This window comes from Hyla sarda, unplaced genomic scaffold (assembly GCF_029499605.1).
Source record: "Hyla sarda isolate aHylSar1 unplaced genomic scaffold, aHylSar1.hap1 scaffold_1951, whole genome shotgun sequence".
In the NCBI taxonomy this organism is placed as follows: domain Eukaryota; kingdom Metazoa; phylum Chordata; class Amphibia; order Anura; family Hylidae; genus Hyla; species Hyla sarda.
In genome coordinates, this window is record NW_026608607.1 from 1 (window position 1) to 60838 (window position 60838).

Genomic DNA, 60838 nt, shown 5'->3' on the forward strand with positions numbered 1-60838 from the left:
CAGTATTTACCCCTGTCCACCCCCTATATACAGTATTTACCCCTCATCTCCCCTATATACAGTATTTACCCCTGTCCACCCCCTATATACAGTATTTACCCCTCTCCTCCCCTATATACAGTATTTACCCCTCTCCTCCCCTATATACAGTATTTACCCCTGTCCACCCCCTATATACAGTATTTACCCCTCCATCTCCCCTATATACAGTATTTACCCCTCCATCTCCCCTATATACAGTATTTACCCCTCTCCTCCCCTATATACAGTATTTACCCCTGTCCACCCCCTATATTCAGTATTTACCCCTCCATCTCCCCTATATACAGTATTTACCCCTGTCCACCCCCTATATACAGTATTTACCCCTCTCCTCCCCTATATACAGTATTTACCCCTGTCCACCCCCTATATTCAGTATTTACCCCTCCATCTCCCCTATATACAGTATTTACCCCTGTCCACCCCCTATATACAGTATTTACCCCTCTCCTCCCCTATATACAGTATTTACCCCTGTCCACCCCCTATATTCAGTATTTACCCCTCCATCTCCCCTATATACAGTATTTACCCCTGTCCACCCCTATATACAGTATTTACCCCTCTCCTCCCCTATATACAGTATTTACCCCTCTCCTCCCCTATATACAGTATTTACCCCTGTCCACCCCCTATATTCAGTATTTACCCCTTCCTGCCCTCTGAGGTTGGATCCCGCCCCCCGGTGATATGATGTGTCCCCCCCTATATTCTGCGCTCACCTTCATCGGTCTCTTCAGAGCCTCCTGGATATCCACCCGTTTCCTCATTATGGTTTGGTCCAATTTTCTTTCAATGCCAGAAGATCCATATAGGCCTGAGACTCCGGCACCAGCTCCCGCACCTGAGGGGGGAACAAGCAGTGAGGCAATGGGGAGGGGCAACAGAGGGGAGGGGCTGCACTCACTGGAGGGGGAGGAGTCTGCAGTCACTGGAGGGGGAGGAGTCTGCACTCACTGGAGGGGGGAGGAGTCTGCACTCACTGGAGAGGGGAGGAGTCTGCACTCACTGGAGAGGGGGGAGGGGGGGGAGGAGGCTGCACTCACTGGAGAGGGGGGGAGGAGGCTGCACTCACTAGAGAGGGGGGAGGGGGGGGGGAGGAGGCTGCACTCACTGGAGAGGGGGGGAGGAGGCTGCACTCACTGGAGAGGGGGGGAGGAGGAGGCTGCACTCACTGGAGAGGGGGAGGAGGCTGCACTCACTGGAGAGGGGTGGAGGAGGCTGCACTCACTGGAGAGGGGGGAGGAGGAGGCTGCACTCACTGGAGAGGGGGGAGGAGGAGGCTGCACTCACTGGAGAGGGGGGAGGAGGAGGCTGCACTCACTGGAGAGGGGGAGGGGGGAGGCTGCACTCACTGGAGAGGGGGGAGGGGGGAGGCTGCACTCACTGGAGAGGGGGGAGGAGGCTGCACTCACTGGAGAGGGGGGAGGAGGCTGCACTCACTGGAGAGGGGGGAGGAGGCTGCACTCACTGGAGAGGGGGGAGGGGGGGGAGGCTGCACTCACTGGAGAGGGGGGAGAGGAGGCTGCACTCACTGGAGAGGGGGGAGGGGGAGGAGGCTGCACTCACTGGAGAGGGGGGAGGAGGCTGCACTCACTGGAGAGGGGGGGAGGAGGCTGCACTCACTGGAGAGGGGGGAGGCTGCACTCACTGGAGAGGGGGGAGGAGGCTGCACTCACTGGAGAGGGGGGAGGGGGAGGAGGCTGCACTCACTGGAGAGGGGGGAGGAGGCTGCACTCACTGGAGAGGGGGGGAGGAGGCTGCACTCACTGGAGAGGGGGAGGGGGAGGAGGCTGCACTCACTGGGGAGGGGGAGGAGGCTGCACTCACTAGAGAGGGGGAGGAGGCTGCACTCACTGGAGAGGGGGAGGGGGATGCTAAACTCACTGGAGAGGGGGAGGGGGGAGGCTAAACTCACTGGAGAGGGGGGAGGGGGAGGAGGCTGCACTCACTGGAGAGGGGGGAGGGGGAGGAGGCTGCACTCACTGGAGAGGGGGGGAGGAGGCTGCACTCACTGGAGAGGGGGGAGGAGGCTGCACTCACTGGAGAGGGGGGGAGGAGGCTGCACTCACTGGAGAGGGGGGAGGAGGCTGCACTCACTGGAGAGGGGGGAGGAGGCTGCACTCACTGGAGAGGGGGGAGGAGTCTGCACTCACTGGAGAGGGGAGGAGTCTGCACTCACTGGAGAGGGGGAGGAGTCTGCACTCACTGGAGAGGGGAGGAGTCTGCACTCACTGGAGGGGGGAGGAGTCTGCACTCACTGGAGAGGGGGGAGGGGGGGGAGGAAGCTGCACTCACTGGAGAGGGGGGAGGGGGGGGAGGAGGCTGCACTCACTGGAGAGGGGGGGGAGGAGGCTGCACTCACTGGAGAGGGGGGGAGGGGGGGAGGAGGAGGCTGCACTCACTGGAGAGGGGGAGGAGGCTGCACTCACTGGAGAGGGGGGAGGAGGCTGCAGTCACTGGAGAGGGGGGAGGAGGAGGCTGCACTCACTGGAGAGGGGGGAGGAGGAGGCTGCACTCACTGGAGAGGGGGAGGGGGATGCTAAACTCACTGGAGAGGGGGAGGGGGGAGGCTAAACTCACTGGAGAGGGGGGAGGGGGAGGAGGCTGCACTCACTGGAGAGGGGGGAGGGGGAGGAGGCTGCACTCACTGGAGAGGGGGGAGGAGGGCTGCACTCACTGGAGAGGGGGGAGGAGGCTGCACTCACTGGAGAGGGGGGAGGAGGCTGCACTCACTGGAGAGGGGGGAGGAGGCTGCACTCACTGGAGAGGGGGGAGGAGGCTGCACTCACTGGAGAGGGGGAGGAGGCTGCACTCACTGGAGAGGGGGGAGGAGGCTGCACTCACTGGAGAGGGGGCGGAGGAGGCTGCACTCACTGGAGAGGGGGGAGGAGGCTGCACTCACTGGAGAGGGGGGAGGAGGCTGCACTCACTGGAGAGGGGGGAGGAGGCTGCACTCACTGGAGGGGGGGGGAGGAGGCTGCACTCACTGGAGGGGGGAGGAGTCTGCACTCACTGGAGAGGGGAGGAGTCTGCACTCACTGGAGGGGGGAGGAGTCTGCACTCACTGGAGAGGGGGGAGGGGGGGAGGAGGCTGCACTCACTGGAGAGGGGGGAGGGGGGGGAGGAGGCTGCACTCACTGGAGAGGGGGGGAGGAGGCTGCACTCACTGGAGAGGGGGGGAGGGGGGAGGAGGAGGCTGCACTCACTGGAGAGGGGGAGGAGGCTGCACTCACTGGAGAGGGGGGAGGAGGCTGCAGTCACTGGAGAGGGGGGAGGAGGAGGCTGCACTCACTGGAGAGGGGGGAGGAGGAGGCTGCACTCACTGGAGAGGGGGAGGGGGGAGGCTAAACTCACTGGAGAGGGGGGAGGGGATAGGAGGCTGCACTCACTGGAGAGGGGGGAGGGGGAGGAGGCTGCACTCACTGGAGAGGGGGAGGAGGCTGCACTCACTGGAGAGGGGGGAGGAGGCTGCACTCACTGGAGAGGGGGAGGAGGCTGCACTCACTGGAGAGGGGGGAGGAGGCTGCACTCACTGGAGAGGGGGAGGAGGCTGCACTCACTGGAGAGGGGGGAGGAGGCTGCACTCACTGGAGAGGGGGGAGGAGGCTGCACTCACTGGAGAGGGGGGAGGAGGCTGCACTCACTGGAGAGGGGGGGAGGAGGCTGCACTCACTGGAGAGGGGGGAGGAGGCTGCACTCACTGGAGAGGGGGGAGGAGGCTGCACTCACTGGAGGGGGGAGGAGTCTGCACTCACTGGAGAGGGGAGGAGTCTGCACTCACTGGAGGGGGGAGGAGTCTGCACTCACTGGAGAGGGGGGAGGGGGGGGGAGGAGGCTGCACTCACTGGAGAGGGGGGAGGGGGGGGGAGGAGGCTGCACTCACTGGAGAGGGGGGGAGGAGGCTGCACTCACTGAGAGGGGAGGAGTCTGCACTCACTGGAGGGGGGAGGAGTCTGCACTCACTGGAGAGGGGGGAGGGGGGGGGGAGGAGGCTGCACTCACTGGAGAGGGGGGAGGGGGGGGAGGAGGCTGCACTCACTGGAGAGGGGGGAGGAGGCTGCACTCACTGGAGAGGGGGAGGAGGCTGCACTCACTGGAGAGGGGGGAGGAGGCTGCAGTCACTGGAGAGGGGGGAGGCTGCACTCACTGGAGAGGGGGGAGGCTGCACTCACTGCAGAGGGGGAGGGGGGAGGCTGCACTCACTGGAGAGGGGGGAGGGGGGAGGCTGCACTCACTGGAGAGGGGGGAGGGGGGAGGCTGCACTCACTGGAGAGGGGGGAGGAGGCTGCACTCACTGGAGAGGGGGGAGGGGGAGGAGGCTGCACTCACTGGAGAGGGGGGAGGGGGGGAAGAGGAGGCTGCACTCACTGGAGAGGGGGAGGAGGCTGCACTCACTGGAGAGGGGGAGAGGAGGCTGCACTCACTGGAGAGGGGGGAGGAGGCTGCACTCACTGGAGAGGGGGGAGGCTGCACTCACTGGAGAGGGGGGAGGGGGAGGAGGCTGCACTCACTGGAGAGGGGGGAGGAGGGAGGAGGAGGCTGCACTCACTGGAAAGGGGGAGGAGGCTGCACTCACTGGAGAGGGGGGAGGAGGCTGCCCTCACTGGAGAGGGGGGGAGGAGGCTGCACTCACTGGAGAGGGGGGGAGGAGGCTGCACTCACTGGAGAGGGGGAGGGGGAGGAGGCTGCACTCACTGGAGAGGGAGAGGGAGGCTGCACTCACTGGAGAGGGGGAGGGGGAGGCTAAACTCACTGGAGAGGGGGAGGGGGGAGGCTAAACTCACTGGAGAGGGGGGAGGGGGAGGAGGCTGCACTCACTGGAGAGGGGGGAGGGGGAGGAGGCTGCACTCACTGGAGAGGGGGGAGGAGGCAGCACTCACTGAAGAGGGGGGAGGAGGCTGCACTCACTGGAGAGGGGGGAGGAGGCTGCCCTCACTGGAGAGGGGGGGAGGAGGCTGCACTCACTGGAGAGGGGGGGAGGAGGCTGCACTCACTGGAGAGGGGGAGGGGGAGGAGGCTGCACTCACTGGAGAGGGAGAGGAGGCTGCACTCACTGAGAGGGGGAGGGGGAGGCTAAACTCACTGGAGAGGGGGAGGGGGGAGGCTAAACTCACTGGAGAGGGGGGAGGGGGAGGAGGCTGCACTCACTGGAGAGGGGGGAGGGGGAGGAGGCTGCACTCACTGGAGAGGGGGGAGGAGGCAGCACTCACTGGAGAGGGGGGAGGAGGCTGCACTCACTGGAGAGGGGGGAGGAGGCTGCACTCACTGGAGAGGGGAGAGGAGGCTGCACTTACTGGAGAGGGGGGAGGAGGCTGCACTCACTGGAGAGGGGGGAGGAGGCTGCACTCACTGGAGAGGGGGGGAGGAGGCTGCACTCACTGGAGAGGGGGAGGAGGCTGCACTCACTGGAGAGGGGGGAGGGGGAGGAGGCTGCACTCACTGGAGAGGGGGGAGGAGGCTGCACTCACTGGAGAGGGGGGGAGGAGGCTGCACTCACTGGAGAGGGGGGAGGGGGAGGAGGCTGCACTCACTGGAGAGGGGGGAGGAGGCTGCACTCACTGGAGAGGGGGGAGGGGGCTGCACTCACTGGAGAGGGGGGAGGAGGCTGCACTCACTGGAGAGGGGGGAGGAGGCTGCACTCACTGGAGAGGGGGGAGGGGGCTGCACTCACTGGAGAGGGAGGAGGAGGCTGCACTCACTGGAGAGGGGGGAGGGGGCTGCACTCACTGGAGAGGGGGGGAGGGGGCTGCACTCACTGGAGAGGGGGGAGGAGGCTGCACTCACTGGAGAGGGGGGAGGAGGCTGCACTCACTGGAGAGGGGGGAGGAGGCTGCACTCACCCGTTGAGGGAGAATCTTGTCGGCCATCTTTTGTCTTTTAGTGCTGAATATTGGGAATAGAATGGAGAATTATTACATTGTTACATTATTTATACCGTCTTGTTGTCCTGGACACGCCCCCACAGTAGCTGTTTACCTTCGGCTCCGCCCCTGTGTGGGCGTGGTTTGCTGAACCTGTGGAGGAGCTGACCGTTTTCTGGTTGGTTCCATTACTGTAGGTGGGATTCCAGGCCGGACAGATGGACTTCCACCAAATGGGGGTCCCGGAGGGCCCATGGGAGCACCCTGATGAGGCATTCGGGCCCCAGAGGGCATCCCAGGGCGCTGAGAAGACACAACAAGAAGGAGATAATGAGATTTGGTGGATCATGGGAAAGGGAAGGACGACCCACAACAACAGGGCGGGGGAGGGACAACCCACAAAAACAGGGCGGGGGAGGGACGACCTACAACAACAGGGCGGGGAGGGACGACCCAGAACAACAGGGCGGGGGAGGGACGACCCACAACAACAGGGCGGGGGAGGGACGACCCACAACAACAGGGCGGGGGAGGGACGGCCCACAACAGGGCGGGGGAGGGACGGCCCACAACAGCAGGGCGGGGGAGGGACAACCCACAACAACAGGGCGGGGAGGGACGACCCACAACAATAGGGCGGGGAGGGACGACCCACAAAAACAGGGCGGGGGAGGGACGACCCACAACAACAGGGCGGGGAGGGACGACCCACAACAACAGGGCGGGGAGGGACGACCCACAACAACAGGGCGGGGGAGGGACAACCCACAACAACAGGGCGGGGGAGGGACGACCCACAACAACAGGGCGGGGGAGGGACAACCCACAACAACAGGGCGGGGGAGGGACAACCCACAACAACAGGGCGGGGAGGGACAACCCACAACAACAGGGCGGGGGAGGGACAACCCACAACAACAGGGCGGGGAGGGACGACCCACAACAACAGGGCGGGGGAGGGACAACCCACAACAACAGGGCGGGGAGGGACGACCCACAACAACAGGGCGGGGAGGGACGGCCCACAACAACAGGGCGGGGGAGGGACGGCCCACAACAACAGGGCGGGGGAGGGACGGCCCACATCAACAGGGCGGGGGAGGGACGGCCCACAACAGGGCGGGGGAGGGACGGCCCACAACAGGGCGGGGGAGGGACGGCCCACAACAACAGGGGCCATGGGACATCTTCACCATCATCTCTGGGGGCTTCAGGGCTGATTGTTCTTACTATTCCAAATACAGTGAAACTTCTTAAAGGTGAAAACCACACGAAGAAGTCGAGGAGGGAAGGGGGAGGAGGAGTATACATATAGAGGAGGGGTATACATATAGAGGAGGGGTATACATATAGAGGAGGGGTATACATATAGAGGAGGGGTATACATATAGAGGAGGGGTATACATATAGAGGAGGGGTATACATATAGAGGAGGGGTATACATATAGAGGAGGGGTATACATATAGAGGAGGGGTAGTATAGCGGTAGTAGTAGTAGTAGTATACATATAGAGGAGGGGTAGTATAGCGGTAGTAGTAGTAGTATACATATAGAGGAGGGGCAGTATAGCGGTAGTAGTAGTAGTAGTGTACATATAGAGGAGGGGTAGTATAGCGGTAGTAGCAGTAGTAGTGTACATATAGAGGAGGGGTAGTATAGCGGTAGTAGTAGTAGTAGTGTACATATAGAGGAGGGGTAGTATAGCGGTAGTAGTAGTAGTAGTATACATATAGAGGAGGAGTAGTATAGCGGTAGTAGTAGTAGTAGTGTACATATAGAGGAGGGGTAGTATAGTGGTAGTAGTAGTAGTAGTGTACATATAGAGGAGGGGTAGTATAGTGGTAGTAGTAGTAGTAGTATACATATAGAGGAGGGGTAGTATAGCGGTAGTAGTAGTAGTGTACATATAGAGGAGGGGTAGTATAGCGGTAGTAGTAGTAGTAGTGTACATATAGAGGAGGGGTAGTATAGCGGTAGTAGTAGTAGTGTACATATAGAGGAGGGGTAGTATAGCGGTAGTAGTAGTAGTAGTATACATATAGAGGAGGAGTAGTATAGCGGTAGTAGTAGTAGTAGTGTACATATAGAGGAGGGGTAGTATAGTGGTAGTAGTAGTAGTAGTGTACATATAGAGGAGGGGTAGTATAGTGGTAGTAGTAGTAGTAGTATACATATAGAGGAGGAGTAGTATAGCGGTAGTAGTAGTAGTATACATATAGAGGAGGGGTAGTATAGCGGTAGTAGTAGTAGTAGTGTACATATAGAGGAGGGGTAGTATAGTGGTAGTAGTAGTAGTAGTGTACATATAGAGGAGGGGTAGTATAGTGGTAGTAGTAGTAGTACTAGTAGTAGTGTACATATAGAGGAGGGGTAGTATAGCAGTAGTAGTAGTGTACATAAAGAGGAGGAGTAGTATAGCGGTGGTAGTAGTAGTAGTAGTGTACATATAGAGGAGGGGTAGTATAGTAGTAGTGGTAGTAGTGTACATATAGAGGAGGAGTAGTATAGCGGTAGTAGTAGTAGTGTACATATAGAGGAGGAGTAGTATAGCGGTAGTAGTAGTAGTGTACATATAGAGGAGGGGTAGTATAGCGGTGGTAGTAGTAGTGTACATATAGAGGGGGAGTAGTATAGCGGTGGTAGTAGTAGTAGTGTACATATAGAGGAGGGGTAGTATAGCGGTAGTAGTAGTAGTAGTGTACATATAGAGGAGGGGTAGTATAGCGGTGGTAGTAGTAGTAGTGTACATATAGAGGAGGGGTAGTATAGCGGTAGTAGTAGTAGTAGTGTACATATAGAGGAGGGGTAGTATAGCGGTAGTAGTAGTAGTGTACATATAGAGGAGGGGTAGTATAGCGGTAGTAGTAGTAGTAGTATACATATAGAGGAGGAGTAGTATAGCGGTAGTAGTAGTAGTAGTGTACATATAGAGGAGGGGTAGTATAGTGGTAGTAGTAGTAGTACTAGTAGTAGTGTACATATAGAGGAGGGGTAGTATAGCAGTAGTAGTAGTGTACATAAAGAGGAGGAGTAGTATAGCGGTGGTAGTAGTAGTAGTAGTGTACATATAGAGGAGGGGTAGTATAGTGGTAGTAGTAGTAGTAGTAGAAGTAGTGTACATATAGAGGAGGGGTAGTATAGCAGTAGTAGTAGTGTACATAAAGAGGAGGAGTAGTATAGCGGTAGTAGTAGTAGTGTACATATAGAGGAGGGGTAGTATAGCAGTAGTAGTAGTGTACATAAAGAGGAGGAGTAGTATAGCGGTAGTAGTAGTAGTGTACATATAGAGGAGGGGTAGTATAGTAGTAGTGGTAGTAGTGTACATATAGAGGAGGAGTAGTATAGCGGTAGTAGTAGTAGTGTACATATAGAGGAGGGGTAGTATAGCGGTGGTAGTAGTAGTGTACATATAGAGGGGGAGTAGAATAGTGGTAGTAGTAGTAGTGTACATATAGAGGAGGGGTAGTATAGCGGTAGTAGTAGTAGTGTACATATAGAGGAGGGGTAGTATAGTGGTAGTAGTAGTAGTGTACATATAGAGGAGGAGTAGTATAGCGGTAGTAGTAGTAGTGTACATATAGAGGAGGGGTAGTATAGTGGTAGTAGTAGTAGTAGTGTACATAAAGAGGAGGAGTAGTATAGCGGTAGTAGTAGTAGTAGTGTACATATAGAGGAGGAGTAGTATAGCGGTGGTAGTAGTAGTAGTAGTGTACATATAGAGGAGGGGTAGTATAGTGGTAGTGGTAGTAGTAGTAATGTACATATAGAGGAGGAGTAGTATAGCGGTAGTAGTAGTAGTGTACATATAGAGGAGGAGGAGTATAGCGGTAGTAGTAGTAGTAGTAGTGTACATATAGAGGAGGGGCAGTATAGCGGTGGTAGTAGTAGTAGTGTACATATAGAGGAGGAGGAGTATAGCGGTAGTAGTAGTAGTAGTAGTGTACATATAGAGGAGGGGTAGTATAGTGGTAGTAGTAGTAGTGTACATAAAGAGGAGGAGTAGTATAGCGGTAGTAGTAGTAGTAGTGTACATATAGAAGAGGAGTATACATATAGAGGAGGGGTAGTATAGCGGTAGTAGTAGTAGTAGTAGTAGTGTACATATAGAGGAGGGGTAGTATAGCGGTGGTAGTAGTAGTAGTGTACATATAGAGGAGGGGTAGTATAGCGGTAGTAGTAGTAGTAGTGTACATATAGAGGAGGGGTAGTATAGCGGTAGTAGTAGTAGTAGTGTACATATAGAGGAGGGGTAGTATAGCGGTGGTAGTAGTAGTAGTGTACATATAGAGGAGGAGTATACATATAGAGGAGGGGTAGTATAGCGGTAGTAGTAGTAGTAGTAGTAGTGTACATATAGAGGAGGGGTAGTATAGCGGTGGTAGTAGTAGTAGTGTACATATAGAGGAGGAGTAGTATAGCGGTAGTAGTAGTAGTAGTGTACATATAGAGGAGGGGTAGTATAGCGGTAGTAGTAGTAGTGTACATAAAGAGGAGGAGTAGTATAGCGGTAGTAGTAGTAGTAGTGTACATATAGAGGAGGAGTATACATATAGAGGAGGGGTAGTATAGCGGTAGTAGTAGTAGTAGTAGTAGTGTACATATAGAGGAGGAGTAGTATAGCGGTAGTAGTAGTAGTAGTGTACATATAGAGGAGGGGTAGTATAGCGGTAGTAGTAGTAGTAGTGTACATATAGAGGAGGAGTATACATATAGAGGAGGGGTAGTATAGCGGTAGTAGTAGTAGTAGTGTACATATAGAGGAGGAGTATACATATAGAGGAGGGGTAGTATAGCGGTAGTAGTAGTAGTAGTGTACATATAGAGGAGGGGTAGTATAGCGGTAGTAGTAGTAGTAGTGTACATATAGAGGAGGAGTATACATATAGAGGAGGGGTAGTATAGCGGTAGTAGTAGTAGTAGTGTACATATAGAGGAGGAGTATACATATAGAGGAGGGGTAGTATAGCGGTAGTAGTAGTAGTAGTGTACATATAGAGGAGGAGTAGTATAGCGGTGGTAGTAGTAGTAGTGTACATATAGAGGAGGAGTATACATATAGAGGAGGAGTAGTATAGCGGTAGTAGTAGTAGTAGTGTACATATAGAGGAGGAGTAGTATAGCGGTAGTAGTAGTAGTAGTGTACATATAGAGGAGGAGTATACATATAGAGGAGGGGTAGTATAGCGGTAGTAGTAGTAGTAGTGTACATATAGAGGAGGAGTATACATATAGAGGAGGGGTAGTATAGCGGTAGTAGCAGTAGTAGTGTACATATAGAGGAGGAGTAGTATAGAGGTAGTAGTAGTAGTGTACATATAGAGGAGGGGTAGTATAGCGGTGGTAGTAGTAGTAGTGTACATATAGAGGAGGAGTATACATATAGAGGAGGGGTAGTATAGCGGTAGTAGTAGTAGTAGTAGTAGTGTACATATAGAGGAGGGGTAGTATAGCGGTAGTAGTAGTAGTGTACATATAGAGGAGGGGTAATATAGCGGTAGTAGTAGTAGTGTACATATAGAGGAGGGGTAGTATAGCGGTAGTAGTAGTAGTAGTGTACATATAGAGGAGGAGTAGTATAGCGGTAGTAGTAGTAGTAGTAGTGTACATATAAAGGAGGAGTATACATATAGAGGAGGGGTAGTATAGCGGTAGTAGTAGTAGTAGTAGTAGTGTACATATAGAGGAGGGGTAGTATAGCGGTGGTAGTAGTAGTAGTGTACATATAGAGGAGGAGTAGTATAGAGGTAGTAGTAGTAGTAGTGTACATATAGAGGAGGAGTAGTATAGAGGTAGTAGTAGTAGTAGTGTACATATAGAGGAGGGGTAGTATAGCGGTGGTAGTAGTAGTAGTAGTGTACATATAGAGGAGGGGTAGTATAGCGGTAGTAGTAGTAGTAGTAGTGTACATATAGAGGAGGGGTAGTATAGCGGTGGTAGTAGTAGTAGTGTACATATAGAGGAGGAGTAGTATAGAGGTAGTAGTAGTAGTAGTGTACATATAGAGGAGGAGTAGTATAAAGGTAGTAGTAGTAGTAGTGTACATATAGAGGAGGGGTAGTATAGCGGTGGTAGTAGTAGTAGTAGTGTACATATAGAGGAGGGGTAGTATAGCGGTAGTAGTAGTAGTAGTGTACATATAGAGGAGGAGTAGTATAGAGGTAGTAGTAGTAGTAGTAGTGTACATATAGAGGAGGGGTAGTATAGCGGTAGTAGTAGTAGTAGTGTACATATAGAGGAGGGGTAGTATAGTGGTAGTAGTAGTAGTGTACATATAGAAGAGGGGTAGTATAGTGGTAGTAGTAGTAGTAGTGTACATATAGAGGAGGAGGAGTATAGCGGTGGTAGTAGTAGTAGTGTACATATAGAGGAGGAGTAGTATAGCGGTAGTAGTAGTAGTAGTGTACATATAGAGGAGGAGTAGTATAGTGGTAGTAGTAGTAGTAGTGTACATATAGAGGAGGAGTAGTATAGTGGTAGTAGTAGTAGTAGTGTACATATAGAGGAGGGGTAGTATAGTGGTAGTAGTAGTAGTAGTGTACATATAGAGGAGGAGTAGTATAGTGGTAGTAGTAGTAGTAGTGTACATATAGAGGAGGAGTAGTATAGTGGTAGTAGTAGTAGTGTACATATAGAGGAGGAGTAGTATAGTGGTAGTAGTAGTAGTAGTGTACATATAGAGGAGGAGTAGTATAGTGGTAGTAGTAGTAGTGTACATATAGAGGAGGAGTAGTATAGAGGTAGTAGTAGTAGTAGTAGTGTACATATAGAGGAGGGGTAGTATAGCGGTAGTAGTAGTAGTAGTGTACATATAGAGGAGGAGTAGTATAGTGGTAGTAGTAGTAGTAGTGTACATATAGAGGAGGAGTAGTATAGTGGTAGTAGTAGTAGTAGTGTACATATAGAGGAGGAGTAGTATAGTGGTAGTAGTAGTAGTAGTGTACATATAGAGGAGGAGTAGTATAGCGGTAGTAGTAGTAGTAGTGTACATATAGAGGAGGAGTATACATATAGAGGAGGGGTAGTATAGCGGTAGTAGTAGTAGTAGTGTACATATAGAGGAGGAGTATACATATAGAGGAGGGGTAGTATAGCGGTAGTAGCAGTAGTAGTGTACATATAGAGGAGGAGTAGTATAGAGGTAGTAGTAGTAGTGTACATATAGAGGAGGGGTAGTATAGCGGTGGTAGTAGTAGTAGTGTACATATAGAGGAGGAGTATACATATAGAGGAGGGGTAGTATAGCGGTAGTAGTAGTAGTAGTAGTAGTGTACATATAGAGGAGGGGTAGTATAGCGGTAGTAGTAGTAGTGTACATATAGAGGAGGGGTAATATAGCGGTAGTAGTAGTAGTGTACATATAGAGGAGGGGTAGTATAGCGGTAGTAGTAGTAGTGTACATATAGAGGAGGGGTAATATAGCGGTAGTAGTAGTAGTGTACATATAGAGGAGGGGTAGTATAGCGGTAGTAGTAGTAGTAGTGTACATATAGAGGAGGAGTAGTATAGCGGTAGTAGTAGTAGTAGTGTACATATAAAGGAGGAGTATACATATAGAGGAGGGGTAGTATAGCGGTAGTAGTAGTAGTAGTAGTAGTGTACATATAGAGGAGGGGTAGTATAGCGGTGGTAGTAGTAGTAGTGTACATATAGAGGAGGAGTAGTATAGAGGTAGTAGTAGTAGTAGTGTACATATAGAGGAGGAGTAGTATGGTAGTAGTAGTAGTAGTGTACATATAGAGGAGGGGTAGTATAGCGGTGGTAGTAGTAGTAGTAGTGTACATATAGAGGAGGGGTAGTATAGCGGTAGTAGTAGTAGTAGTAGTGTACATATAGAGGAGGGGTAGTATAGCGGTGGTAGTAGTAGTAGTGTACATATAGAGGAGGAGTAGTATAGAGGTAGTAGTAGTAGTAGTGTACATATAGAGGAGGAGTAGTATAAAGGTAGTAGTAGTAGTAGTGTACATATAGAGGAGGGGTAGTATAGCGGTGGTAGTAGTAGTAGTAGTGTACATATAGAGGAGGGGTAGTATAGCGGTAGTAGTAGTAGTAGTGTACATATAGAGGAGGAGTAGTATAGAGGTAGTAGTAGTAGTAGTAGTGTACATATAGAGGAGGGGTAGTATAGCGGTAGTAGTAGTAGTAGTGTACATATAGAGGAGGGGTAGTATAGTGGTAGTAGTAGTAGTGTACATATAGAAGAGGGGTAGTATAGTGGTAGTAGTAGTAGTAGTGTACATATAGAGGAGGAGGAGTATAGCGGTGGTAGTAGTAGTAGTGTACATATAGAGGAGGAGTAGTATAGCGGTAGTAGTAGTAGTAGTGTACATATAGAGGAGGAGTAGTATAGTGGTAGTAGTAGTAGTAGTGTACATATAGAGGAGGAGTAGTATAGTGGTAGTAGTAGTAGTAGTGTACATATAGAGGAGGGGTAGTATAGTGGTAGTAGTAGTAGTAGTGTACATATAGAGGAGGAGTAGTATAGTGGTAGTAGTAGTAGTAGTGTACATATAGAGGAGGAGTAGTATAGTGGTAGTAGTAGTAGTGTACATATAGAGGAGGAGTAGTATAGTGGTAGTAGTAGTAGTAGTGTACATATAGAGGAGGAGTAGTATAGTGGTAGTAGTAGTAGTGTACATATAGAGGAGGAGTAGTATAGCGGTAGTAGTAGTAGTAGTGTACATATAGAGGAGGAGTAGTATAGTGGTAGTAGTAGTAGTGTACATATAGAGGAGGAGTAGTATAGAGGTAGTAGTAGTAGTAGTAGTGTACATATAGAGGAGGGGTAGTATAGCGGTAGTAGTAGTAGTAGTGTACATATAGAGGAGGGGTAGTATAGTGGTAGTAGTAGTAGTGTACATATAGAAGAGGGGTAGTATAGTGGTAGTAGTAGTAGTAGTGTACATATAGAGGAGGAGGAGTATAGCGGTGGTAGTAGTAGTAGTGTACATATAGAGGAGGAGTAGTATAGCGGTAGTAGTAGTAGTAGTGTACATATAGAGGAGGAGTAGTATAGTGGTAGTAGTAGTAGTAGTGTACATATAGAGGAGGAGTAGTATAGTGGTAGTAGTAGTAGTAGTGTACATATAGAGGAGGGGTAGTATAGTGGTAGTAGTAGTAGTAGTGTACATATAGAGGAGGAGTAGTATAGTGGTAGTAGTAGTAGTAGTGTACATATAGAGGAGGAGTAGTATAGTGGTAGTAGTAGTAGTGTACATATAGAGGAGGAGTAGTATAGCGGTAGTAGTAGTAGTGTACATATAGAGGAGGAGTAGTATAGTGGTAGTAGTAGTAGTAGTGTACATATAGAGGAGGGGTAGTATAGTGGTAGTAGTAGTAGTAGTGTACATATAGAGGAGGAGTAGTATAGTGGTAGTAGTAGTAGTAGTGTACATATAGAGGAGGAGTAGTATAGCGGTAGTAGTAGTAGTGTACATATAGAGGAGGGGTAGTATAGTGGTAGTAGTAGTAGTGTACATATAGAGGAGGAGTAGTATAGCGGTGGTAGTAGTAGTAGTGTACATATAGAGGAGGAGTAGTATAGTGGTAGTAGTAGTAGTGTACATATAGAGGAGGAGTAGTATAGCGGTAGTAGTAGTAGTGTACATATAGAGGAGGGGTAGTATAGCGGTGGTAGTAGTAGTAGTGTACATATAGAGGAGGGGTAGTATAGCGGTAGTAGTAGTAGTAGTATACATATAGAGGAGGGGTAGTATAGCGGTAGTAGTAGTAGTAGTGTACATATAGAGGAGGAGGAGTATAGCGGTGGTAGTAGTAGTAGTGTACATATAGAGGAGGAGTAGTATAGCGGTAGTAGTAGTAGTAGTGTACATATAGAGGAGGAGTAGTATAGTGGTAGTAGTAGTAGTAGTGTACATATAGAGGAGGAGTAGTATAGTGGTAGTAGTAGTAGTAGTGTACATATAGAGGAGGGGTAGTATAGTGGTAGTAGTAGTAGTAGTGTACATATAGAGGAGGAGTAGTATAGTGGTAGTAGTAGTAGTAGTGTACATATAGAGGAGGAGTAGTATAGTGGTAGTAGTAGTAGTGTACATATAGAGGAGGAGTAGTATAGCGGTAGTAGTAGTAGTAGTGTACATATAGAGGAGGAGTAGTATAGTGGTAGTAGTAGTAGTAGTGTACATATAGAGGAGGGGTAGTATAGTGGTAGTAGTAGTAGTGTACATATAGAGGAGGAGTAGTATAGTGGTAGTAGTAGTAGTAGTGTACATATAGAGGAGGAGTAGTATAGTGGTGGTAGTAGTAGTAGTGTACATATAGAGGAGGGGTAGTATAGCGGTAGTAGTAGTAGTAGTGTACATATAGAGGAGGAGTAGTATAGCGGTAGTAGTAGTAGTGTACATATAGAGGAGGGGTAGTATAGCGGTGGTAGTAGTAGTAGTGTACATATAGAGGAGGGGTAGTATAGCGGTAGTAGTAGTAGTAGTATACATATAGAGGAGGAGTAGTATAGCGGTAGTAGTAGTAGTAGTGTACATATAGAGGAGGGGTAGTATAGTGGTAGTAGTAGTAGTACTAGTAGTAGTGTACATATAGAGGAGGGGTAGTATAGCAGTAGTAGTAGTGTACATAAAGAGGAGGAGTAGTATAGCGGTGGTAGTAGTAGTAGTAGTGTACATATAGAGGAGGGGTAGTATAGTGGTAGTAGTAGTAGTAGTAGAAGTAGTGTACATATAGAGGAGGGGTAGTATAGCAGTATTAGTAGTGTACATAAAGAGGAGGAGTAGTATAGCGGTGGTAGTAGTAGTAGTAGTGTACATATAGAGGAGGGGTAGTATAGTAGTAGTGGTAGTAGTGTACATATAGAGGAGGAGTAGTATAGCGGTAGTAGTAGTAGTGTACATATAGAGGAGGGGTAGTATAGCGGTGGTAGTAGTAGTGTACATATAGAGGGGGAGTAGAATAGTGGTAGTAGTAGTAGTGTACATATAGAGGAGGGGTAGTATAGCGGTAGTAGTAGTAGTGTACATATAGAGGAGGGGTAGTATAGTGGTAGTAGTAGTAGTGTACATATAGAGGAGGAGTAGTATAGCGGTAGTAGTAGTAGTGTACATATAGAGGAGGGGTAGTATAGTGGTAGTAGTAGTAGTAGTGTACATAAAGAGGAGGAGTAGTATAGCGGTAGTAGTAGTAGTAGTGTACATATAGAGGAGGGGTAGTATAGTGGTAGTAGTAGTAATGTACATATAGAGGAGGAGTAGTATAGCGGTAGTAGTAGTAGTGTACATATAGAGGAGGAGGAGTATAGCGGTAGTAGTAGTAGTAGTAGTGTACATATAGAGGAGGAGTAGTATAGCGGTAGTAGTAGTGTACATATAGAGGAGGAGTAGTATAGCGGTAGTAGTAGTAGTGTACATAAAGAGGAGGAGTAGTATAGCGGTAGTAGTAGTAGTAGTGTACATATAGAGGAGGAGTAGTATAGTGGTGGTAGTAGTAGTAGTGTACATATAGAGGAGGAGGAGTATAGCGGTAGTAGTAGTAGTAGTGTACATATAGAGGAGGAGGAGTATAGCGGTAGTAGTAGTAGTAGTAGTGTACATATAGAGGAGGGGTAGTATAGTGGTAGTAGTAGTAGTGTACATATAGAGGAGGAGTAGTATAGCGGTAGTAGTAGTAGTGTACATAAAGAGGAGGAGTAGTATAGTGGTAGTAGTAGTAGTAGTGTACATATAGAGGAGGGGCAGTATAGCGGTGGTAGTAGTAGTAGTGTACATATAGAGGAGGAGGAGTATAGCGGTAGTAGTAGTAGTAGTAGTGTACATATAGAGGAGGGGTAGTATAGTGGTAGTAGTAGTAGTGTACATATAGAGGAGGAGTAGTATAGCGGTAGTAGTAGTAGTGTACATAAAGAGGAGGAGTAGTATAGCGGTAGTAGTAGTAGTAGTGTACATATAGAGGAGGAGTATACATATAGAGGAGGGGTAGTATAGCGGTAGTAGTAGTAGTAGTAGTAGTGTACATATAGAGGAGGGGTAGTATAGCGGTGGTAGTAGTAGTAGTGTACATATAGAGGAGGAGTAGTATAGCGGTAGTAGTAGTAGTAGTGTACATATAGAGGAGGAGTAGTATAGCGGTAGTAGTAGTAGTAGTGTACATATAGAGGAGGAGTATACATATAGAGGAGGGGTAGTATAGCGGTAGTAGCAGTAGTAGTGTACATATAGAGGAGGAGTATACATATAGAGGAGGGGTAGTATAGCGGTAGTAGTAGTAGTAGTGTACATATAGAGGAGGAGTATACATATAGAGGAGGGGTAGTATAGCGGTAGTAGCAGTAGTAGTGTACATATAGAGGAGGAGTAGTATAGAGGTAGTAGTAGTAGTGTACATATAGAGGAGGGGTAGTATAGCGGTGGTAGTAGTAGTAGTGTACATATAGAGGAGGAGTATACATATAGAGGAGGGGTAGTATAGCGGTAGTAGTAGTAGTAGTAGTAGTGTACATATAGAGGAGGGGTAGTATAGCGGTAGTAGTAGTAGTAGTAGTAGTGTACATATAGAGGAGGGGTAGTATAGCGGTAGTAGTAGTAGTGTACATATAGAGGAGGGGTAGTATAGCGGTAGTAGTAGTAGTGTACATATAGAGGAGGGGTAGTATAGCGGTAGTAGTAGTAGTGTACATATAGAGGAGGAGTATACATATAGAGGAGGGGTAGTATAGCGGTAGTAGTAGTAGTAGTAGTAGTGTACATATAGAGGAGGGGTAGTATAGCGGTAGTAGTAGTAGTAGTGTACATATAGAGGAGGAGTAGTATAGCGGTAGTAGTAGTAGTAGTGTACATATAAAGGAGGAGTATACATATAGAGGAGGGGTAGTATAGCGGTAGTAGTAGTAGTAGTAGTAGTGTACATATAGAGGAGGGGTAGTATAGCGGTAGTAGTAGTAGTGTACATACAGAGGAGGGGTAGTATAGCGGTGGTAGTAGTAGTAGTAGTGTACATATAGAGGAGGGGTAGTATAGCGGTAGTAGTAGTAGTAGTAGTGTACATATAGAGGAGGGGTAGTATAGCGGTGGTAGTAGTAGTAGTGTACATATAGAGGAGGAGTAGTATAGAGGTAGTAGTAGTAGTAGTGTACATATAGAGGAGGAGTAGTATAAAGGTAGTAGTAGTAGTAGTGTACATATAGAGGAGGGGTAGTATAGCGGTGGTAGTAGTAGTAGTAGTGTACATATAGAGGAGGGGTAGTATAGCGGTAGTAGTAGTAGTAGTGTACATATAGAGGAGGAGTAGTATAGAGGTAGTAGTAGTAGTAGTAGTGTACATATAGAGGAGGGGTAGTATAGCGGTGGTAGTAGTAGTAGTGTACATATAGAGGAGGAGTAGTATAGAGGTAGTAGTAGTAGTAGTGTACATATAGAGGAGGAGTAGTATAGAGGTAGTAGTAGTAGTAGTGTACATATAGAGGAGGGGTAGTATAGCGGTGGTAGTAGTAGTAGTAGTGTACATATAGAGGAGGGGTAGTATAGCGGTAGTAGTAGTAGTAGTAGTGTACATATAGAGGAGGGGTAGTATAGCGGTGGTAGTAGTAGTAGTGTACATATAGAGGAGGAGTAGTATAGAGGTAGTAGTAGTAGTAGTGTACATATAGAGGAGGAGTAGTATAAAGGTAGTAGTAGTAGTAGTGTACATATAGAGGAGGGGTAGTATAGCGGTGGTAGTAGTAGTAGTAGTGTACATATAGAGGAGGGGTAGTATAGCGGTAGTAGTAGTAGTAGTGTACATATAGAGGAGGAGTAGTATAGAGGTAGTAGTAGTAGTAGTAGTGTACATATAGAGGAGGGGTAGTATAGCGGTAGTAGTAGTAGTAGTGTACATATAGAGGAGGAGTAGTATAGTGGTAGTAGTAGTAGTAGTAGTGTACATATAGAGGAGGGGTAGTATAGCGGTAGTAGTAGTAGTAGTGTACATATAGAGGAGGAGGAGTATAGCGGTGGTAGTAGCAGTAGTAGTGTACATATAGAGGAGGGGTAGTATAGCGGTAGTAGTAGTAGTGTACATATAGAGGAGGGGTAGTATAGAGGTAGTAGTAGTAGTAGTAGTGTACATATAGAGGAGGGGTAGTATAGAGGTAGTAGTAGCAGTAGTAGTGTACATATAGAGGAGGGGTAGTATAGCGGTAGTAGTAGTAGTGTACATATAGAGGAGGGGTAGTATAGCGGTGGTAGTAGTAGTAGTGTACATATAGAGGAGGAGTAGTATGGCGGTAGTAGTAGTAGTAGTGTACATATAGAGGAGGAGTAGTATAGTGGTAGTAGTAGTAGTAGTAGTGTACATATAGAGGAGGGGTAGTATAGCGGTAGTAGTAGTAGTAGTGTACATATAGAGGAGGAGGAGTATAGCGGTGGTAGTAGCAGTAGTAGTGTACATATAGAGGAGGGGTAGTATAGCGGTACTAGTAGTAGTAGTGTACATATAGAGGAGGGGTAGTATAGCGGTAGTAGTAGTAGTAGTGTACATATAGAGGAGGGGTAGTATAGCGGTAGTAGTAGTAGTAATGTACATATAGAGGAGGAGGAGTATAGCGGTGGTAGTAGTAGTGTACATATAGAGGAGGGGTAGTATAGAGGTAGTAGTAGTAGTAGTAGTGTACATATAGAGGAGGGGTAGTATAGCGGTAGTAGTAGTAGTAGTAGTGTACATATAGAGGAGGGGTAGTATAGCGGTGGTAGTAGTAGTAGTGTACATATAGAGGAGGAGTATACATATAGAGGAGGGGTAGTATAGCGGTAGTAGTAGTAGTAGTGTACATATAGAGGAGGAGGAGTATAGCGGTAGTAGTAGTAGTAGTGTACATATAGAGGAGGAGTAGTATAGCGGTAGTAGTAGTAGTGTACATATAGAGGAGGGATAGTATAGAGGTAGTAGTAGTAGTAGTAGTATACATATAGAGGAGGGGTAGTATAGCGGTACTAGTAGTAGTAGTGTACATATAGAGGAGGGGTAGTATAGCGGTAGTAGTAGTAGTAGTGTACATATAGAGGAGGGGTAGTATAGCGGTAGTAGTAGTAGTAATGTACATATAGAGGAGGAGGAGTATAGCGGTGGTAGTAGTAGTGTACATATAGAGGAGGGGTAGTATAGAGGTAGTAGTAGTAGTAGTAGTATACATATAGAGGAGGGGTAGTATAGCGGTACTAGTAGTAGTAGTGTACATATAGAGGAGGGGTAGTATAGCGGTAGTAGTAGTAGTAGTGTACATATAGAGGAGGGGTAGTATAGCGGTAGTAGTAGTAGTAGTGTACATATAGAGGAGGGGTAGTATAGCGGTAGTAGTAGTAGTGTACATATAGAGGAGGAGTAGTATAGCGGTAGTAGTAGTAGTGTACATATAGAGGAGGGGTAGTATAGCGGTAGTAGTAGTAGTAGTAGTGTACATATAGAGGAGGAGTAGTATAGCGGTAGTAGTAGTAGTGTACATATAGAGGAGGGGTAGTATAGCGGTAGTAGTAGTAGTGTACATATAGAGGAGGGGTAGTATAGCGGTAGTAGTAGTAGTGTACATATAGAGGAGGAGTAGTATAGCGGTAGTAGTAGTAGTGTACATATAGTTGAGGAGTAGTATAGCGGTAGTAGTAGTAGTAGTAGTGTACATATAGAGGAGGAGTAGTATAGCGGTAATAGTAGTGTACATATAGAGGAGGAGTAGTATAGTGGTAGTAGTAGTAGTAGTGTACATATAGAGGAGGAGTAGTATAGTGGTAGTAGTAGTAGTGTACATATAGAGGAGGAGTAGTATAGCGGTACTAGTAGTAGTGTACATATAGAGGAGGAGTAGTATAGCGGTGGTAGTAGTAGTAGTGTACATATAGAGGAGGAGTAGTATAGCGGTGGTAGTAGTAGTAGTAGTATACATATAGAGGAGGGGTAGTATAGCGGTACTAGTAGTAGTGTACATATAGAGGAGGAGTAGTATAGCGGTAGTAGTAGTAGTAGTGTACATATAGAGGAGGAGTAGTATAGCGGTAGTAGTAGTAGTGTACATATAGAGGAGGAGTAGTATAGCGGTACTAGTAGTAGTGTACATATAGAGGAGGAGTAGTATAGCGGTAGTAGTAGTAGTAGTGTACATATAGAGGAGGAGTAGTATAGCGGTAGTAGTAGTAGTGTACATATAGAGGAGGAGTAGTGTAGCGGTGGTGGTAGTAGTAGTAGTGTACATATAGAGGAGGGGCAGTATAGCGGTAGTAGTAGTAGTAGTGTACATATAGAGGAGGAGTAGTGTAGCGGTAGTAGTAGTAGTAGTGTACATATAGAGGAGGAGTAGTGTAGCGGTAGTAGTAGTAGTGTACATATGGAGGAGGAGTAGTATAGTAGTAGTAGTAGTAGTGTACATATAGAGGAGGAGTAGTATAGCGGTGGTGGTAGTAGTAGTAGTGTACATATAGAGGAGGGGTAGTATAGCGGTAGTAGTAGTAGTATACATATAGAGGAGGAGTAGTGTAGCGGTAGTAGTAGTAGTGTACATATAGAGGAGGGGTAGTATAGCGGTAGTAGTAGTAGTAGTGTACATATAGAGGAGGAGTAGAATAGTGGTAGTAGTAGTAGTGTACATATAGAGGAGGGGTAGTATAGCGGTACTGGTAGTAGTGTACATATAGAGGAGGGGTAGTATAGCGGTAGTAGTAGTAGTGTACATATAGAGGAGGAGGAGTGTAGCGGTAGTAGTAGTAGTGTACATATAGAGGAGGGGTAGTATAGCGGTAGTAGTAGTAGTAGTATACATATAGAGGAGGAGTAGTATAGCGGTAGTAGTAGTAGTGTACATATAGAGGAGGGGTAGTATAGCGGTGGTAGTAGTAGTAGTAATGTACATATAGAGGAGGAGTAGTGTAGCGGTAGTAGTAGTAGTGTACATATAGAGGAGGGGTAGTATAGCGGTAGTAGTAGTGTACATATAGAGGAGGAGTAGAATAGTGGTAGTAGTAGTAGTGTACATATAGAGGAGAGGTAGTATAGCGGTACTAGTAGTAGTGTACATATAGAGGAGGGGTAGTATAGCGGTAGTAGTAGTAGTATACATATAGAGGAGGGGTAGTATAGCGGTAGTAGTAGTAGTATACATATAGAGGAGGAGTAGTATAGCAGTGGTAGTAGCAGTAGTAGTGTACATATAGAGGAGGAGTAGTATAGCGGTGGTAGTAGTAGTAGTAGTAGTGTACATATAGAGGAGGAGTAGTGTAGCGGTAGTAGTAGTAGTAGTGTACATATAGAGGAGGAGTAGTATAGCGGTAGTAGTAGTAGTAGTGTACATATAGAGGAGGGGTAGTATAGTGGTAGTAGTAGTAGTAGTGTACATATAGAGGAGGGGTAGTATAGCGGTGGTAGTAGTAGTAGTAGTAGTGTACATATAGAGGAGGAGTAGTGTAGCGGTAGTAGTAGTAGTAGTGTACATATAGAGGAGGAGTAGTATAGCGGTAGTAGTAGTAGTAGTGTACATATAGAGGAGGGGTAGTATAGTGGTAGTAGTAGTAGTAGTAGTGTACATATAGAGGAGGGGTAATATAGCGGTGGTAGTAGTAGTGTACATATAGAGGAGGAGTAGTATAGCGGTAGTAGTAGTAGTGTACATATAGAGGAGGAGTAGTATAGTGGTGGTAGTAGCAGTAGTAGTGTACATATAGAGGAGGGGTAGTATAGTGGTAGTAGTAGTAGTGTACATATAGAGGAGGAGTAGTATAGCGGTAGTAGTAGTAGTAGTGTACATATAGAGGAGGAGTAGTATAGCGGTGGTAGTAGTAGTAGTGTACATATAGAGGAGGGGTAGTATAGCGGTGGTAGTAGTAGTAGTAGTATACATATAGAGGAGGAGTAGTATAGCGGTAGTAGTAGTAGTAGTGTACATATAGAGGAGGAGTAGTATAGTGGTGGTAGTAGCAGTAGTAGTGTACATATAGAGGAGGGGTAGTATAGCGGTGGTAGTAGTAGTAGTAGTGTACATATAGAGGAGGGGTAGTATAGTGGTAGTGGTAGTAGTGTACATATAGAGGAGGGGTAGTATAGCGGTAGTAGTAGTAGTAGTGTACATATAGAGGAGGAGTAGTATAGTGGTAGTAGTAGTAGTGTACATATAGAGGAGGAGTAGTATAGCGGTGGTAGTAGTAGTAGTAGTGTACATATAGAGGAGGAGTAGTATAGCGGTGGTAGTAGTAGTAGTAGTGTACATATAGAGGAGGAGTAGTATAGCGGTGGTAGTAGTAGTAGTAGTGTACATATAGAGGAGGAGTAGTATAGCGGTGGTAGTAGTAGTAGTAGTATACATATAGAGGAGGAGTAGTATAGCGGTAGTAGTAGTAGTAGTGTACATATAGAGGAGGGGTAGTATAGTGGTAGTAGTAGTAGTGTACATATAGAGGAGGGGTAGTATAGTGGTAGTAGTAGTAGTAGTGTACATATAGAGGAGGGGTAGTATAGTGGTAGTAGTAGTAGTGTACATATAGAGGAGGAGTAGTATAGTGGTAGTAGTAGTAGTAGTGTACATATAGAGGAGGGGTAGTATAGTGGTAGTAGTAGTAGTAGTGTACATATAGAGGAGGAGTAGTATAGTGGTAGTAGTAGTAGTAGTGTACATATAGAGGAGGAGTAGTATAGTGGTAGTAGTAGTAGTAGTGTACATATAGAGGAGGAGTAGTATAGTGGTAGTAGTAGTAGTAGTGTACATATAGAGGAGGGGTAGTATAGTGGTAGTAGTAGTAGTAGTGTACATATAGAGGAGGAGTAGTATAGTGGTAGTAGTAGTAGTGTACATATAGAGGAGGAGTAGTATAGTGGTAGTAGTAGTAGTGTACATATAGAGGAGGAGTAGTATAGTGGTAGTAGTAGTAGTATACATATAGAGGAGGAGTAGTATAGTGGTAGTAGTAGTGTACATATAGAGGAGGGGTAGTATAGTGGTAGTAGTAGTAGTAGTGTACATATAGAGGAGGAGTAGTATAGTGGTAGTAGTAGTAGTGTACATATAGAGGAGGAGTAGTATAGTGGTAGTAGTAGTAGTATACATATAGAGGAGGAGTAGTATAGTGGTAGTAGTAGTGTACATATAGAGGAGGGGTAGTATAGCGGTACTAGTAGTAGTGTACATATAGAGGAGGAGTAGTATAGCGGTAGTAGTAGTAGTATACATATAGAGGAGGAGTAGTATAGCGGTAGTAGTAGTAGTGTACATATAGAGGAGGGGTAGTATAGCGGTGGTAGTAGTAGTAGTGTACATATAGAGGAGGGGTAGTATAGCGGTGGTAGTAGTAGTAGTGTACATATAGAGGAGGGGTAGTATAGTTACATAGTTACATAGTTAGTATGGTCGAAAAAAGACATATGTCCATCAAGTTCAACCAGGGAATTAAGGGGTAGGGGTGCGGCGCGATATTGGGGAAGGGATGAGATTTTATATTTCTGCATAAGCATTAATGTTATTTTGTTCCAGGAATGTATCTAACCCTGTTTTAAAGCTGTTAATTGTTCCTGCTGTGACCAGTTCCTGAGGTAGACCGTTCCATAAATTCACAGTCCTCACGGTAAAGAAGGCGTGTCGCCCCTTTAGACTAAACCTTTTCTTCTCCAGATGGAGGGAGTGCCCCCTCGTCCTTTGGGGGGTTTAACCTGGAACAGTTTTTCTCCATATTTTTTGTATGGGCCATTTATATACTTATATACGTTTATCATATCCCCCCTTATACGTCTCTTCTCAAGACTAAACAATTGTAACTCCTTTAATCGCTCCTCATAGCTAAGATGTTCCAGGCCCCATATTAGTTTAGTCGCGCGTCTCTGCACCCTTTCCAGCTCCGCAGTGTCCCTTTTATGGACAGGTGCCCAAAACTGACCAGCATATTCCAGGTGAGGCCGTACCAATGCTTTATAAAGGGGGAGTATTATACACTATAGACTGTACCAATGCTTTATAAAGGGGGAGTATTATACACTATAGACTGTACCAATGCTTTATAAAGGGGGAGTATTATACACTATAGACTGTACCAATGCTTTATAAAGGGGGAGTATTATACACTATAGACTGTACCAATGCTTTATAAAGGGGGAGTATTATACACTATAGACTGTACCAATGCTTTATAAAGGGGGAGTATTATACACTATAGACTGTACCAATGCTTTATAAAGGGGGAGTATTATACACTATAGACTGTACCAATGCTTTATAAAGGGGGAGTATTATACACTATAGACTGTACCAATGCTTTATAAAAGGGGAGTATTATACACTATAGACTGTACCAATGCTTTATAAAGGGGGAGTATTATACACTATAGACTGTACCAATGCTTTATAAAGGGGGAGTATTATACACTATAGACTGTACCAATGCTTTATAAAGGGGGAGTATTATACACTATAGACTGTACCAATGCTTTATAAAGGGGGAGTATTATACACTACAGACTGTACCAATGCTTTATAAAGGGGGAGTATTATACACTATAGACTGTACCAATGCTTTATAAAGGGGGAGTATTATGTCCCGGTCCCTGGAGTCCAGGCCTCTTTTGATACATGACAATATCCTGCCGGCTTTGGAAGCAGTGGTAGTAGTAGTAGTGTACATATAGAGGAGGAGTAGTGTAGCGGTAGTAGTAATAGTATACATATAGAGGAGGAGTAGTATAGCGGTAGTAGTAGTAGTAGTGTACATATAGAGGAGGGGTAGTATAGCAGTAGTAGTAGTGTACATATAGAGGAGGAGTAGTATAGAGGTAGTAGTAGTAGTATACATATAGAGGAGGAGTAGTATAGCGGTGGTAGTAGTAGTAGTAGTAGTGTACATATAGAGGAGGGGTAGTATAGCGGTAGTAGTAGTAGTGTACATATAGAGGAGGGGTAGTATAGCGGTAGTGGTAGTAGTAGTATACATATAGAGGAGGAGTAGTGTAGCAGTAGTAGTAGTAGTAGTGTACATATAGAGGAGGGGCAGTATAGTGGTAGTAGTAGTAGTATACATATAGAGGAGGAGTAGTATAGCGGTAGTAGTAGTAGTGTACATATAGAGGAGGAGTAGTGTAGCGGTAGTGGTAGTAGTAGTATACATATAGAGGAGGAGTAGTGTAGCAGTAGTAGTAGTAGTAGTAGTAGTAGTAGTATACATATAGAGGAGGAGTAGTATAGCGGTAGTAGTAGTAGTGTACATATAGAGGAGGAGTAGTATAGAGGTAGTAGTAGTAGTAGTGTACATATAGAGGAGGGGTAGTATAGCGGTAGTAGTAGTAGTAGTGTACATATAGAGGAGGGGTAGTATAGCGGTAGTAGTAGTAGTAGTGTACATATAGAGGAGGGGTAGTATAGCGGTAGTAGTAGTAGTAGTGTACATATAGAGGAGGGGTAGTAGTAGTAGTAGTAGTAGTAGTGTACATATAGAGGAGGAGTAGTATAGCGGTAGTAGTAGTAGTGTACATATAGAGGAGGGGTAGTATAGCGGTAGTAGTAGTAGTAGTGTACATATAGAGGAGGGGTAGTATAGCGGTAGTAGTAGTAGTAGTGTACATATAGAGGAGGGGTAGTAGTAGTAGTAGTAGTAGTAGTGTACATATAGAGGAGGAGTAGTATAGCGGTAGTAGTAGTAGTGTACATATAGAGGAGGGGTAGTATAGCGGTAGTAGTAGTAGTAGTGTACATATAGAGGAGGGGTAGTATAGTGGTAGTAGTAGTAGTAGTAGTAGTAGTGTACATATAGAGGAGGAGTAGTGTAGCGGTAGTAGTAGTAGTAGTATACATATAGAGGAGGAGTAGTATAGTGGTAGTAGTAGTAGTGTACATATAGAGGAGGAGTAGAATAGTGGTAGTAGTAGTAGTAGTGTACATATAGAGGAGGGGTAGTATAGCGGTAGTAGTAGTAGTAGTGTACATATAGAGGAGGAGTAGTATAGCGGTAGTAGTAGTAGTAGTAGTGTACATATAGAGGAGGGGTAGTATAGCGGTAGTAGTAGTAGTAGTGTACATATAGAGGAGGAGTAGTATAGCGGTAGTAGTAGTAGTAGTGTACATATAGAGGAGGGGTAGTATAGTGGTAGTAGTAGTAGTAGTAGTGTACATATAGAGGAGGGGTAGTATAGTGGTAGTAGTAGTAGTGTACATATAGAGGAGGGGTAGTATAGCGGTAGTAGTAGTAGTAGTGTACATATAGAGGAGGAGTAGTATAGCGGTAGTAGTAGTAGTAGTGTACATATAGAGGAGGGGTAGTATAGTGGTAGTAGTAGTAGTAGTAGTGTACATATAGAGGAGGGGTAGTATAGCGGTAGTAGTAGTAGTAGTGTACATATAGAGGAGGGGTAGTATAGTGGTAGTAGTAGTAGTAGTAGTGTACATATAGAGGAGGAGTAGTATAGCGGTAGTAGTAGTAGTAGTAGTGTACATATAGAGGAGGAGTAGTATAGCGGTAGTAGTAGTAGTAGTGTACATATAGAGGAGGGGTAGTATAGCGGTAGTAGTAGTAGTAGTGTACATATAGAGGAGGAGTAGTATAGCGGTAGTAGTAGTAGTATACATATAGAGGAGGAGTAGTGTAGCGGTAGTAGTAGTAGTAGTAGTAGTAGTATACATATAGAGGAGGAGTAGTATAGCGGTAGTAGTAGTAGTGTACATATAGAGGAGGAGTATACATATAGAGGAGGAGTAGTGTAGCGGTAGTAGTAGTAGTAGTGTACATATAGAGGAGGGGTAGTGTAGCGGTAGTAGTAGTAGTAGTAGTAGTAGTAGTATACATATAGAGGAGGAGTAGTGTAGCGGTAGTAGTAGTAGTAGTATACAAATAGAGGAGGAGTAGTGTAGCGGTAGTAGTAGTAGTAGTAGTAGTAGCAGTAGTATACATATAGAGGAGGAGTAGTGTAGCGGTAGTAGTAGTAGTGTACATATAGAGGAGGGGTAGTATAGCGGTAGTAGTAGTAGTAGTGTACATATAGAGGAGGGGTAGTATAGCGGTAGTAGCAGTAGTATACATATAGAGGAAGAGTAGTATAGCGGTGGTAGTAGTAGTAGTAGTGTACATATAGAGGAGGAGTAGTATAGCGGTAGTAGTAGTAGTAGTAGTAGTAGTGTACATATAGAGGAGGAGTATACATATAGAGGAGGGGTAGTATAGTGGTAGTAGTAGTGTACATATAGAGGAGAGGTAGTATAGCGGTAGTAGTAGTAGTAGTAGTAGTGTACATATAGAGGAGGGGTAGTATAGCGGTAGTAGTAGTAGTGTACATATAGAGGAGGGGTAGTATAGCGGTAGTAGTAGTAGTATACATATAGAGGAGGAGTAGTATAGCGGTACTGGTAGTAGTGTACATATAGAGGAGGAGTAGTATAGCGGTAGTAGTAGTAGTGTACATATAGAGGAGGAGGAGTATAGCGGTGGTAGTAGTAGTAGTAGTATACATATAGAGGAGGGGTAGTATAGCGGTGGTAGTAGTAGTGTACATATAGAGGAGGAGTAGAATAGTGGTAGTAGTAGTAGTGTACATATAGAGGAGGAGGAGTATAGCGGTGGTAGTAGTAGTAGTGTACATATAGAGGAGGAGTAGTATAGTGGTAGTAGTAGTAGTGTACATATAGAGGAGGAGTAGTATAGCGGTGGTAGTAGTAGTAGTAGTGTACATATAGAGGAGGGGTAGTATAGTGGTAGTAGTAGTATACATATAGAGGAGGAGTATACATATAGAGGAGGAGTAGTGTAGCGGTAGTAGTAGTAGTAGTAGTGTACATATAGAGGAGGGGTAGTATAGCGGTAGTAGTAGTGTACATATAGAGGAGGGGTAGTATAGCGGTAGTAGTAGTAGTGCACATATAGAGGAGGGGTAGTATAGTGGTAGTAGTAGTAGTGTACATATAGAGGAGGGGTAGTATAGCGGTAGTAGTAGTAGTATACATATAGAGGAGGAGGAGTATAGCGGTAGTAGTAGTAGTAGTGTACATATAGAGGAGGGGTAGTATAGCGGTAGTAGTAGTAGTGTACATATAGAGGAGGGGTAGTATAGCGGTACTAGTAGTAGTATACATATAGAGGAGGAGTAGTATAGCGGTGGTAGTAGTAGTAGTAGTGTACATACAGAGGAGGAGTAGTATAGCGGTAGTAGTAGTAGTGTACATATAGAGGAGGGGTAGTATAGCGGTGGTGGTAGTAGTAGTAGTGTACATATAGAGGAGGGGTAGTATAGCGGTAGTAGTAGTAGTGTACATATAGAGGAGGGGCAGTATAGTGGTAGTAGTAGTAGTGTACATATAGAGGAGGGGCAGTATAGTGGTAGTAGTAGTAGTAGTAGTGTACATATAGAGGAGGGGCAGTATAGTGGTAGTAGTAGTAGTAGTAGTGTACATATAGAGGAGGGGTAGTATAGTGGTAGTAGTAGTAGTGTACATACAGAGGAGGGGTAGTATAGTGGTAGTAGCAGTAGTAGTATACATATACAGGAGGAGTAGTATAGCGGTAGTAGTAGTAGTGTACATACAGAGGAGGGGTAGTATAGCGGTAGTAGTAGTAGTAGTGTACATATAGAGGAGGAGGAGTATAGCGGTGGTAGTAGTAGTAGTAGTGTACATATAGAGGAGGGGTAGTATAGCGGTAGTAGTAGTAGTGTACATATAGAGGAGGGGTAGTATAGCGGTAGTAGTAGTAGTAGTAGTGTACATATACAGGAGGGGTAGTATAGTGGTAGTAGTAGTAGTAGTGTACATATAGAGGAGGAGTAGTATAGCGGTAGTAGTAGTAGTAGTGTACATATAGAGGAGGAGTAGTATAGCGGTAGTAGTAGTAGTATACATATAGAGGAGGAGTAGTATAGCGGTAGTAGTAGTAGTGTACATATAGAGGAGGGGTAGTATAGCGGTAGTAGTAGTAGTATACATATAGAGGAGGAGTAGTATAGCGGTAGTAGTAGTAGTAGTGTACATATAGAGGAGGGGTAGTATAGTGGTAGTAGTAGTAGTGTACATATAGAGGAGGGGTAGTATAGTGGTAGTAGTAGTAGTATACATATAGAGGAGGAGTAGTATAGCGGTAGTAGTAGTAGTGTACATATAGAGGAGGGGTAGTATAGCGGTAGTAGTAGTATACATATAGAGGAGGAGTAGTATAGCGGTAGTAGTAGTATACATATAGAGGAGGAGTAGTATAGCGGTAGTAGTAGTAGTGTACATATAGAGGAGGGGTAGTATAGCGGTGGTAGTAGTAGTAGTGTACATATAGAGGAGGGGTAGTATAGCGGTAGTAGTAGTAGTGTACATATAGAGGAGGGGTAGTATAGCGGTAGTAGTAGTAGTGTACATATAGAGGAGGAGTAGTATAGCGGTAGTAGTAGTAGTAGTGTACATATAGAGGAGGGGTAGTATAGTGGTAGTAGTAGTAGTGTACATATAGAGGAGGGGTAGTATAGTGGTAGTAGTAGTAGTGTACATATACAGGAGGAGTAGTATAGCGGTAGTAGTAGTAGTGTACATATAGAGGAGGGGTAGTATAGTGGTAGTAGTAGTAGTGTACATATAGAGGAGGGGCAGTATAGTGGTAGTAGTAGTAGTGTACATATAGAGGAGGGGCAGTATAGCGGTGGTAGTAGTAGTAGTAGTGTACATATAGAGGAGGGGCAGTATAGCGGTGGTGGTAGTAGTAATAGTGTATATCTTGTTCTAGTTTCCTCGTCCCTTGCTTTCCCTTCTCTAGGTGCTCTGTCCCATCTGTAGTTGCCCCATCTCTTGTTGTCCCATCTGTAGTTGCCCCGTCTCTTGTTGTCCCATCTGTAGTTGCCCCATCTCTTGTTGTCCCATCTGTAGTTGCCCCGTCTCTTGTTGTCCCTTCTGTAGTTGCCCCGTCTCTTGTTGTCCCTTTCCTAGTTGCCCCGTCTCTTGTTGTCCCTTCTGTAGTTGCCCCTTCTCTTGTTGTCCCTTCTGTAGTTGCCCCATCTCTTGTTGTCCCTTCTGTAGTTGCCCCATCTCTGTACTTTTCCTAGTTGCCCCGTCTCATGTTGTCCCTTTCCTAGTTGCCCGTTCTCTTGTTGTCCCACCTGTAGTTGCCCCGTCTCATGTTGTCCCTTTCCTAGTTGCCCGTTCTCTTGTTGTTCCACCTGTAGTTGCCCCGTCTCTTGTTGTCCCTTCTGTAGCTGCCCCGTCTCTTGTCCCATCTGTGGTTGCCCCATCTCTTGTTGTCCCACCTGTAGTTGCCCCATCTCATGTTGTCCCTTTCCTAGTTGCCCCGTCTCTTGCTGTCCCATCTGTAGTTGCCCCGTCTCTTGTTGTCCCTTCTGTAGTTGCCCCATTTCTTGTTGTCCCACCTGTAGTTGCCCCATCTATTGTTGTCCCTTCTGTTGTTGCCCCGTCTTTTTGTCCCTTTCCTAGTTGCCCCGTTTTTTGTTGTCCCACCTGTAGTTGCCCCGTCTCTTGTTGTCCCTTCTGTAGTTGCCCTGTCTCTTGTTGTCCCACCTGTAGTTGCCCCGTCTCTTGTTGTCCCACCTGTAGTTGCCCCTTCTCTTGTTGTCCCACCTGTAGTTGCCCAGTCTCTTGTTGTCCCTTCTGTAGTTGCCTCGTCTCTTGTTGTCCCTTCTGTAGTTGCCCCGTCTCTTGTTGTCTCATCTGTAGTTGCCCCGTCTCTTGTTGTCCCACCTGTAGTTGCCCCGTCTCTTGTTGTCCCACCTGTAGTTGCCCCGTCTCTTGTTGTCCCACCTGTAGTAGCCCCGTCTCTTGTTGTCCCACCTGTAGTAGCCCCGTCTCTTGTTGTCCCACCTGTAGTTGCCCCGTCTCTTGTTGTCCCACCTGTAGTTGCCCCGTCTCTTGTTGTCCCACCTGTAGTTGCCCCGTCTCTTGTTGTCCCACCTGTAGTTGCCCCGTCTCTTGTTGTCCCTTTCCTATTTGCCCCGTCTCTTGTTGTCCCACCTGTAGTTGCCCCGTCTCTTGTTTTCCCACCTGTAGTTGCCCCGTCTCTTGTTGTCCCTCCAGTAGTTGCCCCGTCTCTTGTTTTCCCACCTGTAGTTGCCCCATCTCTTGTTGTCCCTCCAGTAGTTGCCCTGTCTCTTGTTGTCCCACCTGTAGTTGCCCCGTCTCTTGTTGTCCCTTTCCTAGTTGCCCCGTCTCTTGTTGTCCCACCTGTAGTTGCCCCGTCTCTTGTTGTCCCTCCAGTAGTTGCCCTGTCTCTTGTTGTCCCACCTGTAGTTGCCCCGTCTCTTGTTGTCCCTTTCCTAGTTGCCCCGTCTCTTGTTGTCCCACCTGTAGTTGCCCCGTCTCTTGTTGTCTCACCTGTAGTTGCCCCGTCTCTTGTTTCCCCACCTGTAGTTGCCCCGTCTCTTGTTGTCCCACCTGTAGTTGCCCCGTCTCTTGTTGTCCCACCTGTAGGTGCCCAGTCTCTTGTTGTCCCACCTGTAGGTGCCCCGTCTCTTGTTGTCCCTTTCCTAGTTGCCCCGTCTCTTGTTGTCCCTTTCCTAGTTGCCCCGTCCCTTGTTGTCCCTTTCCTAGTTGCCCCGTCTCTCTTTGTCCCTTTCCTAGTTGCCCCGTCTTGTTTCCCCACCTGTAGTTGCCCCGTCTCTTGTTGTCCCACCTGTAGTTGCCCCGTCTCTTGTTGTCCCACCTGTAGTTGCCCCGTCTCTTGTTGTCCCACCTGTAGTTGCCCCGTCTCGTGTTGTCCCACCTGTAGTTGCCCCGTCTCTTGTTGTCCCTTTCCTAGTTGCCCCGTCTCTTGTTGTCCCACCTGTAGGTGCCCCGTCTCTTGTTGTCCCTTTCCTAGTTGCCCCGTCTCTTGTTGTCCCTTTCCTAGTTGCCCCGTCCCTTGTTGTCCCTTTCCTAGTTGCCCCGTCTCTTGTTGTCCCTTTCCTAGTTGCCCCGTCTCTTGTTGTCCCACCTGTAGTTGCCCCGTCTCTTGTTGTCCCACCTGTAGTTTCCCCGTCGCTTGTTGTCCCTTTTCCTAGTTGCCCCGTCTCTTGTTGTCCCTTTCCTAGTTGCCCCGTCTCTTGTTGTCCCACCTGTAGTTGCCCCGTCTCTTGTTGTCCCACCTGTAGTTGCCCCGTCTCTTGTTGTCCCACCTGTAGTTGCCCCGTCTCTTGTTTTCCCTTTCCTAGTTGCCCCGTCTCTTGTTGTCCCACCTGTAGTTGCCCCGTCTCTTGTTGTCCCACCTGTAGTTGCCCCGTCTCGTGTTGTCCCACCTGTAGTTGCCCCGTCTCTTGTTGTCCCACCTGTAGTTGCCCCGTCTCTTGTTGTCCCTTTCCTAGTTGCCCCGTCTCTTGTTGTCCCACCTGTAGTTGCCCCGTCTCTTGTTGTCCCACCTGTAGTTGCCCCGTCTCTTGTTGTCCCACCTGTAGTTGCCCCGTCTCGTGTTGTCCCACCTGTAGTTGCCCCGTCTCTTGTTGTCCCTTTCCTAGTTGCCCCGTCTCTTGTTGTCCCACCTGTAGTTGCCCCGTCTCTTGTTGTCCCTTTCCTAGTTGCCCCGTCTCGTGTTGTCCCACCTGTAGTTGCCCCGTCTCTTGTTGTCCCACCTGTAGTTGCCCCGTCTCTTGTTGTCCAACCTGTAGTTGCCCCGTCTCTTGTTGTCCCACCTGTAGTTGCCCTGTCTCGTGTTGTCCCACCTGTAGTTGCCCCATCTCTTGTTGTCCCACCTGTAGTTGCCCCGTCTCTTGTTGTCCCACCTGTAGTTGCCCCGTCTCGTGTTGTCCCACCTGTAGTTGCCCCGTCTCTTGTTGTCCCACCTGTAGTTGCCCCGTCTCTTGTTGTCCCTTTCCTAGTTGCCCCATCTCTTGTTGTCCCACCTGTAGTTGCCCTGTCTCTTGTTGTCCCACCTGTAGTTGCCCTGTCTCGTGTTGTCCCACCTGTAGTTGCCCCGTCTCTTGTTGTCCCACCTGTAGTTGCCCCGTCTCGTGTTGTCCCACCTGTAGTTGCCCCATCTCTTGTTGTCCCACCTGTAGTTGCCCCATCTCTTGTTGTCCCTTTCCTAGTTGCCCCATCTCTTGTTGTCCCACCTGTAGTTGCCCCATCTCTTGTTGTCCCACCTGTAGTTGCCCCGTCTCGTGTTGTCCCACCTGTAGTTGCCCCGTCTCGTGTTGTCCCACCTGTAGTTGCCCCGTCTCTTGTTGTCCTACCTGTAGTTGCCCCGTCTCTTGTTGTCCCACCTGTAGTTGCCCCGTCTATTGTTGTCCCTTTCCTAGTTGCCCCGTCTCTTGTTGTCCCACCTGTAGTTGCCCCGTCTCTTGTTGTCCCTTTCCTAGTTGCCCCGTCTCTTGTTGTCCCACCTGTAGTTGCCCCGTCTCGTGTTGTCCCACCTGTAGTTGCCCCGTCTCTTGTTGTCCCTTTCCTAGTTGCCCCGTCTCTTGTTGTCCCACCTGTAGTTGCCCCGTCTCTTGTTGTCCCACCTGTAGTTGCCCCGTCTCGTGTTGTCCCACCTGTAGTTGCCCCGTCTCTTGTTGTCCCTTTCCTAGTTGCCCCGTCTCTTGTTGTCCCACCTGTAGTTGCCCCGTCTCGTGTTGTCCCACCTGTAGTTGCCCCGTCTCTTGTTGTCCCACCTGTAGTTGCCCCATCTCTTGTTGTCCCACCTGTAGTTGCCCCGTCTCTTGTTGTCCCACCTGTAGTTGCCCCGTCTCGTGTTGTCCCACCTGTAGTTGCCCCGTCTCTTGTTGTCCCTTTCCTAGTTGCCCCGTCTCTTGTTGTCCCACCTGTAGTTGCCCCGTCTCGTGTTGTCCCACCTGTAGTTGCCCCGTCTCTTGTTGTCCCACCTGTAGTTGCCCCGTCTCTTGTTGTCCCACCTGTATTTGCCCCGTCTCTTGTTGTCCCACCTGTAGTTGCCCCGTCTCGTGTTGTCCCACCTGTAGTTGCCCCGTCTCTTGTTGTCCCACCTGTAGTTGCCCCGTCTCTTGTTGTCCCACCTGTAGTTGCCCCATCTCTTGTTGTCCCACCTGTAGTTGCCCCGTCTCGTGTTGTCCCACCTGTAGTTGCCCCGTCTCTTGTTGTCCCTTTCCTAGTTGCCCCGTCTCTTGTTGTCCCACCTGTAGTTGCCCCGTCTCTTGTTGTCCCTTTCCTAGTTGCCCCGTCTCTTGTTGTCCCACCTGTAGTTGCCCCGTCTCTTGTTGTCCCACCTGTAGTTGCCCCGTCTCGTGTTGTCCCACCTGTAGTTGCCCCGTCTCTTGTTGTCCCACCTGTAGTTGCCCTGTCTCTTGTTGTCCCACCTGTAGTTGCCCCGTCTCTTGTTGTCCCACCTGTAGTTGCCCCGTCTCATGTTGTCCCACCTGTAGTTGCCCCGTCTCATGTTGTCCCACCTGTAGTTGCCCCGTCTCTTGTTGTCCCTTTCCTAGTTGCCCCGTCTCTTGTTGTCCCACCTGTAGTTGCCCCGTCTCGTGTTGTCCCACCTGTAGTTGCCCCGTCTCTTGTTGTCCCTTTCCTATTTGCCCCGTCTCTTGTCCCACCTGTAGTTGCCCCGTCTCTTGTTGTCCCTTTCCTAGTTGCCCCGTCTCTTGTTGTCCCACCTGTAGTTGCCCCGTCTCTTGTTGTCCCTTTCCTAGTTGCCCTGTCTCGTGTTGTCCCACCTGTAGTTGCCCCGTCTCTTGTTGTCCCACCTGTAGTTGCCCCGTCTCATGTTGTCCCACCTGTAGTTGCCCCGTCTCATGTTGTCCCACCTGTAGTTGCCCCGTCTCTTGTTGTCCCTTTCCTAGTTGCCCCGTCTCTTGTTGTCCCACCTGTAGTTGCCCCGTCTCGTGTTGTCCCACCTGTAGTTGCCCCGTCTCTTGTTGTCCCTTTCCTATTTGCCCCGTCTCTTGTCCCACCTGTAGTTGCCCCGTCTCTTGTTGTCCCTTTCCTAGTTGCCCCGTCTCTTGTTGTCCCACCTGTAGTTGCCCCGTCTCTTGTTGTCCCTTTCCTAGTTGCCCTGTCTCGTGTTGTCCCACCTGTAGTTGCCCCGTCTCTTGTTGTCCCTTTCCTAGTTGCCCCGTCACTCACCACTCCGTGCACCAGGAATTCGAACAGTTTGCTCTTAGTCGCTCTCCGAGCTCCTCCAGCAGCATCGTCCGCCGCCATCCCCCCCAGACGGTGAGTGCCACCCCCGGGGCAGATCTGGTGCCCACCACTGCTGGGTCTCTCCGGTAAATGATGATGGGGAAGTAAGTCCCTCCTAACTATGGCCCCTTGTCCTGGGAATGACGGCCCCCCTGCTCCCGCTTTGTGTCCCCGGTGTTATCCCGCTCTCCTCTGCATGGCGGGGGTCTCCCAGGGCTGCGCTGAGGGCCCCACTCCCCACCCTCCAGCTGCTGAATTCCTTCCACTGATAAGCCAGGAATAGCAGCGAACCCTGAGAGCGTCTCCTCTGCCCCAGCTGTCCCTGCCTGTCTGAGTGTGAGTGCAGCTGTCTCTGCCGGTCTGAGTGTGAGCGCAGCTGTCCCTGCCGGTCTGAGGACTCATCTCCATTGTCAGAACCTTCAGCCGCCCGCTGTATACTGGGGAGGAGGAGGGTGGTATATAGGGAGTAGTGATGGAGAAAAGCATTGGCCCCTCCACATTAGGGTATCATGCACTCCCACACTCACTCCATGGCCCCACACTCACTCCACGGCCCCACACTCACTCCACGGCCCCAACACTCACTCCATTGCCCCAACACTCACTCCATGCCCCAACACTCACTCCATGGCCCCACACTCACTCCATGGCCCCACACTCACTCCATGGCCCCACACTCACTCCATGGCCCCAACACTCACTCCATTGCCCCAACACTCACTCCATGCCCCAACACTCACTCCATGGCCCCACACTCACTCCATGCCCTCTGCACAAATACCGCACCAGGTAGGAGTTATGTGACTGCAATGAAGATCTATGGAACAGATTACAATAATACAGTAACAGGCTCCAGCCTGGATACAAGATGAGATACAGTTGGGATACATGGGGGCTCTAGTACCCTGTTGGGCTCCTCTAACCTGGATACAAGAGGAGATACAGTTGGGATACATGGGGGCTCTAGTACCCTGTTGGGTGCCTCTAGCCTGGATACAGTTGGGATACATGGAGGCTCCAGTATCCTGTTGGGTGCCTCTAGCCTGGATACAGTTGGGATACATGGAGGCTCCAGTATCCTGTTGGGTGCCTCTAGCCTGGATACAGTTGGGATACATGGAGGCTCCAGTATCCTGTTGGGTGCCTCTAGCCTGGATACAGTTGGGATACATGGAGGCTCCAGTATCCTGTTGGGTGCCTCTAGCCTGGATAAAGTTGGGATACATAGAGGCTCTAGTACCCTGTTGGGTGCCTCTAGCCTGGATACAAGATGAGATACGGTTGGGATACATGGAGGCTCTAGTACCCTGTTGGGTGCCTCTAGCCTGGATACACTTGGGATACATTGGGGCTCTAGTACCCTGTTGGGTGCCTCTAGCCTGGATACAAGAGGAGATACAGTTGGGATACTGTTACGCCGAGCGCTCCGGGTCCCCGCTCCTTCCCAGAGCGCTCACAGCGTTCTCCTGTTCGCAGCGCCCCGGTCAGACCCGCTGACCGGGTGCGCTGCGATAATGTTCCCAGCCGGGATGCGATTCGCGATGCGGGATGCGCCCGCTCGCAGTGCGCATCCCGACCCGCTTACCAGACTCGCTCCCCGTCTGTGCTGCCCCGGCGTGCGCGGCCCCGCTCCCTAGGGCGCCCGCGCGCCGGGTCTTTGCGATGGGTTTTAATCAGTATTCTCACCTGTGCACTCCCTATTTATACCTCACTTCCCCTGCACTCCCTACTTATACCTCACTTCCCCTTCACTCCCTTGCCGGATCTTGTTGCCATTGTGCCAGTGAAAGCGTTTCCTTGTGTGTTCCTAGCCTGTGTTCCAGACCTCCTGCCGTTGCCCCTGACTACGATCCTTGCTGCCTGCCCCGACCTTCTGCTACGTCCGACCTTGCTTCTGTCTTCTCCCTTGTACCGCGCTTATCTCAGCAGTCAGAGAGGTTGAGCCGTTGCCGGTGGATACGACCTGGTTGCTACCGCCGCTGCAAGACCATCCCGCTTTGCGGCGGGCTCTGGTGAAAACCAGTAGCAACTTAGAACCGGTCCACCGACACGGTCCACGCCAATCCCTCTCTGGCACAGAGGATCCACCTCCAGACAGCCGAATCGTGACAGTAGATCAGGCCATGGATCCCGCTGAGGTCCCGCTGCCAGTTGTCGCTGACCTCACCATGGTGGTCGCCCAGCAGTCGCAACAGATAGTTGAGACAGCTGGTGGCCTTGTTGCGCTAACCGTGATGCTACAGCAGCTTCTACCACAGCTTCAGCAATCATCTCCTCCACCAGCTCCTGCACCTTCTCCGCAGCGAGTGGCCGCATCCAGCCTCCGTTTATCATTGCCGGACAAGTTTGATGGGGACTATAAACTTTGCCGTGGTTTTCTCTCACAATGTTCCCTGCATTTGGAGATGATGTCGGACCAATTTCCAACTGAAAGGTCAAAGGTGGCTTTCGTGGTCAGTTTTCTGTCTGGGAAAGCTCTGTCATGGGCCACACTGCTCTGGGACCACAATGATCCTGTCACTGCCTCTGTACACTCCTTCTTCTCGGAGATTCGAAGTGTCTTCGAGAAACCAGCCCGAGCCTCTTCTGCCGAGACTGCCCTGCTGAACCTGGTCCAGGGTAATTCTTCTGTTGGCGAGTACGCCATCCAATTCCGTACTCTCGCCTCCGAATTGTCCTGGAATAACGAGGCCCTCTGCGCGACCTTCAAAAAAGGCCTATCCAGTAACATCAAAGATGTGCTGGCCGCACGAGAAATCCCTGCCAACCTGCATGAACTTATCCATTTGGCCACCCGCATTGACATGCGTTTTTCCGAAAGGCGTCAGGAGCTCCGCCAGGATATGGACTTTGTTCGCACGAGGCGGTTTCTCTCCCCGGCTCCTCCCTTCTCTGGTCCATTGCAATCCGTTCCTGTGCCTTCCGCCGTGGAGGCTATGCAAGTAGACCGGTCTCTCCTGACACCTCAAGAGAGGACACGACGCCGCATTGAGAACCTATGCCTGCACTGTGCCAGTACCGAACATTTCTTGAAGGATTGTCCTATCCGACCTCCACGTCAGGAAAGACGCACTCCGACTCCGCACAAAGGTGAGACAGCTCTAGGTGTGAACTCTGCTTCTCCACGTCTTACTGTGCCTGTGCGGATTTCTTCTTCTACCTTCTCCTTCTCTGCTATGGCCTTCTTGGATTCCGGATCTGCAGGAAATTTTATTTTGGCCTCTTTCGTCAACAGGTTCAACATCCCGGTGACCAGTCTCGCCAGACCTCTCTACCTCATGAAAGATTGGACTGTACTGTGCGTTACCGCACGGGACCTCTCCTAATGTGCATCGGACCCCATCATGAAAAGATTGAATTTCTGGTCCTCTCTAACTGCACTTCTGAAATTCTTCTTTGACTACCTTGGCTTCAACGCCATTCCCCTACCCTCGATTGGACCACCGGGGAAATCAAGAACTGGGGTACTACTTGCCACAAAAAGTGTCTCATGTCTGCTCCCAGTCCTGTCAGTCAAAACCCTATGGCTCCTCCGATACCAGGTCTCCCCAAGGCCTATCTGGACTATGCTGATGTTTTTTGCAAAAAACAAGCAGAGACTTTGCCTCCTCACAGGCCTTATGACTGTCCTATTGATCTCCTCCCTGGTACTACTCCACCCTGGGGCAGAATCTATCCTCTGTCTGCTCCGGCAACACAAGCCATGACTGAGTACATCCAAGAGAATTTAAAAAAGGGGTTTATCCGCAAGTCTTCCTCCCCTGCCGGAGCTGGATTCTTCTTCGTCTCCAAAAAAAGACGGCTCCCTACGCCCTTGCATTGATTACCGCGGTCTTAATAAGATCACTATAAAAAACCGCTATCCCCTACCTCTTATCTCGGAACTCTTTGACCGCCTACGTGGCGCCAACATCTTTACCAAATTGGATTTAAGAGGTGCATATAATCTCATCCGCATCAGGGAGGGGGACGAGTGGAAGACCGCGTTTAACACCAGAGATGGACACTTTGAATATTTGGTTATGCCTTTTGGGCTTTGCAACGCCCCTGCCGTTTTCCAGGACTTTGTAAATGAAATTTTTCGTGATCTATTATATACCTGTGTTGTGGTCTACTTGGACGATATTTTGATTTTTTCTTCTAACCTAGAAGAACACCGCCGGCATGTCCGCCTGGTTCTTCAGAGACTTCGGGACAATCAGTTATATGCCAAGATGGAGAAATGTCTCTTTGAATGTGTATCTCTTCCCTTCCTAGGATATTTAGTCTCTGGCCAGGGACTACAGATGGACCCAGACAAACTGTCAGCTGTGTTAGATTGGCCATGCCCCTCCGGACTCCGTGCTATCCAACGTTTCTTAGGGTTTGCCAATTATTACAGACAATTTATTTCAAATTTTTCCACTATTGTGGCCCCAATTGTGGCCCTAACCAAGAAAAACGCCAACCCCAAGTCCTAGCCTCCTCAAGCGGAAGAGGCGTTCAACCATCTCAAAACTGCCTTTTCTTCTGCTCCCGTACTCTCCAGACCTGACCCATCTAAACCCTTCTCACTGGAGGTAGACGCCTCCTCGGTGGGAGCAGGAGCTGTACTCCTACAGAAAAATTCTTCCGGACATGCTGTTACTTGTGGTTTCTTTTCTAGGACCTTCTCTCCGGCAGAGAAAAACTACTCCATTGGTGATCGAGAACTACTGGCCATAAAACTGGCTCTCGAGGAATGGAGGCACCTGCTGGAGGGATCCAAATACCCAGTTATTATATACATTGATCACAAGAATCTCTCTTATCTTCAGTCTGCCCAACGGCTGAACCCTCGCCAGGCTAGGTGGTCGTTGTTCTTTGCCCGTTTTAACTTTGAGATTCATTTTCGCCCTGCTGACAAGAACATTAGGGCTGACCCTCTCTCTCGTTCCTCGGATGCCTCTGAAATGGAAGCTTCCGCTCAACATATTATTCCTCCTGACTGTCTGATCTCCGCTTCTCCAGCTTCCATCAGACAAACTCCTCCAGGAAAGACCTTCGTCCCTCCACACCAGCGCCTCAGGATTCTCAGGTGGGGACACTCCTCACACCTTGCAGGCCATGCTGGCATAAAAAAATCCGGCCAGCTCATCTCTCGTTTTTATTGGTGGCCTACCCTGGAAGCTGATGTTGCTGATTTTGTGCGGGCCTGTACAGTCTGTGCCCGGGACAAGACCCCTCGCCAGAAGCCTGCTGGTCTCCTCCATCCTCTGCCTGTTCCTGAGCGACCATGGTCTCAGATTGGTATGGACTTTATTACTGACTTACCTTTATCCCATGGCAACACAGTTATTTGGGTGGTCGTTGATCGTTTCTCCAAGATGGCACATTTTATCCCTCTTCCAGGTCTTCCTTCTGCGCCTCATCCCCAATCCAATGGGCAAGTGGAGAGAGTTAACCAGGTTCTTGGTGACTATTTGCGACATTTTGTTTCCTCCCGCCAGGATGACTGGGCCGATCGCCTACCATGGGCCGAATTCTCGTACAATTTCAAAGTCTCTGAGTCTTCCGCTAAATCCCCGTTCTTTGTGGTGTACGGCCGTCACCCTCTTCCCCCCCTTCCCACCCCCACGCCTTCTGGTTTGCCCGCTGTTGATGAGGTTACCCGGGACTTCTCCACCATCTGGAAAGAGACTCAAAAATCTCTCCTACAGGCCTCATCCCGGATGAAGAAACATGCCGACAAAAAAAGAAGAACTCCTCCTGTCTTTTCTCCTGGAGACAAAGTATGGCTCTCCGCCAAGTATGTCCGCTTTCGTGTCCCCAGTTATAAACTGGGACCACATTATCTTGGTCCTTTTAAAATCAAATTCCAAATCAATCCTGTCTCCTACAAACTCCTTCTTCCTCCTTCTCTCCGTATTCCTAACGCTTTTCATGTCTCTCTCCTTAAACCACTCATCCTTAACCACTTCTCTCCTAAGGTTGTTGCTCCTACTCCTGTTTCCGGGTCCTCTGACATCTTCTCGGTTAAAGAAATTCTGGCATCCAAGATGGTCAGAGGTAAAAAAAAAAATTCTTGTAGATTGGGAGAATTGCGGCCCGGAGGAGAGGTCATGGGAACCCGAGGACAACATCCTTGACAAGGACCTTATCCACAAATTCTCAGGTTCTAAAAAGAGGGGGAGACCCAAGGGGGGGGGTACTGTTACGCCGAGCACTCCGGGTCCCCGCTCCTCCCCGGAGCGCTCACAGCGTTCTCCTGTTCGCAGCACCCCGGTCAGACCCTAATGTTCCCAGCCGGGATGCGATTCGCGATGCGGGACGCGCCCAATCGCGGTGCGCATCCCGACCCGCTTACCAGACTCGCTCCCCGTCTGTGCTGCCCCGGCGTGCGCGGCCCCGCTCCCTAGGGCGCGCGCGCGCCTGGTCTTTGCGATTTAAAGGGCCGGTGCGCCACTGATTGGCGCATGGGTTTTAATTAGTGTCTTCACCTGTGCACGTCCCTATATTACCTCACTTCCCCTGCACTTCCTTGCCGGATCTTGTTGCCATTGTGCCAGTGAAAGCGTTTCCTTGTGTGTTCCTAGCCTGTGTTCCAGACCTCCTGCCGTTGCCCCTGACTACGATCATTGCTGCCTGCCCCGACCTTCTGCTACGTCCGACCTTGCTCTTGCCTTATCCCTTGTACCGCGCATATCTCAACAGTCAGAGAGGTTGAGCCGTTGCCGGTGGATACGAACTGGTTGCTGCCGCCGCTGCAAGTCCATCCCGCTTTGCGGCGGGCTCTGGTGAAAACCAGTAGCAATTTAGAACCAGTCCACGCCAATCCCTCTCTGACACAGAGGATCCACCTCCAGCCTGCCGAATCCTGACAGATACATGGAGGCTCCAGTATCCTGTTGGGTGCGTCTAGCCTGGATACACTAGGGATACATGGGGGCTCTAGTACCCTGTTGGGTGCCTCTAGCCTGTATACAAGAGGAGATATAGTTGGGTTACATGGAGGCTCTAGTACCCTGTTGGGTGCCTCTAGCCTGGATACACTTGGGATACATGGGGGCTCTAGTACCCTGTTGGGTGCCTCTAGCCTGGATACACTTGGGTTACATGGAGGCTCTAGTACCCTGTTGGGTGCCTCTAGCCTGGATACACTAGGGATACATGGGGGCTCTAGTACCCTGTTGGGTGCCTCTAGCCTGTATACAAGAGGAGATATAGTTGGGTTACATGGAGGCTCTAGTACCCTGTTGGGTGCCTCTAGCCTGGATACACTTGGGATACATGGGGGCTCTAGTACCCTGTTGGGTGCCTCTAGCTTGTATACAGTTGGGATACATGGAGGCTCTAGTACCCTGTTGGGTAGGTTGCTGAAGCTGGCACCATATATGCTGGTATAAATCTGGTGCCAAGGAAGTGTAACAATCTGGAGGAGACATTGTGTGGGCGCAGGATGACCTGACCGATCGCTCACCGTGATCCCTCCACACTCCATCTAATCCCAAACAGAACCCGGAGTAATCACCAATGGTTTCAGTCCATAGCGCTCCATCATACTACCAAAGAAAGGAATGGCGGCTTCTGATGATGGCGACACCAAATGTAATGTAGTGAAGAGACAGGGAGTGTAATAGAGACACCCTCTTCTCTACCGGTGACCACCCACTCCTCTCTACCGGTGATCACACCCTCCTCTCTACCGGTGATCACACCCTCCTCTCTATCGGTGATCACACCCTCCTCTCTACCGGTGACCACCCACTCCTCTCTACCGGTGATCACACCCTCCTGTCTACCGGTGATCACACCCTCCTCTCTACCGGTGACCACCCACTCCTCTCTACCGGTGATCACACCCTCCTCTCTACCGGTGACCACACCCTCCTCTCTACCGGTGATCACACCCTCCTCTCTACCGGTGATCACACCCTCCTCTCTACCGGTGATCACACCCTCCTCTCTACCGGTGATCACACCCTCCTCTCTACCGGTGATCACACCCTCCTCTCTACCGGTGATCACACCCTCCTCTCTACTGGTGATCACACCCTCCTCTCTACCAGTGATCACATCCTCCTCTCTACCGGTGATCACACCCTCCTCTCTACCGGTGATCCTACCCTCCTCTCTACCGGTGATCACATCCTCCTCTCTACCGGTGATCCTACCCTCCTCTCTACCGGTGATCCCACCCTCCTCTCTACCGGTGATCACACCTTCCTCTCTACCGGTGATCATACCCTCATGTCTACTGGTGATCATACCCTCCTCTCTACCGGTGATCACACCACCCCCCTCTACTGGAAGTATGTACCAGCAGCTGGACCCCCGCAGGTGGAATTCCCTTTAAAATTACAAACACCAAAAAGGAAAAAGGGCAGGATTATGGAAATCAAAGAATGGAGGGATTGGACCTCAATTACAACCTCTATCACTGAAGAGGATAGACCAGTGTGATGTGATGAAGGCCTCTCCATAGTGTTAACCACATGGCCTCCAGATCAATCTTCAGATCCCATTGCATCAGATACAAATGCCGTACTCATCTCTGAAGAGGCTAAACCTCCATTCCAGCCTCCATCACTGAAGAGGATAGACCTCCATTCCAGCCTCCATCACTGAAGAGGATAGACCTCCATTCCAGCCTCCATCACTGAAGAGGATAGACCTCCATTCCAGCCTCCATCACTGAAGAGGATAGACATCCATTCCAGCCTCCATCACTGAAGAGGATAGACATCCATTCCAGCCTCCATCACTGAAGAGGATAGACCTCCACTCCTATCTTGCTCTGCTCCATAGTGGCCCGTGAGAGCGGTGGGTGAGGTTAGTGAACACCTGTAGCAGGACGTCTGGCTCGTAGACCAATGTGGTGCAGGCGTCTTCTGATGGTTGACGTTCGTAATGCCCCAGGCCTGGCTCGTGATGCCCACTACAGAATGGATCACTATGCGCCATTCTTCTAATCTGATGATCTGTGCAGAGATTCTCCTCTGTGCTTGTCCCCATCTAAAATACGTAGTCTATAACAGCTTCTGCTCTTCACTGAAGATTTTCTACAACATTTTGGAGGTGTCTGTGGGAATTTTTGTCCATTCATCCAGAAGATCATTTGTGCGGTAAAACCCAGATATTGGAGGAGAGGGCTGGACTCAGTCTCTGTTCTGCATGGGATTGAGGGCCGGACTCACGGGCTCTATTCTGCATAGGGTTGATGGCCAGGCTCACGGTCTCTGTTCTGCATAAGGTTGAGGGCCGGGCTCACGGTCTCTGTTCTGCATAGGGTTGAGTGTCGGGCTCACTGTCTCTGTTCTGGATGGGATTGAGGGCCGGGCTCACAGTCTCTGTTTTGGATGGGGTTGAGGGCCGGGCTCACAGTCTCTGTTTTGGATGGGGTTGAGGGCAGGGCTCACAGTCTCTGTTTTGGATGGGGTTGAGGGCCGGGCTCACAGTCTCTGTATTGGATGGGGTTGAGGGCCGGGCTCACAGTCTCTGTTTTGGATGGGGTTGAGGGCCGGGCTCACAGTCTCTGTTTTGGATGGGGTTGAGGGCCGGGCTCACAGTATCTGTTTTGGATGGGGTTGAGGGCCGGGCTCACAGTCTCTGTTTTGGATGGGGTTGAGGGCCGGGCTCCCAGTCTCTGTTTTGGATGGGGTTGAGGGCCGGGCTCACAGTCTCTGTTTTGGATGGGGTTGAGGGCCGGGCTCCCAGTCTCTGTTTTGGATGGGGTTGAGGGCCGGGCTCCCAGTCTCTGTTTTGGATGGGGTTGAGGGCCGGGCTACCAGTCTCTGTTTTGGATGGGGTTGAGAGCCGGGCTCCCAGTCTCTGTTTTGGATGGGGTTGAGGGCCTGGTTCACAGTCTCTGTTTTGGATGGGGTTGAGGGCCGGGCTCACAGTCTCTGTTTTGGATGGGGTTGAGGGCCGGGCTCACAGTCTCTGTTTTGGATGGGGTTGAGGGCCGGGCTCACAGTCTCGGTTTTGGATGGGGTTGAGGGCCGGGCTCACAGTCTCGGTTTTGGATGGGGTTGAGGGCCGGGCTCACAGTCTCGGTTTTGGATGGGGTTGAGGGCCGGGCTCTGTATATTTGGTCACATTCCTCCACACCAGACCCCCTGCCCCCCCATCCATGTCTTTATGGACCTTGCTGTGCGCTCAGGGTATTAATGATGGGAGAAAAGAAAAAGAACCCAAACTGCTCCCACAAGGCTGGAGGTGACAATTGTCCACAAGGTCTTGGTGCTGAAGCATTAAGATTTCTCATTACTAGAACCAAGGGGCCCAGCCCGACCCCTGAGGAGCCGCCATAGCATTATCCCTCCTCCTCCACCACATTGAAGTGCCGGGGGCTGCAGAGTACGGAGCGGGCAGGAGTCGGGAGCCACTCTATACACCCAGAGCGACGCCGCGTCAGAGACGGAAAAATTCACCTGCCCGGCGCCCGGAACTGCATGTCCCGGGCGTCGGGAGGTACAAATTCCACATCCCTAAAAGATCGATTCAAAAATATTTTGAATCGTTTAAGTATCGCCAAATGAAAAATCACGATAATCGCGCAAATCGATTTTTTTCTTACATTCATAATATATATAACTAGTTATCTGGGCACTATGTGGTGTTGTGTATCTGGGTGATATATATATATATAACTAGTTATCTGGGCACTATGTGGTGTTGTGTATCTGGATGATATATATATAACTAGTTATCTGGACACTATGTGGTGCTGTGTATCTGGCTGATATATATATATATAACTAGTTATCTGGGCACTATGTGGTGTTGTGTATCTGGATGATATATATATATATATAACTAGTTATCTGGACACTATGTGGTGTTGTGTATCTGGATGATATATATATATATATAACTAGTTATCTGGACACTATGTGGTGTTGTGTATCTGGATGATATATATATAACTAGTTATCTGGACACTATGTGGTGTTGTGTATCTGGATGATATATATATATATAACTAGTTATCTGGACACTATGTGGTGTTGTGTATCTGGATGATATATATATATATATATAACTAGTTATCTGGACACTATGTGGTGTTGTGTATCTGGATGATATATATATATATATAACTAGTTATCTGGACACTATGTGGTGTTGTGTATCTGGATGATATATATATAACTAGTTATCTGGACACTATGTGGTGCTGTGTATCTGGATGATATATATATATATAACTAGTTATCTGGACACTATGTGGTTTTGTGTATCTGGATGATATATATATATATATAACTAGTTATCTGGGCACTATGTGGTGTTGTGTATCTGGATGATATATATATATAACTAGTTATCTGGGCACTATGTGGTTTTGTGTATCTGGATGATATATATATATATAACTAGTTATCTGGACACTATGTGGTGTTGTGTATCTGGATGATATATATATAACTAGTTATCTGGACACTATGTGGTGTTGTGTATCTGGATGATATATAGATATATATATAACTAGTTATCTGTGCACTATGTGGTGTTGTGTATCTGGATGATATATATATATATAACTAGTTATCTGGACACTATGTGGTGTTGTGTATCTGGATGATATATATATAACTAGTTATCTGGACACTATGTGGTGCTGTGTATCTGGATGATATATATATATATAACTAGTTATCTGGACACTATGTGGTTTTGTGTATCTGGATGATATATATATATATAACTAGTTATCTGGGCACTATGTGGTGTTGTGTATCTGGATGATATATATATATATAACTAGTTATCTGGGCACTATGTGGTGTTGTGTATCTGGATGAGATATATATATATATATAACTAGTTATCTGGACACTATGTGGTGTTGTGTATCTGGATGATATATATATAACTAGTTATCTGGACACTATGTGGTGCTGTGTATCTGGATGATATATAGATATATATATAACTAGTTATCTGGACACTATGTGGTGTTGTGTATCTGGATGATATATATATATATATATATATATATATATATAACTAGTTATCTGGGCACTATGTGGTGTTGTGTATCTGGATGATATATATATATATATAACTAGTTATCTGGACACTATGTGGTGCTGTGTATCTGGATGATATATATATAACTAGTTATCTGGACACTATGTGGTGTTGTGTATCTGGATGATATATATATATATAACTAGTTATCTGGACACTATGTGGTGTTGTGTATCTGGATAATATATATATAACTAGTTATCTGGACACTATGTGGTGTTGTGTATCTGGATGATATATATATATATAACTAGTTATCTGGGCACTATGTGGTGTTGTGTATCTGGATAATATATATATATATATAACTAGTTATCTGGACACTATGTGGTGCTGTGTATCTGGCTGATATATATATATATAACTAGTTATCTGGGCACTATGTGGTGTTGTGTATCTGGATGATATATATATATATAACTAGTTATCTGGACACTATGTGGTGTTGTATATCTGGATAATATATATATATATATCTAGTTATCTGGACACTATGTGGTGTTGTGTATCTGGATGATATATAGATATATATATAACTAGTTATCTGGACACTATGTGGTGTTGTGTATCTGGATGATATATATATATAACTAGTTATCTGGACACTATGTGGTGTTGTGTATCTGGATGATATATATATAACTAGTTATCTGGACACTATGTGGTGTTGTGTATCTGGATGATATATATATATAACTAGTTATCTGGACACTATGTGGTGCTGTGTATCTGGATAATATATATATAACTAGTTATCTGGGCACTATGTGGTGTTGTGTATCTGGATAATATATATATAACTAGTTATCTGGACACTATGTGGTGCTGTGTATCTGGATGATATATATATATATATATATAACTAGTTATCTGGACACTATGTGGTGCTGTGTATCTGGATGATATATATATATATATAACTAGTTATCTGGACACTATGTGGTGTTGTGTATCTGGATGATATATATATATATATAACTAGTTATCTGGGCACTATGTGGTGTTGTGTATCTGGATGATATATATATATATATAACTAGTTATCTGGACACTATGTGGTGTTGTGTATCTGGATGATATATATATATAACTAGTTATCTGGGCACTATGTGGTGTTGTGTATCTGGATGATATATATATATATATAACTAGTTATCTGGACACTATGTGGTGTTGTGTATCTGGATGATATATATATATAACTAGTTATCTGGGCACTATGTGGTGTTGTGTATCTGGATGATATATATATATATATAACTAGTTATCTGGACACTATGTGGTGTTGTGTATCTGGATGATATATATATATATAACTAGTTATCTGGACACTATGTGGTGCTGTGTATCTGGATGATATATATATATATAACTAGTTATCTGGACACTATGTGGTGTTGCGTATCTGGATGAGATATATATATATATAACTAGTTATCTGGGCACTATGTGGTGTTGTATATCTGGATGATATATATATAACTAGTTATCTGGTTATTCTGCTGTTACTTCATGTCTTATCCTCCAGAGCTGCACTCACTATTCTGCTGTTCCATCATGTCTTATCCTCCAGAGCTGCACTCACTATTCTTCTGTCACGTCATGTCTTATACTCCAGAGCTGCACTCACTATTCTGCTGTTACTTCATGTCTTATCCTCCAGAGCTGCACTCACTATTCTGCTGTTACATCAGGTCTTATCCTCCAGAGCTGCACTCACTATTCTGCTGTTCCATCATGTCTTATCCTCCAGAGCTGCACTCACTATTCTTCTGTCACGTCATGTCTTATACTCCAGAGCTGCACTCACTATTCTGCTGTTACATCATGTCTTCTCCTCCAGAGCTGCACTCACTATTCTGCTGTTACATCATGTCTTATCCTCCAGAGCTGCACTCACTATTCTGCTGGTACATCATGTCTTATCCTCCAGAGCTGCACTCACTATTCTGCTGGTACATCATGTCTTATCCCCCAGAGCTGCACTCACTATTCTGCTGGTACATCATGTCTTCTCCTCCAGAGCTGCACTCACTATTCTGCTGGTACATCATGTCTTATCCCCCAGAGCTGCACTCACTATTCTGCTGGTACATCAGGTCTTCTCCTCCAGAGCTGCACTCACTATTCTGCTGGTACATCATGTCTTATCCTCCAGAGCTGCACTCACTATTCTGCTGTTACATCATGTCTTATCCTCCAGAGCTGCACTCACTATTCTGCTGTTACATCATGTCTTATCCTCCAGAGCTGTACTCACTATTCTGCTGTTACATCATGTCTTATCCTCCAGAGCTGTGCTCACTATTCTGCTGTTACATCATGTCTTATCCTCCAGAGCAGCACTCTCTATTCTGCTGGTACATCATGTCTTATCCTCCAGAGCTGCACTCACTATTCTGCTGGTACATCATGTCTTATCCTCCAGAGCTGCACTCACTATTCTGCTGTTACATCATGTCTTATCCTCCAGAGCTGCACTCACTATTCTGCTGTTACATCATGTCTTATCCCCCAGAGCTGCACTCACTATTCTGCTGGTACATCATGTCTTATCCTCCAGAGCAGCACTCTCTAGTCTGCTGGTACATCATGTCTTATCCTCCAGAGCTGCACTCACTATTCTGCTGGTACATCATGTCTTATCCCCCAGAGCTGCACTCTCTATTCTGCTGTTATATCATGTCTTATCCTCCAGAGCTGTGCTCACTATTCTGCTGTTACATCAGGTCTTATCCCCCAGAGCTGCACTCTCTATTCTGCTGTTATATCATGTCTTATCCTCCAGAGCTGCACTCACTATTCTGCTGTTACATCATGTCTTATCCTGCAGAGCTGCACTCACTATTCTGCTGTTACATCATGTCTTATCCTCCAGAGCTGCACTCACTATTCTGCTGTTACATCATGTCTTCTCCTCCAGAGCTGCACTCACTATTCTGCTGTTACATCATGTCTTCTCCTCCAGAGCTGCACTCACTATTCTGCTGGTACATCATGTCTTATCCCCCAGAGCTGCACTCACTATTCTGCTGTTATATCATGTCTTATCCTCCAGAGCTGCACTCACTATTCTGCTGTTACATCATGTCTTATCCTCCAGAGCTGCACTCACTATTCTGCTGTTACATCATGTCTTATCCTCCAGAGCTGTGCTCACTATTCTGCTGTTACATCATGTCTTATCCCCCAGAGCTGCACTCACTATTCTGCTGGTACATCATGTCTTATCCTCCAGAGCAGCACTCTCTAGTCTGCTGGTACATCATGTCTTATCCTCCAGAGCTGCACTCACTATTCTGCTGGTACATCATGTCTTATCCTCCAGAGCTGCACTCACTATTCTGCTGTTACATCATGTCTTATCCTCCAGAGCTGCGCTCACTATTCTGCTGTTACATCATGTCTTATCCCCCAGAGCTGCACTCTCTATTCTGCTGGTACATCATGTCTTATCCTCCAGAGCTGCGCTCACTATTCTGCTGTTACATCATGTCTTATCCCCCAGAGCTGCACTCACTATTCTGCTGGTACATCATGTCTTCTCCTCCAGAGCTGCACTCACTATTCTGCTGTTACATCATGTCTTATCCTCCAGAGCTGCGCTCACTATTCTGCTGTTACATCATGTCTTATCCCCCAGAGCTGCACTCACTATTCTGCTGTTACATCATGTCTTATCCCCCAGAGCTGCACTCACTATTCTGCTGGTACATCATGCGGTCGGTGGGGGTCTCGTAGTGACACAATGGAGGTCCCTGCTGCTCTCATAGTTGGGGGTCTCGGGATCTCTCTCGCAGACTCGGGGGATTTTATGGTGAATAATACAGGATGCAGACAATGGGGTCTCGGGATGTCTCGGGATGTCTCGGGATGTCTCTTGCGCTCTCACCTTTCTCTCCATGTGCCTCTGGGTTCTGGTTCCGTTGGTTCTGTTGGGTCAGGACACATTACACATGCGCAAAAAAGAGGCACCGTCTGACAATAGCCGCCTCAGCCCACTGACCTAAGGGACCGTCACACAATATCCTGCACATAATATACATCAGGGACCGTCACACAATATACTGCACATAATATACATCAGGGACCGTCACACAATATCCTGCACATAATATACATCAGGGACCGTCACACAATATCCTGCACATAATATACATCAGGGACCGTCACACATTATACTGCACGTAATATACATCAGGGACCGTCACACATTATACTGCACATGATTTACATAAGGGACCGTCACACAATATACTGCACATAATATACATCAGGGACCGTCACACATTATACTGCACATGATTTACATAAGGGACCGTCACACAATATACTGCACATAATATACATCAGGGACCGTCACACAATATCCTGCACATAATATACATCAGGGACCGTCACACATTATACTGCACATGATTTACATAAGGGACCGTCACACATTATACTGCACATAATATACATCAGGGACCGTCACACATTATACTGCACATGATTTACATAAGGGACCGTCACACAATATCCTGCACATAATATACATCAGGGACCGTCACACATTATACTGCACATGATTTACATAAGGGACCGTCACACAATATACTGCACATAATATACATCAGGGACCGTCACACAATATACTGCACATGATATACATAAGGGACCGTCACACAATATACTGCACATGATATACATAAGGGACCGTCACACAATATACTGCACATGATATACATAAGGGACCGTCACACAATATACTGCACATGATATACATAAGGGACCGTCACACAATATCATGCACATAATATACATCAGGGACCGTCACACATTATACTGTACATGATATACAGACATCAGGGACCGTCACACAATATACTGCACATAATATACATCAGGGACAGTCACACAATATACTGCACATAATATACAGACATCAGGGACTGTCACACATTATACTGTACATGATATACAGACATCAGGGACCGTCACACAATATACTGCACATAATATACATCAGGGACAGTCACACAATATACTACACATTATATACAGACATCAGGTACAGTCACACAATATACTACACATTATATACAGACATCAGGGACTGTCACACATTATACTGTACATGATATACAGACATCAGGGACCGTCACACAATATACTGCACATTATATACAGACATAAGGGACAGTCACACAATATACTACACATTATATACAGACATCAGGGACAGTCACACAATATACTGCACATTACATACAGACATCAGGGACCGTCACACAATATACTGCACATTATATACAGACATCAGGGACCGTCACACATTATACTGTACATGATATACAGACATCAGGGACCGTCACACAATATACTGCACATTATATACAGACATCAGGGACCGTCACACAATATACTGCACATTATATACAGACATCAGGGACTGTCACACAATATACTGCACATTATATACAGACATCAGGGACCATCACACATTATACTGCACATAATATACATCAGGGACCGTCACACATTATACTGCACATGATATACATAAGGGACCGTCACACAATATACTGTACATGATATACAGACATCAGGGACCGTCACACAATATACTGCACATAATATACATCAGGGACCGTCACACAATATACTGCACATTATATACAGACATCAGGGACTGTCACACAATATACTGCACATTACATACAGACATCAGGGACCGTCACACAATATACTGTACATGATATACAGACATCAGGGACCGTCACACAATATACTGCACATAATATACATCAGGGACCGTCACACAATATACTGCACATTATATACAGACATCAGGGACTGTCACACAATATACTGCACATTATATACAGACATCAGGGACCGTCACACAATATACTGCACATAATATACAGACATCAGGGACAGTCACACAATATACTACACATTATATACAGACATAAGGGACAGTCACACAATATACTGCACATAATATACATCAGGGACCGTCACACAATATACTGCACATTATATACAGACATAAGGGACCGTCACACAATATACTGCACATTATATACAGACATCAGGGACAGTCACACAATATACTGCACATTATATACAGACATCAGGGACAGTCACACAATATACTACACATTATATACAGACATCAGGGACAGTCACACAATATACTGCACATTACATACAGACATCAGGGACCGTCACACAATATACTGCACATTACATACAGACATCAGGGACCGTCACACAATATACTGCACATTATATACAGACATCAGGGACAGTCACACAATATACTGCACATTATATACAGACATCAGGGACTGTCACACAATATACTACACATTATATACAGACATCAGGGACCGTCACACAATATACTGCACATTATATACAGACATCAGGGACTGTCACACAATATACTACACATTATATACAGACATAAGGGACCGTCACACAATATACTGCACATTATATACAGACATCAGGGACAGTCACACAATATACTGCACATTATATACAGACATCAGGGACAGTCACACAATATACTACACATTATATACAGACATCAGGGACAGTCACACAATATACTGCACATTACATACAGACATCAGGGACCGTCACACAATATACTGCACATTACATACAGACATCAGGGACCGTCACACAATATACTGCACATTATATACAGACATCAGGGACAGTCACACAATATACTGCACATTATATACAGACATCAGGGACTGTCACACAATATACTACACATTATATACAGACATCAGGGACCGTCACACAATATACTGTACATTATATACAGACATCAGGGACCGTCACACAATATACTGCACATTATATACAGACATCAGGGACCGTCACACAATATACTGCACATGATATACAGACATCAGGGACCGTCACACAATATACTGCACATTATATACAGACATCAGGGACCGTCACACAATATACTGCACATTATATACAGACATCAGGGACAGTCACACAATATACTGCACATTATATACAGACATCAGGGACAGTCACACAATATACTGCACATTATATACAGACATCAGGGACCATCACACAATATACTGTACATTATATACAGACATCAGGGACCGTCACACAATATACTGCACATTATATACAGACATCAGGGACCGTCACACAATATACTACACATTATATACAGACATCAGGGACCGTCACACAATATATTGTACATTATATACAGACATCAGGGACCGTCACACAATATACTACACATTATATACAGACATCAGGGACAGTCACACAATATACTACACATTATATACAGACATCAGGGACCGTCACACAATATACTGTACATTACATACAGACATCAGGGACAGTCACACAATATACTGCACATTACATACAGACATCAGGGACAGTCACACAATATACTGCACATTATATACAGACATAAGGGACAGTCACACAATATACTGCACATTATATACAGACATCAGGGACTGTCACACAATATACTGCACATTACATACAGACATCAGGGACAGTCACACAATATACTGTACATAATATACAGACATCAGGGACAGTCACACAATATACTGCACATAATATACATCAGGGACAGTCACACAATATACTGCACATTATATACAGACATCAGGGACCGTCACACAATATACTGCACATTATATACAGACATCAGGGACAGTCACACAATATACTGCACATTACATACAGACATCAGGGACAGTCACACAATATACTGTACATAATATACAGACATCAGGGACAGTCACACAATATACTGCACATAATATACATCAGGGACAGTCACACAATATACTGCACATTATATACAGACATCAGGGACCGTCACACAATATACTGCACATTATATACAGACATCAGGGACAGTCACACAATATACTACACATTATATACAGACATCAGGGACCATCACACAATATACTACACATTATATACAGACATCAGGGACAGTCACACAATATACTACACATTATATACAGACATCAGGGACCATCACACAATATACTACACATTATATACAGACATCAGGGACAGTCACACAATATACTGCACATTGAATACAGACATCAGGGACCGTCACACAATATACTACACATTAAATACAGACATCAGGGACAGTCACACAATATACTGCACATTACATACAGACATCAGGGACAGTCACACAATATACTGCACATAATATACAGACATCAGGGACCGTCACACAATATACTACACATTATATACAGACATCAGGGACCGTCACACAATATACTACACATTATATACAGACATCAGGGACAGTCACACAATATACTGCACATTATATACAGACAACAGGGACCGTCACACAATATACTGCACATTATATACAGACAACAGGGACCGTCACACAATATACTGTACATTATATACAGACATCAGGGACCGTCACACAATATACTACACATTATATACAGACATCAGGGACCGTCACACAATATACTGTACATTACATACAGACATCAGGGACAGTCACACAATATACTGCACATTATATACAGACATCAGGGACCGTCACACAATATACTGCACATTACATACAGACATCAGGGACAGTCACACAATATACTGCACATTATATACAGACATCAGGGACCGTCACACAATATACTGCACATTACATACAGACATCAGGGACAGTCACACAATATACTGCACATTATATACAGACATCAGGGACAGTCACACAATATACTGCACATTATATACAGACATCAGGGACCGTCACACAATATACTGCACATTACATACAGACATCAGGGACAGTCACACAATATACTGCACATTATATACAGACATCAGGGACCGTCACACAATATACTGCACATTATATACAGACATCAGGGACAGTCACACAATATACTACACATTATATACAGACATCAGGGACCATCACACAATATACTACACATTATATACAGACATCAGGAACAGTCACACAATATACTGCACATTGAATACAGACATCAGGGACCGTCACACAATATACTGCACATTACATACAGACATCAGGGACAGTCACACAATATACTGCACATTACATACAGACATCAGGGACAGTCACACAATATACTGCACATAATATACAGACATCAGGGACCGTCACACAATATACTACACATTATATACAGACATCAGGGACCATCACACAATATACTGTACATTATATACAGACATCAGGGACAGTCACACAATATACTGTACATTATATACAGACATCAGGGACCGTCACACAATATACTGCACATTATATACAGACATCAGGGACAGTCACACAATATACTGTACATTATATACAGACATCAGGGACCGTCACACAATATACTGCACATTATATACAGACATCAGGGACAGTCACACAATATACTGCACATTACATACAGACATCAGGGACCGTCACACAATATACTACACATTATATACAGACATCAGGGACCGTCACACAATATACTGCACATAATATACATCAGGGACCGTCACACAATATACTGCACATTATATACAGACATCAGGGACAGTCACACAATATACTACACATTATATACAGACATCAGGGACAGTCACACAATATACTACACATTATATACAGACATCAGGGACAGTCACACAATATACTACACATTATATACAGACATCAGGGACAGTCACACAATATACTACACATTATATACAGACATCAGGGACAGTCACACAATATACTGCACATTACATACAGACATCAGGGACAGTCACACAATATACTGCACATTAGACATGTGCAATTCGGTTCGGCACGAATGTCTAAATTAACGAATGTTACCGTTTTCGTGCATTCGGACAGATCCGAATGCACGAAAACATATTTTGAACATTCCCGAATAGCCACGATAATACGAATAGCAAAGTAACGAATACATTCGTTATTTCCCGACCATGATGCTGTAAATAACGAATGCATTCGTTATCTGTAAACGACGTGAAGAATTCATTCTGATAACAAATATAATAAAAAGGATACAGATAGTTTGATTTTTCGGATACATTCGGTATTCGGGTACATTCGGTAAATCTTTTTATTCTTTTTTTGGACTTTAGCAATCCTAATAAATAATGGAGATACCTTTTTTATAAAAATTTCGTAGGGTATTATAAAAAAATCATAATAAAAAGATACAGTGGTGATGGAAAAAATTGTATCTAATGAAATGTATCTTTTTTATTATGAAATGTTTATTCATTTTTAAACAGGGATCAGTTTATGTGAGAGGGTAAAGCACTAAAAATGTAGCCGACAATAATACAAATGTAGTGTGTGCGTGTTTTTCACTTTTTTTTAAAACATTTTTTAGGTAGTACTACTACTCCCAGCATGGAACACACTCTTCCATGATGGGAGTAGTAGTTACCTGTACTAATTGACAGATTGCAGGGGTCCCTTGCGATCCTCTTGTATAATGTATAGATGCGGCGGCCGCTCTTCTATGGTCCCCTGCACTCACGTATATATACACATATTCATATTTCCCGCAGAGCTGTGATTGGTCAGATGGTTCCAGCCAATCACAGCTCTCTGTGAGAAATAGGAATATGTGTATATATACGGCAGTGCAGGGGACCATAGGAGAGCGGCCGCCGCATTCATACATTATACTGGAGGATCGCAGCGGGTGTCAGGAGTGATACCCGCAGTGATCTGTCCTTTACTACAAGTACTACCACTCCCAACATGGAGTACACTCTGCTCCATGCTGGGAACTGTAGTACCTGCATTAATAGACAGATCGCAGCGGGTGTCAGAAGTTACACTCGCTGCCATATGTCTATTAATGCAGGTACTACAGCTCCCAGCAGAGTGTGCTCCATGTTGGGAGTATTAGTACCTGCAGTAAGGGACAGATCCCAGAGGATGTCACTCCTCCTGACACCCGCTGCGATCGTCCTGATGTCAATGTCTGGATCAGCTGTTCTCAGGGCTACAGAGCCAGGAGAACAGCTGACGCTGAGCCGTAGGTATACATCGTATATATATACTGCCCAGCAAGAACTTACAGTGATCCTGCAATGTGTATATACAGTATACATCTATATATATATATATATCTACTGCCCAGCAAGAACTTACAGTGATCTACAATGTGTATATACAGTATACATCTATATATATATATATATCTACTGCCCAGCAAGAACTTACAGTGATCTACAATGTGTATATACAGTATATATCGTATATATCTACTGCCCAGCAAGAACTTACAGTGATCTACAATGTGTATATACAGTATACATCTATATATATATATATATCTACTGCCCAGCAAGAACTTACAGTGATCTACAATGTGTATATACAGTATACATCTATATATATATATCTACTGCCCAGCAAGAACTTACAGTGATCTACAATGTGTATATACAGTATACATCTATATATATATATCTACTGCCCAGCAAGAACTTACAGTGATCTACAATGTGTATATACAGTATACATCTATATATATATATATCTACTGCCCAGCAAGAACTTACAGTGATCTACAATGTGTATATACAGTATACATCTATATATATATATATATCTACTGCCCAGCAAGAACTTACAGTGATCTACAATGTGTATATACAGTATACATCTATATATATATATATCTACTGCCCAGCAAGAACTTACAGTGATCCTGCAATGTGTATATACAGTATACATCTATATATATATATCTACTGCCCAGCAAGAACTTACAGTGATCTACAATGTGTATATACAGTATACATCTATATATATATATATCTACTGCCCAGCAAGAACTTACAGTGATCTACAATGTGTATATACAGTATACATCTATATATATATATATCTACTGCCCAGCAAGAACTTACAGTGATCTACAATGTGTA

At 46.5% G+C, this 60838-nt stretch overlaps 1 protein-coding gene across 2 annotated transcripts; it reads right to left on the reverse strand.

Moving 5' to 3' along the window:
- Positions 1-764: 764 nt before the first annotated feature.
- LOC130316761 (SWI/SNF-related matrix-associated actin-dependent regulator of chromatin subfamily D member 3-like) lies at positions 765-52874 on the reverse strand. 2 transcript variants are annotated; one of them, XM_056552809.1, is made up of 4 exons: positions 52761-52874; positions 6022-6209; positions 5886-5928; positions 765-886 (listed from the first exon to the last, which is right to left on the reverse strand). In XM_056552809.1, the coding sequence occupies exons 1-4, from the start codon at positions 52770-52772 to the stop codon at positions 812-814; spliced, it is 318 nt and encodes a 105-aa protein (XP_056408784.1). In that variant the 5' UTR covers positions 52773-52874; the 3' UTR covers positions 765-811. The 2 variants fall into 2 exon arrangements, with proteins under 2 accessions (XP_056408784.1, XP_056408783.1); XM_056552808.1 differs by lacking the exon at positions 52761-52874 and adding an exon at positions 36818-36997.
- Between the last annotated feature and the right edge of the window lie 7964 nt (positions 52875-60838).

Excerpts from the sequence above, each read along its gene's own strand:
- LOC130316761 (XM_056552808.1), bottom strand. The coding sequence starts at position 36,895 with ATGGCGGCGGACGATGCTGCTGGAGGAGCTCGGAGAGCGACTAAGAGC. Across the intron at positions 6,210-36,817 it reads AATTCCTGGTGCACGGAGTG|CGCCCTGGGATGCCCTCTGG; the intron begins GTGAGTGACGGG and ends GTGTCTTCTCAG. Across the intron at positions 887-5,885 it reads ACAAGATTCTCCCTCAACGG|GTGCGGGAGCTGGTGCCGGA; the intron begins GTGAGTGCAGCC and ends TTCCCCCCTCAG.